The sequence below is a fragment of the Diospyros lotus genome, chromosome 7 (genome assembly GCF_014633365.1).
Source record: "Diospyros lotus cultivar Yz01 chromosome 7, ASM1463336v1, whole genome shotgun sequence".
Taxonomy (NCBI): Eukaryota; Viridiplantae; Streptophyta; class Magnoliopsida; order Ericales; family Ebenaceae; genus Diospyros; species Diospyros lotus.
The window spans coordinates 29619082-29691170 of record NC_068344.1 but is presented as its reverse complement, the minus strand read 5'-3'; the positions used below and the strand labels follow the sequence as shown (position 1 = coordinate 29691170).

The following is a 72089-nucleotide window of genomic DNA, read 5'->3' as shown; positions in this document are numbered from 1 at the left end:
AAAAGGGCCAACCCTCAAGGCATTCTGAAAGGCCACCTATAGCGATACTTTGATCAAGATTCTCAATGCTCAATGCCTCCATATTAAACCTGGCCACAAAATCTGTTAACGACTCCCCTTGGTTCTGCTTGAGATTCACGAGGGTCATGGTAGACCTCCGGTGCCTCCGAAGGGGAGCGAAGTGAGCCAAGAACCTATTCAGAAGCTGTCCGAAGTTAGCGATCGACCTATGTGCCAGACTTGAATACCAGGACCGTGCATGTCCTTCCAAAGTGGCTGGGAAGACTCTACACCACATAGCATCAGGTGCCGCCTGGACCATCATGTGAGAGGCGAAGAGATTTAAGTGATCGACGGGGTCAGTTGTGCCTCCATATGGCTTAATAGCTGGGATTCGAAGGCGCTCGAATGGGGTAATTGCCATGATCTCCTGACTTAATGGCTGATTAGAAACAATGTCGTGTGGCTCTTCTTCCCTCCGTCTCAACTCTGCAACCTCCCTCTCCAAATGCCGCAAACGTCTTTCTCGCTGAGCCCCTCCAGCCCGGGCATAATCGGGATTAGAGGACTCCTCCTGCTCCGAGCCTAGCTTCCCGTACTCGCCACGCCTAGAGGGTCCGCTCCGTCTCTCGTCCCGATGGGACTCCTTCCCAGCGCGGGGGGATTCGCCTTCTCAAAATTCTCTATGACTAGAGTGGCGATCCCCCTGATGTCGACTATCATGATTGGAGTGCTTCACCGGTCTCATCTTCGGGGGCTGCTGTTGGGCCAAAAAGGTGTTGAGCAATTCCGTCAAATGCTGGACCTATCCCTCTAGCTGGGCGACACGATCCTGAGGTGGTGAGGGATTCAGGGGGTGACCCCCTACGGGGCCGCTCTCAGGTGGGTGGTTTTGACTCTGATCTAGGACGGGCTGGGTCCCAGCAGCTCGTGATGGATTTCTTCTTGTCGCCATAACGGGAGGAAACTTGAGCTCGGCCGAGGTACTCGACGAATAAGGGCAGATAAGGTAACCGGCCCCACGGTGGGCGCCAAATGATGATACTGGACCGATCACCGAGGTCTGCCTCAAACCAAGTACCTACATGGGCGGGGCTGTAATCCCCCGGGAGAACTCCGACGCTCAAGTCAGTAGAAGAAATATGCCCAAAATGGAAATTGAACTAGGAGTCAGATGATCTGTACCTGTAGAAGTCGACCTCTATTTAAAGATGAGGTAAAGCACACTCTGAAGAGATAAGATAACTTCTGAACCGGACGTTGGAGAGAATCTCGGTTGATTGAGTCAACCTCGTTCAAAATCAAATATGAGATGAATGATGAAGATATAGGTGACACGTGGCACTTTCTTGAGGCAGGCACGTGGCGGCACCATATTGGGGATCTCCAAGGGTAGTATAGTATTTTTGCCCTTAGTAAGATATCCCTCATCAGGTGTTGATGTGTTGAAGGCTTTGTGAGATTCTTATTTTAATGTGTGAGGGTTCACAACCATATAGAAGGCAAAATAATACAGATAATCGTAATATGGTGAAGGAATTGATGGGCAATTCTTCAAAAATATTTATGAGTATTTGAAACAAGGTGAATCAAATAGGGATTTGGTTAATCCAAATCCTAGAATAGTGGGAGATGATGTTGTTGTAAAGGCTTTGGGGGATAAAGATTTCACTACGAGTAATGGCAAATCAACCATCAACGAGGAGATTCTCACCTTGGAAGGCTAGGATTCCATGGCAATGAGAGTTGACAACCCCTTATTTGATGATCAGACTCTATTGGTACAGAGGATGATAGATCAAAGATTGGGAAATCAAAGGGATTCAGGTTTGTATTCTCAATCGATGGTTGCGATTAATGATAATCCCATAGATGGATTATTGGGGAGATCATTTGAGATATTGATGGTGGTGGTTGAGAATGCATAGGAAGACGGGTTCAATGATTCTCCTCTTAGACTGCCAGGTGGAAGATCGTGTAGGTGTGATTCCTCGATTAAACTCTCAAACCAATTATCGAGTGATTGAGCTTGATAATCGCATAATCCCGTAGAGTTCGCTATTAAACAGAGGACATGAGGGCTTAAATTTCCAAGGCAAATTCAAAAAGCTATCTCCGATGGATCATCAAGGTAAATCTGTCAGCACGCTGGCAATGATGGTTGAAAATTCTAAGATAAACATAAAGGATAATGTAGAGACTACTAACAAGAATAGGACAAAGAAGTCATGTGCTAGCATTTTGGATGCTAGTGGCCTAAGAATTCAACAAAGATTGAAGTACATTCCCCATCGTGTTTAAGCTTATGGTATTCCGATAATTTGCTACATCGAAAATGTTATTGAAAGGGATTTGATTATTAGAAAAGCACCTTAGTGGGTTATTTCATCGAGAAAAGACTTCATTTCCCTGTGCTCTAATCTATTGCAAGAAAGCTCTAGCAAAGACATGGTCTCATTGAGGTAGTATCAAATAACTCAGGATTTTATTTCTTTAAATTCGATAATCAAGATAACATGTTGAAAATATTTGATGCTAGCCCGTGGCATTTTGTGGGTTGTCCATTATTTCTTCGGTGTTGGGAACCAGGAATGGATCTTCTAAAAGATACTCATTCTTTAATTCCTACTTGGGTTAAGATTTTTGGAGTTCCTTTAGAGTGTTGGAATGTAAAACGTTTTTCTATTCTTGCTAGTGTGTTGGGTCACCCATTCCATGACCCAATGACAAAGGATAAGTTAAGGTTGGGCTTTGTCAAAGTATATATGGAGGTCTAGGCATCCTTAACCTTTCCTAAATTCATTGACCTTTATCAATGTTTAGAAGAATTTATAGGGGAACCTAAAGTATTGAGAATACCAATGAAGTATCAATGGGTGTCATCTATTTGCACTAATTGTAGAGTTTTTTGCCATTCTTTGTGTTAAATTGTCTGCATCAACCTCATCAGGATTTGGGTGATAAATTTGACAAGACCTCAATGAGAAGGTTAACAATCGAGGTCCCAAAGGGGGAGAGAATAAAAAAGCAAAGGTGTAGTAAATAATAAGAGAAAGGTAATAAGAGATACCTTGAGTCATGTTAGAAGAGACACTTTCCCTCTTCTTATTGCTAATATTCTGGAGAGTATTACTCGGATAGTTCCTACACAACCGATAGAAGTAGAAAATTTGATGACCAATAGATTTGACATTTTAGCTGAGGAAGATAAGGTTATTCCTTCTCTGGGGGAATTAGAAATGCCTACTGAAAATAGAGGTGATGCTGATATAGATATGGGGCGTGATCGAAATAGTGTTGAAGCAAGTAAGGAAGAATAGGAGTTTGATCCTTATAGGTGAGACAATTCAAGCTTGAGTGAGGCTAAGAAAAAATCCAAATCACAATCAAAACGAGAGAGAGAGAATGGGGAATGGTAAGAAGGGCTCTATTAGTAAGAGCCCAAAGGATCCTTCATGATGCAGATAGCATCATGGAATGTAAGGGGCCTGATTAAGTAATGGGAGTTTAAGTCTCTCATTGCTCAAAATAAATTATCTTTTATGGCGTTCTTAGAAACATGAGTCCAAGAGAATCGGGTGAAAAAGATTTCTCATTTGATTATGCCATATTAGGTATGGGATAATAACTATAATTGTTGTGAGGGAGGATGTATCTAGGTAGGATACGACCCTTCAATAATTAATGTGGTCTGTATAAATAAATCATACTAGTTTATTCATTACCAAGTGTTGAGTTAGCTTGTTTCTGCCTCTTTTTTCCTCACATGTTTATATGTCAGGAATAAGGAGATGGATCAAGAAGGTTTGTGGAATTTTGTAAGGAGTGTGGGTATGTCATTTTTTTATGATCCCTAGCTCCTAATGAGAGATTTTAATGTTTGCAATCAAGTGTCAAAGATGAAAGGGGGTAACACCTTTGATGATCCCTGGCTCCTTATTTAACCATTTTTTATTTTTTATTTTGCTTCAGGACTTGGTGTATAATGGTTCAATCTTGACTTGGAATAGTAAAAGGTCGAGAAAGGATTGTTTTTTTCTGTAAGTTGGATAAAGCCTTTGTTAATGATGGATGGCTTTCTAGGTATCTTGAAAGCAATATTTTATTCATGTGGACGAGAATTTCTAACCATAGTCCTATAGTGGTCAACTTGATTGATGTCCTTAGAATAATAGGGCTACTAGTTGGGATATAAGGGCAAGTGAGTATCGTATGTTTCAACTAGTGCGAAAGCTTAAGGCGGTAAAAAGCACCATGAAGCATCTTAATAGCACTAGAGGTCATGTCTCTAAAAGGGTCATAGATCTTAGAGATAGGTTGGGTAATGTGCAACAAGGTATTCTAGATAACCCTCAAGATTCCACTCTCCATCAAAGATAGTTGGAATTGAGTAGGGATTATGTGGTTGCCTTAGCCCATGAATTGAAATATTTAAGTTAGTCGGTAGAGAGGGATCGATGTTCCCAATTCTTCTTCTAGACCATGATGGCTCAATGCAATAACCATCACGTTCTCAACCTCTAGAGGACAAATGGCTCGACTACAGAATCTAAGGAAAAGGTAATGGACATTATTGTGTCCTACCAACAACTCCTAGGAAGTAGTACTTATTTGGCAAGTTTACAACCTAATGAAGTTGATTCCTTTGTGAATAAACAACTGAATCAGGATCAATGGATGGGGTTTACTGCTGTTGTGACCTTTGGGAAAGTCAAGCAATCCTTATTTGGCATGGGTGATGATAAAGCACCTGGGCCTAATGAACTCACCATCAAATTATTTAGAAAGGCTTGGGAAATGGTAGGTGTTGATGTGGTAGAGATTGTTATGAGTTTCTTTTCCATATGTTGTCTTTTAAAGGAGATTAATGCTACCATCATTAGTCTCATCCCAAAAGTCCTCTACCCTAAGACACCTAGCCAGTTTAGATTGGTATCGTGCTGTAATATCTTATATAAGATCATTACCAGGATTTTAGCTAATAGACTTAGAATGGTGCTCCCATTGTTGGTGGATGAGTCTCAAATTGCTTTTGTGATAGGTAGGTCAATTGAGGATAATATTTTGGTGGCACATGAGTTGGTTTATCAGAACCACCTTTATAACCTCATTGTTGTGCTATGAAAGTGGATCTTATAAAGGCTTACGACTCTGTGGAGTAAGACTTTTTTCTTATTGTTCTTTGTTTGATTAATTTCCCTTCTCAATTTTGTGGTTGGGTTAAGGAGTGCATTACAACTCACCAATATTCTATTAAGATTAATGGATAACTACGTGGCTTATTTCCTGGTGATCAAGGTTTAAGTCAGGGGGATCCTTTGTCATCCTACTTATTTATCTTAGTGATGCAAGTCTTGTAGGGAATCGTGCGATAGTATACTCAATTTGCCAATTTCTAGTTTTATTGGAAATGGAGCAAACACATATGGTGATGCTTTTGTTTGCATATGACTTATTGTTATCCTCTCATGTGACCTTTCCTTTGTTAGCATTTTGAAGTCTTACGTGGAGAAGTTCTTTTCTTTGTTAGCTTTTCGTGCTTATCCCTTGAAAAGTGACTTTTTTTTTTAATTTTTTTATTTCATGTAAAGATGAGACTGTTAGGTTTGAATAGCAATGACATCGATGCTCAAAAGGGAGATGAATTGGATTGTTTAAAAAAATTGATTAAACTTTAAAAATCTTTTTGATAAAAATAAGATTTTAGTGCAAGTGAGGATTATTGAAATGCTTTAAACAATAAATGGAATAAAAAACCAAGTAAAAGAAAGAACACAAAGGTTTAAACCAAACATAATCCACTACCTTAATCTCTCACTAAGGATTTTTCAACCAATTCACTAAAAGTCTCATATCTCTTCAGATAGACCCTTTAGCAACAAGTTATGAATTATAACCTCTTGCTTAAACAAGCAAGCCCTCTAGCAATCTTACTAGGAAAATCAAGAATAATACAAAAGAGATGATCTAAGAGTAGACACTCTTAATTACAAAATCTCTCAATAAATAAACAATGCTTGAAAATAAATTTACAAAGATGAAACCAAAGCCTTGGAGACAAAAATAAAGAATTGTTGAGCTAATTTATTCATATTAATTAAGTTTTGATGATTAACAAAAAGAGAATTTTTAATATACAAATTATAGTATTTTTGGTAATTAACAAAAATAATATTTTTCTTAAATATATTAATTGTAGTACCGAATTATTTTTTATTAATTTATAAAATATATTTTTTTCATAGCATATGTATTACCAAAAATATTATTTTCTATTACAAATATTTTTATAGCATATGCATTATTAAAAATATTATTTTCTATTAAAACTATTTTTTAAATATATTTTTAAGATTAATTTATTAAATATTTTTTTTGTATTATCAAAAATATTTTTTTATTAAAAATATTTTTTAAAATATATTTTAAATTAATTTTTATAATATGTTTATAGAATATGTAACTCAAAAAGGATTTTAACAACAAAGTGCACCTCCATGGTTTGGTCCCATAACCTCAACCTAGCCAAAGTCTTCTCTTACCCAGGGATCTACAAGCCCTCTTAGATATTTGAGTGCACATATTAATTTTAAATTATACTGAGTTTTCTTGCTATAACGATCAGATTTTTGACCGTTGGAAAAGTGCTCAAAATGGCTATAAATACTCTCAAACTCATTTTTTGAGTATCCAAACACTTTCATTGTATATCCAAAGCATCTGAAAGCTCTCAAACGCTCTCAAGGAAAGCATCCAAGTAATCCGAGACTCTCGAAATATTATTGTACATCCACCAAATAGCCACAAGGCAATAGGAGAAAAGTTCTTCAAGTTTTCTACGACGAATCTGAACTTCTCCATTTGGGGTTACAAATTTATTTATTTATTTAAATATTATTGTCTTATATAATTTGTTCTTAATTGCTTATTTGTTTTCAAGTGTGGACAAATTATTTATAACATTTAAATTACCATTGTGGAATTTATAGGTTTCTTAGAACTATTAAAATTTAGGTGAATCTAGTTTTCAAGATAAGTTAAGAAGAAAGCTTTGGTGTAGTAGTTGCCTAGAACCTGTTGTAATCTAGGTGTGTATTTAGTTTCCAATGTGAGGTAGTGTGAAAACATTGGTAAAATTATTTTAGTGGAACCTCAAGGGTGGTTAGATCTTAGGAGAGTGGACTAGATGTGTGTTAACACACCGAACCACTATAAATTGTCTTGTGCCTCATTATATTTATTTTTGTTATATCTTGTGGCTTACATTTATTATTAATATCAAATATAATTTATTATATTTATCAAATATATATTCTTAAATAATCATTAATCAAGAATATTTATTAAAATTGAGAAAAATTTTATTCACTCAATTCACCCCCCCTTTTGAGTGGTCATACCCTAAGGGACCGATAAGAACAAATGAGTATTTGAAAGATGGAGCACTTCAAAGCTTGTAATCAATTCTCTTGGTTGGTTTGAATTACTCATTTGACTTGTCTTTATAGTGCCTTAAGAGCCCATTCACGAATCTTGTCATTGGTAATGGAAAAACCATTTTGGGTAAGTGGAAAAACTAGTTGTTGGGTGTTTCTACGATACAAACGGTTAATAGATGTAAGGCATTGATCGATAGATGAGTAAAAATTTAAAAGCCAGTTGACAAATGAAGCAAACAATCGACATATGCAAAATTACATTCTGCCGGTTGACAGATACCTGAGCATCGGTCGATAAACTATAGCACTGTAGCAAAATACTACAGCAATTGAAAAACACTTTGGCAACCGAAAATTACTGTAGCAATCATCAAAAATGAATTTTGAAACTTTTTCTCCACTCCAAAATTATCAAAAGTATTTTTTATACAATTTTAATAAAAACATAATATTCCAAATGTCATAAAAAAATTTATCACAAGATATTTGACATTGGAATGCATGATGAATTTTATTTTAATTTTTGGTGCTTAATAGGTCATATAAAACTAATTTAGAACATCAAGATAATAACCATTGACAAAATAATTTCATCATCAAAATGTAATTAATTTTTATTATCAAAAACATATCAAAGACAAAAACATTAATCATCAACATACATTCTATCGATCAACAGATGCATAAGTATCGGTTGACAAATGGCTTGCAATCTTTAGAAGCAAGATGGATAAACATTTTGTCGATCGATAGATGCATAAGTATCGATCAACAGATGGAGCAATTTTAAAAGATCGATCGACAGATGAAGGCCACTCATAAGAGCACACATTCTATCGATCGACAGCCCTAGGGCAACTAGTCGACAACCAGAAGCTTTGCACACTAGAACGGTCGACATGCTATTATGAACTGTCGTCAGTTGGTCCAAAATGCCAAAATAGTCGATAGGTTCCTAGAATAAGTCGGCAATGGTCTCTTGCCTTTGAAAAAATATAATTTCAATTTAACCAATGGTTCAAAACTAATTTTTTTAAAAAATAATTTAGGGAATTTCATCATAATACATGTTTGAGCAAATCTCCATGTATTCATAAGAATATAATACGTTTGGTTTTCTTTTTAACAAAGTATTTAAAATTGATTTTTATTGAAAATCATAAATTTGACTCATGACTTAGGGATCAAAATCAATTGTTGTTTTTCATCATCAAAACTAAATACAAGAGTAAAACCTCAGAGACTTTGAGGGTAGAGCTTTATCGTGCTTCAAGTTTCAGGAGATGTTCATTACCCATAAGATATTTGGGGGTTCTTCTTTTATCCACTAAGTTGTTTTATAGATACTGTAAGCCCATTATAGATAACGTGAGAAATAGAGTGTGTTTGTGGCACAATTAATTGCTATCATTTGGAGGTTGACTCCAACTTATACATTTTATTCTTACCGCTACTTATTTGTACTAGGCTTTTGTCTTCATTTTGCCAAAGCGTGTGATTAAAAAGCTTGAGCAATTAGTGCAAAACTTTCTATGGAATGGGTCTGAAGTAGATTCCCATAAGGCGAAGGTTGTCTAAAGATATGTATGTTATCCAAAGGAGCAGGGGGTTTGGGTATCAAACTTTTATATGTTTGGAACCAATCCCTCGTTGCTAAGTTACTTTGACAATTTCTCTCAAGCAACAGAGAGTCTTTATGGGTCAAATGCGTTCTTACCTATCGCGTAAAGGATAAATGTTTTTGATTTCCAGTGCCATATTCGTGCCCTTGGTACTAGAGGAAACTATTATCAATCCACAATGCCATGAGGATCCATTTCGGCTAGTGGACAGGAGATGGGCGATCAACCTTCCTATGGCATGATCAGTAGTACCTTTTTAGTGTGTTTGTAGTAAGATTTTCTCACCAATTACCTCAATAGTTGGGTATATCTATCACCATTCATGTATCAGAAATCATAGCTTATGGTTCTTGGGTATGGCCTGAGATGGTGTCATCACCATCTTTGGACATTATTTAGGACCATATGCTTGTTCCTCTTAGAGTCAAGCATAGGGATGGATTGATATGGTTACCAATTTTGAATGGGTTGTTTTTCCTTGTAGGGTTTAGTGATGCAGTGCCCTTATATCCCTTGGCATCTATTAGTATGGTATGGATTTGGAATCCTTTTGCACTCTTTTTTTATTATTATTAGTGATTAGAAAGCGTCTTTATACTCTTAATCGTATTAACCTATTTTTTCCTTTTCCAAATATATGTTTTCTATGCTGGAAGACAACAAAGCCACACAACCATTTATTCTTCAATTGCTCCTATTCTTGTCAAGTGTTATCTTTTTTTTGTTGTTTAGAGAAAATTAAATGGGTTTGGCGTAGATGGGAAATGGGCGTATTATAGGCAACAATAAGGTGGAGATGGTTTATTTTTTATTTTTTAAGGAACGCAACAATTGTTGTTTCTGGGAGCAAATGCACTCTATGTCCTAGTTGGCACATCAAATTCAATGTGTTATTTGGGCACGATTGTCCACCATCTCTTTTCCACAGGTACTTTAGAGCCATGCATTGTGGCACTATTGGCAACTTTCGACTAGCCAAACTTCTATTACTTCATTGATTTGAACCGCTTAGTAACTAGAGGATTGACATTATAAATATGAACTTTCATGTAAAACGGTGGTTCAAATTATGAATATGTTTTTGCACTCAAAGTGCTTATTTTGGTGAATAATTAGGGGTTGGTAACACAACTATTAACGCTAGCATTAAAAGACCAAATAATGCTTTAGGGAAGTACTTGAATTGATGGTTCCCATATTGTGTTCATTGTCTACTCTTCTATTTTGAGTGACTCGATCAGTTACATCACAAATGTTAACTTTTATGTCAAACTGTGGTTTAAATTATGAGTATGTTTCATACCCTAAGTGCTTATTTTGGTGAGTAACTGGGGATTGGTAGCACAATTGCTAACACTCGTGTCAAAAGCCCAAATAAAAATTAGGAAAGTGATATGCTAAATGGATTTAGATATTAAAGATAATAAAGATCTCCCCTGACATTAGTATATATATATTCTTAATATTAAGTGAATTGTGAATATATATATATTAATGGTTTAGATCTTCTTTTTGAAATGCTTTAAACTGTAGATGTTTATTGTTTTTTTTAATAAAATTATTATTTATAAAAATAATAAATTAAACAAATATATAAGGCCCTGTTGGTTTGTTGGTATAAAATGCTTTTCGTAAATTCTTTTTATCAAATTTTTGGTGTTGGGATAGTTAAAAAGTGTGGAAATATTTTTTGATAAAAAGTAAACATTCATCTTTGCAAAATATTACTTTACGTACAAAATTTTGCTCAGTCAATTTTTGTTTTGAGACCTAAATTAAAATATTATTATTTTGAACATAATTATATACGCAAACAAAGTCATATCCTAAAGTGTTTGACTAGAATATTTTATTTTTTACATATAATATTTTATTAAAATCAAGATGAAGAATTAATATTCTAATGAAATATTTTTTATTCTTTTTTTTAAAAAAAAAAAAAAACAATGTAAGATATATTATTTGCACTTATAGATTTTACATACAAACTTAAACCTAGTATTGTATGCATTTGAAACTAGATTTTCTTTAAAAAAAAAAAATTGCAAGCCAAACATCATATATATATATATAAGCATATTTATTTACTTCTTGTTGTCTAGGGAGAATTACGTTTAGCATATTCTATTACTACGATGTCTATCTGAAAGATGATTTAATTATGAGGTACGCTTTCATGTTTGATCCCATTTGCTATTATAATAAGCCTCCCATTCTCTCAATAGAAAATGACTCTTAACAGATAGCATATATAAATATTATAATGATCAAGATTAAACAATACATTCTTAATTTACCTGAATTATTCAAAAAGTTCCTAAAGTTTGTTTATTTCCTAGCTAATTATGTCTTTTGGACCTAACCATAATATTCAATCCTTTATTCTTTGGAATCACTGGGGCATATTCTCATAATATTATTATATGTATCGGTTAAGTCTATAAATCCGAAAATATAGACTCATATTCCAATTAATTTAAATTGAGTCCTTAGAATTAAACTTAAATAGCTCCCATCTCAAAAATTAAATTGTAGGTTTTTTTTTTTTTTTTTTATCTTATCCTAAATTCTATGCCTAGACTATGATATAGTCCTAGATTACCCAACAAACAATAGTCTTCTTATATGTCATATAACACTTTTTTCATTAATTGTTTTCATTCTCAATTTTCTATGTATAAGGACTGCTTGTATGTATTTTATGCTACAGCTGTAGCTAATGGTTCTATTATATTCACCAAACTGAAATTTAATGGAGTGTGACATCATAATTCTAAGTCAAATCTTAATACCTAAATTTCTCCTTATAATCAAAGTTCAAATTGTGAAGATATTGACTCCCTAACAAAGTTACATTTGACTTCATTATTTTTTAGCTTTTTTATGTTTACAATAATATTTTTTTTTGTCAAGGCATATCTTTAAGATAATTAAATTAAGTATTCGTTTAAAACAATTTGATGGGATACTACTATAATGCACTATGCGGGTCTCATACTTTAATTTTTAAATGAATATTAGCATTATACCTCATCTATAATAAAACTCATGTTGGGTAAATTCACCAAATAAAAAGAATACACTATTCCATAGGATAGATTATAGGAGACTAAATAAATAATGATGACAACTAATCAAATACCAATTCTCCATGGTTCACGCCTCCTCCCATTCATGATTCATGATTCATGATTCATTCATCTTTGCAAAAAGTTTAGGCACCAAACTTAATTTACTCTTACTAAATTTTAGTACTATTTATTGATCTAAGAAACGCCACCACCAAATGTGTAAACTCCATAGAGTACTTCATCTTTCTCGTTCTAACTTCTAAGGTCCAACAAAGAAGATGGAACCCAGAGAGTCAGCCAAAAGGGGTCGCCCAAAATGGGCTTTCTGGAAATTTTCCCACCAACCAAACAAAAACAATTTGTATATGTACATATAGGAGGTGCGTGTGTATTGTATATCTTTATACACAGATGCAATTGATAATAATTTGATATTGGACTTGGCAAGGCCCCACTCCTAAACAAATGAAAACCCAACTTCTCAAGACATTTAAGAAAGATGGGGCCGCCCCCCCCCCACCCCCCATTCCGAACACCTTTTATTATTAAAATATCTCTCTAACTTTGTAGATAAAGTGGGACCCATTCACCTATCTGTCCGGTGGGTCCCACCTAAATGAGCACCACGGTTTCTTTGCGGATTACTATCGGAACGAACCAATCCAGCGGCCGGTTGCCACGTCTCCCAATGGGGGGCACACACGTGGACACTGAAGCTTTGATGGTGACGTGGTGCCGTGCGATCCTTGGCCTCACCGGTGCCGCTGGCCGCGGATGCCAGGTCATCAGTCAAACCTCAGGTCCGTGAGTTTGGCGCTTCTAAGCCACCCGGACACGCCACGTTTCCTTTCTCGTCTCAACACGTGGCAAGTTCTAGAAGGGCCCCCCTTCCCCCGGGGGGTTCAACAGATATTTACGAAACAACAAAATTAAAGGGTGGAAATTTGGGGGGTTATGAGTAATTTAATGGAAATAAATGGTAGAAAAGGAGGAAAAGGAAAAAAGAGATAGTTCGAGTTAATGCTGAGGTGGAACCTGATCCATATATCCACACGTGCCAACTGTAATCCCTATATGGGCTACTCCCATTCATTCATGACCAAGTCGGCAATAACAGCTGTAAAGACAATTATCCTCACGTGTCTATGTATCTCCAACCCGATTTTATTTTCTTTAATTTCGGGGATTAAGCACCCATTTAATTGCCTATTCCCACCCACGATTGACTACTTCCCATTCTGGTGATCTCCTATTTATTTTCTTTAAAAATTAAAGGGCTTTAATCGGCATCGTTAAAAGAAAGAATAGATTTTTAGGCTCTTCCGTTAAGAGTTTATAATTTGCTCATATATTTATTTATTTACCGGCTGTAACCGGTAATATGGAATCGCCAATGCGTATAGAGAGAGAGAGAGAGAAGGGTCGGGTAGAGTTGTGGTAAACTAAAAGGGTAGACCTCATTGATGAAGATGATGGTGATGCGGATGATTAAATCTCAGCCGTCCATTCCAGCCCATTTACGTAGTCCCATGTTAGCAAGTCCGCCTCTTCGTTCTTATCCTCACCACCACCTTCCTAATTTTCTTGTACAAAACCATACTTTCCACTCAAATTTTCTCGAGAAAATTCTATATAATTCCTCTCTCCATCCGTATTCCATTTCCCTTGCATAAAACACATTCATGGTCATGGAGTACATGCTCCTCGTCTGCAACACCCACCGATGATATCACCACCATCCCGAAAACTCTTTTAATACTTCCAGTTTCAGATTTCTTGGCCCAATTATTATGCTGTCCAGATCTTGCTTCAATCTGCTCAATCTTGAATATTACTCTGGGGTCGATCGGACTCGGATTCCCAGAGTCATGACTATGCCGGGCATACTCTCGGATTTCGACAGTAATGGCGACGCCGCCGAGTCCGACGCCGTTTCGGTCGGCCAAGAACGCAGAATCATCGTCGCCAACCAGCTCCCGGTGAAGGCTTACCGAGACGCGGCCTCCAAGAAATGGTGCTTCGATTGGGACAAAGACGCCTTGGTTCTACAGCTTAAAGACGGGTTCCCGGCCGACGTCGAGGTGATCTACATCGGCTGCCTGAAGGCGGAGATCGACGCCGGCGATCAAGATGAGGTCTCTCAGCTTCTGCTCGAGAAATTCCGGTGTGTTCCGACGTTTCTCTGCGCCGACATCCAGAACAAGTTCTATCACGGCTTCTGTAAACACTATCTCTGGCCTCTGTTTCACTATATGTTGCCCGTGACGCCGAGCCACGGGGCTCGGTTCGATCGGAGTCTATGGCAGGCCTACGTTTCTGCAAACAAGGTTTTTGCAGATACGATAATGGAGGTGATAAACCCAGATGAGGATTACATCTGGATTCACGATTATCACCTCATGGTTTTGCCTACTTTCTTGAGAAAGAGGTTTCACAGGGTAAAGCTCGGATTTTTCTTGCATAGTCCTTTTCCATCGTCTGAAATTTACCGGACATTACCGGTCCGGGACGAGATTCTGAGGGCCTTCTTGAATTGTGATCTTGTTGGGTTCCATACTTTCGATTATGCGAGGCATTTCTTGTCTTGTTGCAGTAGAATGTTGGGTTTGGATTACCAATCTAAAAGGGGGTACATTGGGCTGGAGTATTATGGTAGAACAGTGAGTATTAAGATCCTTCCCGTTGGGATTCATATGGACCAGATTGAATCTGTGATGGCCCTTTCGGAGACGGAGAAAAAGGTCCAAGAATTGCAGGCGCAGTTTGGGGGGAAGATTGTGATGTTGGGTGTAGATGACATGGATATGTTTAAGGGCATTAGTTTGAAGTTCTTGGCAATGGGGCATCTCTTGGCACAACACCCTGAATTGAGGGGAAGAGTGGTTTTGGTTCAGATCATGAACCCGGCAAGGAGCCGGGGGAAGGATATTCAAGAGGTTCAGAATGAGATTAGCAGTGTTGCCAATGAGGTTAATTTGAAGTATGGCAAGCCCGGTTATGAGCCGATTGTGTTTGTTAATGGCCCGGTTTCGACCCAAGACAAAGTTGCTTACTATGCCATTTCGGAGTGTTGTGTTGTCAATGCAGTGAGGGATGGTATGAATTTGGTGCCTTACAAGTACACGGTGTCTAGGCAAGGCACCCCTGATTTGCACAAGGCCTTGGGGCTTGAAGGGTCTGCTATACCGAGGAAGAGTGTGATTATTGTCTCAGAATTCATCGGTTGCTCACCATCGCTCAGTGGGGCTATCCGGGTTAATCCATGGAACATTGATTCTGTCTCTGAAGCCATGAATTTGGCAATCACAATGCCAGAGGGAGAGAAACAATTGCGCCATGAGAAGCACTACAAGTATATTAGCTCTCATGATGTTGCTTACTGGGCTAGGAGTTTCGACCAAGATCTCGAGAGAGCCTGTAGAGATCACTACCAGAAGAGGTGTTGGGGCATTGGTTTTGGCTTAGGATTTCGGGTCGTCGCTTTGGGTCCTAATTTCAGAAAGCTTGCTGTGGAGCACATTGTCTCCGCTTATAATCAGACCAACAGCCGGCTAATTTTGTTGGACTATGATGGCACCATGATGCCACAAGGTTCTGTGGACAAATCTCCAAGCGATGAGATTATTCAAGTTTTAAATGGGTTATGCAATGATCCAAAGAATGTCGTTTTTATTGTAAGTGGCAGGGGGAAGGATTCACTAAGCAGGTGGTTCTCTCCATGTGAGAAACTTGGTTTATCTGCAGAACACGGCTACTTCACTAGGTAATTTTACCTCCTATGATCGATTAATCGTAATCTAGGATCAAGTATTATTACCTTTCAATTCATCATCTTCCATCCTTTTGAGTTGGTTGTAATCTTTTCATTTAGGTGGAGCAAGGATTCTCCTTGGGAGTCCTGCATGTTGGCAATGGACTTCGACTGGAAGAAGATTGCGCTGCCCGTGATGGAGCATTACACAGAGGCCACAGATGGATCATCTATAGAACAGAAGGAAAGTGCCCTTGTGTGGCATCATCAAGAAGCTGATCCAGACTTCGGCTCATGGCAGGCGAAAGAGCTTCTCGATCATCTTGAGAGTGTTCTTGCCAATGAGCCTGTGGTCGTTAAAAGAGGTCAACACATAGTTGAAGTGAAGCCACAGGTAAAAAGAATACAAACCAATTTTTCTCAGAAAGAAACTTCAATTTCATCATATTTATGATACATTCATGATCTTGAAATTTGGTTTTGAGACTTAAATTAGATGGTGATCACCTACTTGGTGAATTGCAGGGCGTAAGCAAAGGAGTTGTTGTGGAAAATCTCATGGCGTCAATGAGGACTAGGGGGAAGCCTCCAGATTTTGTTTTGTGTGTAGGCGATGATCGTTCAGATGAAGATATGTTCGAGACCATCGCAAGATCAGTTGCTAACCCCTCCTTGCCTGCCATAGCAGAAGTTTTTGCCTGCACTGTCGGTCAGAAACCGAGTATGGCCAAATACTATCTTGATGATACATCTGAAGTAATCAAGATGCTTCAGGGCCTTGCATCAGCATCCGGGCTGCTCGAAAAATCTGCAATTTCGCAAGTCTCCTTTGAGGGGTATTCTCTCTGAAATTTGCCGTTGTAGGTACAACAATTGCATAATGTTCAAATGGGCTGGAGCAACATGGAGCTAGGGAGAAAGACAGCATTGTACAGCAAATAGTTACATTTACAGGTCATCTGAAATCAGTTTGGATAATTACAGGATTAGTTGATCCAAGTTTTCTATAGTTCCCATTTATAAGTAGTCGTCTTTGTATGACCTCAAGGATTGATTTATCTCTTTCTTTTATTATTTTGTCTATATTACATGCCCTTAACTACTGCTGATAGTTGTAAATCTTCACAGGAAACATTTGTCTTGTAAAGTTGTAAATCTTCAAGTAAGTTGGTTTTATGGGTGCAAACAAATGGAGGAGGACAATACCATTAATTCAATTCGGAACTCCGGTTTTTAAGGAGGGAAAAAAAAAAAAAAAAAAAAACGAATGTTGCTTTACGCAAGCAAAAAAGGGTTATGGTCCTATTTTTCAATGATTAATTGCCTGAAGATGGCGGTCCAGTGGATCTCTCTCCTTGTTATTGCTAGCCCTGTCTCTATTCAGCTCTGATCAGGGGATTTTCCTCCATATCTGTTGATGGCAAGCAAATTATTCGGCAGCACATGGAACTTGTGTTGGGCTGTCTCGGTTTTGAAATGGACTGGAATGAATCCAGTCCATAACAATGCTCCATTAGGTCCTCGTGCTAAGTTCAGTTCATGTGATTTGAATTTGATAAAATATAGAAAGAAATCCAGGACTCAGGAGAATTGGAGAGATCCAAGACAGGATTAAAAAGGGACCGATTGCATAATGTTTTTGTATTGTGTGATCTGCCACTTTGCCAATTCAATAATAGTTACGATGTTCCCAAAACATGTAAAACATAAAACAAAATCAAATTTAGATATAACAAAATTGAGCCAAATTGAAAATTTAAAAAATCAATTGAATCAAAACAATCTAAATAACTGAAATTGATCAAAATAGTTGATACTCAAAATAACTAATATTAAGAAAGTTTATAAGAATTTAAGATATTTTAGTAAGTGTAACTATTTTCACGTATATCAACTTAGCTTTATTTTAGTAATAATTTCATAAATGATCTAAAATTTAGTGATATTGTTTGAAAAAAAAAAAACATAATTTTGGTCAACTCAATTTTATTCAATTAAAAGTCAAAATACTAATACCAAATATAAAAATTGTTTTTTATGTCAAAATCTAATTGAAGCAAATTTAATCCGATTAATCAAAATCAATTAATTTAGAATTTTACTTAAAATAATACACACCCCTACAAATACATAGTTGTTAACATATTGGGTTAATTAGAACTTTATAATAACTTAAATTTAAATTAAGTCTATAAAATTATATATTCATAATTAGATAATCTGAAAAATAGGGTGTCGATTACGGCAGGCTTTAGTCACTTGGCCTCAGTTCAGTCGCCATCCTCGTTAATTTCCACGAGCAAATGGGGCCCAATGGTAAATTTTTCCCATTAAAACAGCCACTGCCCACATGCTTCCAATTCATGTCACATTTTCTTCGGTCAACATGTGTTGACTATTTTGAGTGTTTCTTGGGCTTCGTTTTCCTTTTCCTCCCTGTGAGATTATAAAAATCACTGATTATTCATTCTCACTATAGCAAGCAAACCCCAAATCAGACACTCACATGCGAGGAATGTCTCGAGATTCTTTCTGGGTTCTCATCAATCTGTAGGGTTTTTCTTGTTAGATCAGTCACCATTTCCCCTATTTAGGAGAGAAACTGCCAGTTCAATCGGCTTCCAGAGCCCAAATCTGATATCACTTTGAAAGAATGTCTTAGAATCTTAAAGGGTTCTGAAGTTTTAGGTCTTTAATTGGTAGATCAGTCACTATCAGTTCAATTGGCCAGTGTTGGGACTGGCATATGGAACTGAAGAAAGAGAAGCTTGTAAGGTATGCATTTCTTGCTTATCTGCTGTTTTACTTCATTTGTTTTCACCATTTCGTCTTTTTCCAGTTTTCTGCTTTGGAGATTGATGAGAAAATATAGGAGAACGAACAAGAAGTAGAAGTTTTGGGTTTTGTGGAATTCATCCAAAAGGATCTGAGAAAAGGACAAAATGGACTTGATTGTGCTGTAGGGTGTTAAGAGACACAACCAGCTAGTGATTCCCAGTGTTCAGTCCTTTTATCTACCTTCATTGTCTCCGCGACTGAAATTGGTAAACCTATGTTTGCTTGGGATACAATTTGGGCAAACATTGGAATTGAACTACTGAACCTAGACGCATCTTTGTATGGGGCTAAATTAACTGCAAGGATCCCTACAATTTAGCATATTGAAAATATTTTGTTAGTTATCCTTTCTTTTCTTGTTTCCTTTACAATTTAAACCAAGGTTTGATGTAAACTAACCTACATTTCACGAATGAGATTCATTATCCCCAGTCACTGGAGGGGGTGGATGTTGTAATTTTAAGCTGACTTTCATTACCACAATGCAGGTTCTATTCTGATGGGAAAGAGCAAAGCAATTTGTTATGGGGAAGAGCTGACCCCTCATACCTAGAAAAGTCATCGTCTGGGTATAGGGTTTCGTCCTCCTTGCTGAAAAATGATGCTGGATTTGTGGGTAGAAGTAAAATGGGCGAACCACTTAAATTTGGGAGGTCTAAGGCATTTCTGCAGGAGCCTGAGCCATGGAATAAGCAAATACTTGATCCGGGTAGTGAGATAGTGTTGCAATGGAACCGGGTTTTCATAGTTTCAAGTTTGGTTGCGCTTTTTATTGACCCACTATACTTTTACCTGCCCGGTGTAAGAGGGACTAAGGACTCTCAGTGTGTGAAGACTGACTTGAATTTAAGAATTGTGGTTACCTGTTTCCGGACAGTAGCAGATTGTTTCTATTTTCTGCATATGATTATTAAATTTAGAACGGCTTATATTGCACCAAGCTCTCGGGTATTTGGGAGAGGTGAGCTTGTCATGGACCCCAAGAAGATTGCTCAAAGATACCTGAGATCTGACTTCTTCATTGATCTGATTGCGACTCTGCCACTACCTCAGGTGCTTTTTCTTCTGTTGCTAATATTTGACTCATACCACTACATATGAAGTCAGTCTTATTGAGTTGGTGTTAATGAATGTACTGCAAATAATATTTCTCATTGCATCTGATAGTGGTACTGGTGCCTTAAGTCATATGCAAGGGAAAGAAAAGAAGTTTGATTTAGGTCTCTCTGGAATTGTGTATATATGTATATATGTACATGTGTACATATATGTATGTACGTGTATGTTTATTTTTGTTATATGTGACGTATGTAACTGTGCTTTGGGTGCGACCAAGTTGCTTAGGTTTTTGAAAATGTATCTTCTATAGCAGCTTAGTTAGTAAGATGGATGATGGATGGATCTTAAATTCACGTCTCACTTGTGGAGCTAATCACCCAACTGAAGAATGAGAACCAGAGTAGTAAGATGGATCATAGATATGCTTTAACCATGCTAGGTAACCATAATAGCTCTTTGAGCTTAGTCTCTTGGTTCTAAATTATTCCCCTATACCTTGAGCGTAGTTTTCTTCCTGCATAATGAGGTGAGCTATCCTGCCTCATTGAATAACTTATAGAAATACTCCTTTGATCTCTCCTTGATTGTTGTCTTGTTTACTAGTACTTCTTGATTTTCATCTTCTATGTATTTCATTTGGCATGAATCCTATTTTTTTTTTTTTCTATCTCTTACTTTAGTTAGCATTTATATATATTATATATATATATATCTTTCCCTATCTTTTTGTATCAGATTGTTGGTATAAATTTTTATAAACTTTTGAATTTGCATCACGAACTGCATTTTTATTTTTATTTTGTCACTGTTCCCAAACTACACCTCTAACCTCTTTAGGTTTTCTTCATTACAAAATCTATAAAAGTCTTGGCAAGCTCTCTTAGTTTGATCTTTTCTTGTACCTCTTTTTTTTTACCATCAAGACATTTTTTTGATGTGGGGCTTTAACCTTTAACTCTCCTAGAACCATTTTTGTTGTATTTCAAATAGCAATAGCCATTTCAATCCAATTTGGTTTGATTCTCATATTACAATCCAATCTCTTTTATAACATACCTTTTCCTTGAAATTTTCACCTTTTAAATTCCACCATATGAATCTTGGGGTTCATTTTGTATAATTTTTTCTCTCGATATGATTTCATCGAGCCAACGCTTTATGTCAAGGAAAAGGTATGTTAGGTATTCTCTCAATATAATTGTATAATCCTTGCGTTGGCTCGATGAAATCATATGCTGTGGCAAAATCCAAAGCTTTATGTCAATAGCCTAGTGCTATTACAGTAAATAACAAGAATTCATTCTCTCTAATTCTCTTTGTCTTTTCTCTCTCTTGGTTCTTTCTCTCTATTCTTCCTGTTCTGTCTGTTTCTCTCTCTTTCTCTTTCTGTTCTTTTTGTTCTTTCTCTCTTTCTCAATTACTCTCTCTCTCTCAATTTCTTCCTAAAACACCTAAGAAATCCTAGGTCAAGTCTAGGAACCTGACACTTTAACCTCATTATTTCTTTCTCCAAATCCCTATCTTCCATGTACATCTCTATGCCTATTCCCTTCTTTACCCACATGACAATTTACATCACCTCCTATAATTATCTTCCCTACTCTAGGTATATTTTGTGCTACCCCCCTAAATCCGAAAATTTTGTCTTTATCTTCTCTTCTAACCCAACTTATAGTGCCTATATACTAACAATATTCATAGTCTCTTCTTCTATAACAACTTTAGTTGCAATAATCCTATCTCCTATTCTCTTCACCTACTACCCCATCCTTTAAAGTCTTATCCATAAGAATTCCCATTCCATTCTTAGCCTGATGCTTCCTTGAATGCCAAAGTTTATATACAGATTATTTCAACATTTTAGCCTTCTCTCCAATCCATGTTGTCTCTTAGAGGCACATAATATTAAATTTTCTCCTAATAATCACATCCACCACTTTCATAGATTCTCCTGTCAAAGTCTTGATATTCCATGAGCCAAATTCTTAATATATGATCCCAGACTAACTTCTTTACTAGCTCTGTCCATGAAAATGCAAGAACACTTGCAGATTTGACACTATAACTAGACGCCTATGCAGTGGTAGTTCATTTTTCACTACACTCAAGTAGTGTGGTGAGTAGCTATGAAGGTTACACCCCAAAATTTTTTTATTTGTCTAGAATTCGTGTTTGATACTGGAGACGTTTGGACAGAAAACTTGTATCTCTATTAATTGGATCAGACAAATATATATGTTACAAACTGGAAACTGCTCCCTAAGGAGTCAGTTATGCACGAGAAACTGTCACTTAGGGACAAAAATTGTACACTTAAATTACAAAACTGAAGAATTAAATGCTGATTTTCTACACTCCCCCTCAAGCTGGGCTATAAATGTTAAGTAAGCACAGCTTGGATCTCATATCTTCAAACTTAGTCTTTGGTAGAGCCTTGGTTTGAATGTCCACAATCTGTAGAGCAATAGGTATGTAGGAAATATTGACTGTTCCACCTTCAATTTTTTCCTTTATGAAGTGTCTATCTATCTCCACATGTTTAGTCTGATCATGATAAACTGGGTTTTTAGCTATGCTTATAGTAGCTTGATTGTCACACAACATGTTAATAGGATCATCTATTGCAATTTGGAGTTCAAGGAGTAACCTTTTTAACCACATTCATTCGCATATTCCATGAGCTATAGCTTAGAATTCAGTTTTAGCACTACTTCGAGCCACAACCATTTGCTTCTTGCTACGCCAGGTAACCAAGTTCCCCCACAAATAAGTATAATATCCAGAGTTTAACCTACAGTCAATAGTAGAGCCAACCCAATCTGCATTAGTGAATACCTCAATATTCCTCTTCTTAGGCTTCTTAAAGTATAGACCTTCCCCAGGAGTTTTCTTTAGGTATCTCAAAGTGTGATACAATCAATCCAAGTGTTCTTCGGTGGGACTATTCATAAATTGATTGGTTACACTTACTACAAAGTCAATATCAGGTCTTGTGTGTGAGAGTTAGATAAGTCTTCTAACCAGTCTCTGATATCTTTCTTTGTTAGCTAGAGTACTCTTCCTTTTTTCTCTATCTCTAGTGACAATCTCCATTGGAGTATCTGTAGGTTGGCATCCAAGCTCTCTTTAAGTAAATCTAGAACATACTTGCGTTGAGAAACCAAAATACCTATTTTAGATCTTGCAATTTCCATTCTGAGAAAATATTTTAGATTCCCCAAGTCTTGACTTCAAATTCATGTGCAAGAAACCTCTTGAGTTTTCCAATCTCCTTTTTGTGATCTCCTATTAGGATTATGTCATGACCCCAAGGGCATATTAGTAATAATAGATTACATGTATTTTTTCCTTTGTTGTACTTTAGGCTACTGTAGTATTGTACCTTCAGTTTGTTACTATCTGAAAGGATATAACAGCCTATAAATAGGCCAAAGTAGGAGAGAATAAGGCATTGATGAATGAATTGAATTTTGTTTCCCTCTCAAATTCTCTCTCCCTCTCTGTTTACTCTAAATTCTCCCTCATTTCTTCTGATTTCTCCCTCCCTTCTACTCTCTCATTCTCAATTTCTTCCATGATTTCATTCTAAACCCTAGGAGTGTGACAAATAATGTCATCCACATACACAATAATAATGGATATCCTTCCACCAGGAGAATTTTTTATAAATAAAGTATGATCAGACTGGCATTGTGAATGACCAAACTTCCTCACCGCCTTAGTGAACCTGTCAAACTAGGCTCTAGGAGATTGTTTAAAACTATAAAGAGATTTCTTCAACTTACAAATTTTGTTTAGGTTTGTCTGATTCTCAAGACCTGTAGGAATCTTCATGTATACCTCATCTTCTAGATCTCCATTGAGAAAGGCATTCTTGATGTCTAGTTGATATGGTTTCCAATCATGATTCACTACAGGAGACAAAAGTATCTGAATAGTGTTTAATTCGGCAACAGGAGCAAAGATCTCTTGATAGTCAATGCCATAAGCCTATGTAAAACCCTTAGCAAATAAGCGGGCCTTGAACCTTTTGATATTTCCACCTGCTTTGTGCTTAATAGTGAAAATCCATTTACATCCAACTGGATTCTTTTCTGGGGCAGGTTGACCACATCCCAAGTTCCATTCTTTTCAAATTCTCTAATCTCTTCATTTACAGCTTGATTTGATTCAGGTATTTGTAGAGCTTCTTGAATATTGTTGGGAATTTGAATATCTGAGATATTAGTGGTAAAAGCACGGTATTCTGGAGACAATTTCTTGTAAGATAAGAAGTTATAGATGGGGTACTTTGAGCAAGACCTTACACCTTTTCTTTGGGCAATTGGCAGATCAAGATTATCCAAATTCACCCCTTCAGAATTAGAAACAGTTTTACCTTGCTGTGTCTCTTTTGGAGAATTTGGAGGAATCAAGACTGGAATTTGTTGGAACCAGGACTGGAATCAGGAATGCTCTAATACCATGTAGATGTTTGGACAGAAAACTTGTCTCTATTAATCGGATCAGACAAATATTTATGTTGCAAACTGGAAACTGCCCCTAAGGAGTCTGTTATGCCCGAGAAACTGTCACTTAGGAACAAAAACTGTAGACTTAAGTTACAAAACTGAATAGTTAAATGCCGATTTTATACAGATACAAGAAATTTGCCCCGACTATCAGTTTCATTATGTATACAATTAGATATAATTAAACTGAACTAGTAATAATAGGCTGATGTATTGTTAGTATGCAGACCAAGAACCCCAAAGTTGGGGTAGTAAAATAATGATTATCCAATTTGTTACTGTTTTTCTCTTTAACTTCCATTGATACAACATAAAGCATGAAAAAATATTCAAGAACTTTGCTAGAGTAGAAGTCTTAAGTACTGTAAATTTCTTCTCTGTGAGAAGAAAAATTAAATGTGCACAAATGAATAGAGGAGAATCCCAGATAAACTTCTTTCCTCAGTGTCAAAATATTCTTCCTTAGTTTATTTGTTCCTTTCGTGAATGAGATTTGATATGTGACACTTTGTTTGATCCTTTTCCAGTATAAGGTCTATCTCCATCTTTCTTGTCATATTTAGCCATTGGCAGTCTCTTTGAAAGTAAACAAAGGGAAGAAAGGGAAACATTGTTAATTGGAGAGCTTCTGTGCAGATAGTTATCTGGTTCATTATACCAGCTACAAGGAGTCCTCGAGCTGATCATAACAACAACACTCTTGCGCTTATTGTTCTATTCCAGTATGTCCCCAGGTTATATCTGATTTTCCCATTAAGTTCACAGATGATTAAAGCAACTGGAGTTGTCACAAAAACTGCTTGGGCAGGGGCTGCATATAATCTGCTATTGTACATGCTGGCTAGCCACGTATGTAGTTTCTAACCCCTCATCTTCATTTTAAATTGTCACCAACTTTAATTTTTAAATACAAAACCCTACTTAGATTGGATCACCTGCTGATTGATTCTTCTTCTTCTTCCACTTTGATCTGTTAGGTTTTAGGGGCATCATGGTATTTGCTGTCAGTTGACCGGTATACATCGTGCTGGAAATCAATATGCAAACAGGAATCTGGCCCTCCAAAATGCTTACTTCACTATTTGGATTGTGAGACTTCTAATGATGTTGATCGCAGGAGCTGGACAAATGTTACTTTTATGTTTAAGAATTGCGACCCTTACAATGATAATATTACGTTTGCCTATGGCATATTTGAAAAAGCAGTGAAAGGAGATGTTGTCTCCTCAAATTTTATTGAGAAGTACTTTTATTGCTTGTGGTGGGGCCTACAGAACTTAAGGTACGTATCTCCCCAATTTAAATAATTGAAAAAAAAAAGGTTTTCATCCACTTATATTGCTTTAAAAGCTGTTCTTGCCATGATTAGATAAATTGTGATGCCAAATGACACGCCAAGCCTTATTCCCAACAGTGAGGTTGGCTCCCTGGATGCTAGCTTGGCAAATACCTCTATCTATAACCATATTCTATAAGCCTGTTATAACCCATGTCATGCCTAAGAATTTTCCACCAAACTCTTTTGGTTCTTCTTCTACCTCTTTCGCTACCAGCTTCTTTCATTCCATCTATGTTTCTCATAGGAGCATTTATTGGTCTTTTTCTTATCTTGCATGACCAGATTATCTTATGTAGCGTATCACATTTCTTATCCTCAATAGAAGCCACTATGATCTTATTAGTTAATATGTATGACTGCATCCTACTTTTGTCTTTTCTTCTTTGAGGCAAATGTCAAATGCAATAATATCAAATAATTTGGTTAACCATCAAAATATAAATCTTCAAATTGCTGTAAGAGTTGATCTTGCCATAATTAGATTAATGATGATGTTAAATGCAATAATATTGAATAAATTTAGTTAATAGTGATAACAACAATAAAATTTGTTATTTAGGTGTTGTAGACTGTAGAATAAACAAGTTTAAAGGGAGACTTTTTTATTCTAGTCTCAAGGCCACATTGTAATATTTAGAACTGTTAATTGATAGCTATATGTTCTTTTTGTTTTATTTTCAGTTCGTATGGCCAGAACTTATCAACAAGCACATTTATTGGGGAGACAATGTTTGCCATCCTGATTGCCATCTTGGGTCTTGTTTTGTTTGCACACCTGATAGGGAACATGCAGGTATTTTTATGCTTCCTAATTCCTTTCATCCAAATTTGAAAACTTCCATTCTGTTGGTAAAGATATAAACAGAACTCCTTGTTTTTATTATTTTTGTGAATATTAGGGATGGCTTCCGTCTGCTGGAAATTAATTTACATTGTTTTTTTTTTTTTCCCCAAATCTATTTTTTACTTTGATGAAGCAAAAAGACTGAATATAGATTATGTAAATATGATATATTGCATCATTCTTAAGGGAGTGGTTTACATTTTATGCCATTGATAAATGTGATTTGGCCATAGCTACAGCATCATAACATATGCAATGTTAAATAGAATTTGGATGTCTCTTCTATATCTTTTCATGAACGTTAGGATTTTCCTTTTGGGCCACAACTCAATGGGCATTGATATGTTTAAGCATAAAAAAACCCTAATTGAACCGATGACTATGTTGATTCAGAGAAAATTTAAGCAGAAGCTAGTGTGGCAAAAGACTAAATGTCTTTCATTTTCTTTTTTGTTTTTTGGGTGGACGGATTGGTATGCTAAAAACTAAGATGTAAATGTAACATTATTCTTTTGCCTTTATTAGATAACTCAAATTCTAACCAACTAAAGATAAAGTTTCCATGAAAATTCAATCTCATATTGGATAGGATAGAGATAGGGGATTCAATCATATTGGGATAGTTTCCCCCCCCAAAAAAATAAATAAATAAATAAATAAATAAAATAAAAAAATACACATAATAAGTATGGATAAGTGTGTGCCACAGTTCAGGTGTTATCTGAGTGATGGAATAGCCAGGTTATTTGGAGAAATGAGGATTGCAAGGGTATATGGTTTTGTACATCCAAAAACTATATCATGAGCAGATTTGCAGTTTTTCCATTCAAAGTTGTACCTTTATTGATTGAGTGGTTCTGGTTAATAACCCCAATGTTCTGTCAGTCTGTTAGTGGTAACTTAAGATCCCTATTGTCATGTACCTAGGGCTAAGAAGAGTTGTACCATGGCTGTTAGGCTGGGGGGGGGGGGGGGTGTACCTTGGTAGTTATAACAAAATTGTTCTAGAAGGTAGAGATGGCCAGGTCATTGTACGGAGAGAATCATTTAGTTGCTGCTGTAATCAATATATAAGGCCTGATTCAGCCTTATCCAAATCAATGAAAATATCAATAGAAAACTTTCCAGAATTTCTCCCAAACATTCTCTCTCTCTTGATCTTTCTCCTTCTCACTCTTTCCGTTCTTCTAATTCTCCCTATACCTCTCAATTTCCCCCTTAATTTCTTATCGAAATTCTCACTAAAGCAGTGAGAATTCATTGCCAGACTTGGAGGTCTGATACCTATTTATAGAAGTGGTGAACACACGGTTATGTCCTAAATCTATTAATGGGCGATTATGGTGGTAATAACACTATGCTCGCAGGATTGTGGGTGTAATTACACCATGCTTGTGGGATGTGGTTGACAATTCCCGCTTATGATTGGTTGAGATCAAGTTCCTTTAGAGAGGAATAGGCCCTTGACAAAATTCATAGCTCTAGCCTGTGATGTTGGAGATCCACTTTGAAAAACTTTTCAAGATAAAGACACATTTGGAGACCTTGTATCTGCATTATTGAGGGGATACGTGCTAGATACTCAGGCAGAGAGTTCTGTGGGTTGGGCCATGGACATGATACAAGGTTAGTCAACTCTTGATCTCCACAGAGAGAGAATGTGGAGATGCAACATGTCACTTCATGAGATTGGCACTTGGAGAAACATAATGCAGAACTCAATTCCTAAAGGGGGAGAATATGGAGAGCTTAATCCCTCAATAAGAGAGATTATAGAGATTCATGTATGACCTCTCAAGTTTGACACTCGGTGACAGCTTGATCCCCAAAGAGAGATATGGATTAGAGAACTTGTGTACTCTATCCCTAGAGGCATGGATTGGAGCCACTTTAGTAGATTGGCAGTTGGATAAACATGGTGACATCTCCAGAGGGACATTATGGAAATTTGGCTGCTTGATGTTAAACTGATCTGGCATGCCACTTTATTATATTTAATATGCATACCTACATATTAATTTGAGAATTGAGGTTGACAGGGGGCCTTCCTGTGCATAGTTTGGATGATGTGTCTATAGTTATCATTTCACATATGAGAGGTGCAATATTAATCAGAACCACTTGATATTGATGAAAGAAAAGTATGTTTCCGAAAGCTTCATAAAAGATCAACTCCATAAGAGAGACATTTTAGATCTTGGATTTTGATTGTTCTATTTTGTAACTTAACTGCTCTATGGTCTTTTTTATTAATTAATTGCTTTATCAATTGCATGTACATCTGTATGGCCAACTTATGGCATGTTTTCTTTCCTTTTTTTTTTTTTTTTTTTTGGTTAAGAGAACTTGTGGCATATTAAGACTGTAGTTTAATTGCTTGCACTGAATCTAAGTTGGAATGCTACTTCTTTCTGTAATGCTGGAGCTAATCTATCATTTATTATCTGAATGGGAAATGCTATACCCACAAACAAGTTTGACAAACAACTCTCACAAACTGACGTGGCACACAAATTCATAATAGTCTTGTCTAAAATTAACAATAAATCTACTCACTACTATGAACTATTGTTAATTATGGATAGAACTATTATGAATTTGTTGGTACTACATTAGTTTGTGATGATTGTTTGTAAACATCGTTTGTGGGGATAGCGTTTCCCTATCTGAATTATCTAAGGTTTGCAGCTTTGGTAGCAATGGTAAGCTTGTGTACAAACACAAACACACACACACACCCCCCCCCCAAAAAAAAAAAAAAACTTGCAAAGTGGGGAATCTTGTTCACCCGGGGCACCCTTTTATTCGGCTACCATGCATTAAACTGGACAGATAATCTGGGCCAACAGCACTACAGGCAAGCAGAGGTGGACCTGTGAGGCCCTCTCCTCAATTATTCTTAATTAATCCATTAAATAATGATTTTTCCCCACTAATTAACCTCGGAATTTCTTCTTGAATCCTTTGTCTCATTACCATATCTGAATCGGGTATCATCATCCACAGATGATGGCACAACGGAATGCATAGATCCCACTCATGGTCACAGCCATCGGCCATTGACTTGTACTCGAGACAGGGTGGACTACCAATCAAGTTAATTAGGGTAGTGGGCAATACTAAGTCTTATTTGAGTGCCCTCATGTGTTCCTTGGGCCTCTTAAGTCTCATCATCATTAGACATGTCCTTTCAGATTACTGACTCCAAATTGTCTACAGTTTCATCCAACTAGACAGCCATGTGCTTGGACCATTGTTGACAACTTTTGCTCCACTATTGACCAAACGACACCTTATCCTTTGCATGTAAACTATCAATCCTATCCGCCCAACGGTCAATAGTCTGAATGCCTATCGTTAGCTCCTTGATCGACCAACCCTTGGAGACTGTCAATAGTCAGTGGCTTTGCACCACTAGCTGTTGATCGATGAGTGTAAATTGTTGACAGTTGGTAGCCTGACCAGGCTAATAACTGTCAGCCCCTTTGATGCATATGTTGAGAGTCTTATATGGATTGTCACCAATTCCCTTATTGATTGTTGATCTTTCTCCTTGAACTGATGACAGTTTAAGATTCCTGGGGCTGTTCACTCACCGACGGTTGACAGAAATCATTATCTTGTCCGCAGTTTATTGGTTGCAGAGACTGCCACTTTATTGTCTTTGCTTTGTTTTTAGTTGATTTGAAGCCCTCTTACCCTAGACTTAATTTGTACATATTTTCCCTTGTCTCCTATGTCTCATATGCTTATGATTTGGTCCTCCTTGGTGGTCAATGGTTGTTAAAACCAATGCAAGGGCATATTAAAAAATTTTACCCAGTTGGACCACCAATTAGATTACAAAGGAGGACTAAACGTCATTGTTCCTCCTATGAACTATCAAAAATTTCCCTTCCCTGACCAGCCAAATGTCCTTGCTATCTGGTACTGCCACTTAGGCAAAACTACTGACAGTTTTGACCAACTTGCATACATGACCAATTTCTCACTTAATTATGCCACATTATCATTTATTCTCAATAATTAAGGCCTAATTTTGGGTAATTCTGGCTAGTTCTGTAATGAGTGCCTCTGCTGCAGTGGCAGTGCTGCCTCTTTTCTGGCCTCCCATTTCTTTAGGCCATTTCTTTAGGATCTTTTGTTTTTCCTTTTTATTTTTTTTTTCTGTTGTGTGCTTTTTTCTTTTTCTTTTTGTTAAGTAAAAGTGCTTTTTCTGTTGTGTTTCATTCCCCCCTTTTCTGTTCTTGTATTGGGACTGCACCACGTTGATACGTATTTTGTGAATCTATGTTAATTGTTTAAAAAAAGATTACAGTATCTGGAAATCACAGTGCAAGAGTATAGGAGTTTTGATTCATAATAAAGGAAATAAAAGAACATGCAATAATTGTTCTTGGAATAGCATGTGATCTTTTTTTTTTTTTTGTCTTTTTTGTATGACTGTTCAATAGCAAATACCAAAATTTGAAGTTACAATTCCAATGAGCTATCATCTATTTACATTTAGACAAACTTTTTGGCATTAAAAAATGCATTACCTATCCTTTTGATTCTTAATCCTTGTATTTTAACTTGTGATTTTAAGGTTTAGCTGTCTATATTTAAATTTAGACTTAAAACTTTTTGGCATTAAAAAATGCATTATCTATTCTTTTGATTCTTCATCCTTGTATTTCAACTTGTGATTAAGGTTTAGCTGTCTATGTCATAGGTCTTTTTTTTGTCACTGATCAACCTAAACCTAATAGCTCCCCATTCTCTCTCTCTCCCCATATATACACATGTAGACATATTTGCAATCTTTAACGGTGAGGCTTGAAGAATGGAGGCTTAAGCGAAGAGATACGGAAGAGTGGATGAGGCATCGCCAACTTCCTGAGGATCTGAGGAAACGTGTTCGACGTTTTGTTCAATATAAGTGGCTTGCAACTCGAGGAGTAAATGAAGAAGCAATTCTTTGTGGTTTACCTGCTGATCTGCGTCGTGATATCCAACAGCACCTCTGCTTGGACCTTGTTCGACGAGTATGTTTCTTGCCCAGTCTTTTTTCCATGGCTAAAAATTCATTCTATTTTTAAACTTTCCATGTTTTGGTCTAGAATGGCAAAAGGATTGTTGTTATAGCTTGGAGGCACCAGAGTGGCATAATGCTACTTCGATCTGCTTCCCATTTACTGTATTATAAACACGTTTTCATGGCTCATAGCTTTGTTTGTGTTGGGTTTGAGCATCTATGGTGTATTATTTGGTTTAAATGCACTAAGAGGTGACTGCTCATTCAGTAAGTTGAGATTTCAGTAATTAATATCTACCTGCAGAATATCCTCCTCTAAAGAGCCAGACTGTAGAGGCCTGGGATCCCCCTGCTTCGTTTGGATACAGATGAAGTTGCTGGTGCTAGACTTTGTCACTTTACCAAAATGTCCATAAACTAATATTAGCTAGACTTTGTCGCTTTACCATAGATGTCCATAAACTAATAATTAACTAGGTTCTTCACAATAACCTTCCACTCTTGGTCATTGCCAGGTTCCATTCTTCTCACAGATGGATGATCAGTTACTCGATGCAATCTGTGAGCGTCTGGTCTCCTCATTAAGCACTGAAGGCACCTATATTGTTCGTGAGGGTGACCCTGTAACGGAGATGCTTTTTATTATAAGGGGAAGACTGGAAAGTTCTACGACAAATGGAGGCCGGACTGGTTTCTTTAATTCTATTATATTGAGACCCGGTGATTTTTGTGGGGAGGAGCTACTTTCCTGGGCTTTGCTTCCAAAATCCACTATGAATGTACCCTCTTCAACTCGGACAGTTAGGGCTCTTGTTGAAGTAGAGGCATTTGCGTTGCGAGCTGAAGATCTTAAGTTTGTGGCCAATCAATTTAGACGTCTCCATAGTAAGAAACTGCAGCATACATTCCGGTTCTACTCCCACCATTGGAGGACATGGGCAGCCTGCTTCATACAGGCAGCTTGGCGACGATACAAGAGGAGGACGGCCAAAGAGCTCGCTGCAATGGAGTCTTTTGCTTTGGATGAGCAAGAAGGTAGTGAGACCGAGCAAGAGGAGCAGCAGGAATCTGATCCTGTATCCGGACCTTCGCAGGCAAAACCAAACCTTGGAGTCACTATATTGGCTTCAAGATTTGCTGCAAACACTAGAAGAGGAGCTCAGAAGATTAAAGGTGTGGGCCTCCCTAAATTACAGAAACCTGAAGAGCCTGACTTCTCTGCTGAACCAGATGATTAGTTTGTCTACACCTGCTGGAGATATGTAACAGCTTGCATTGACCATTGCAAATTTTGAATGTTCTTTCGGATACGCTCCAAAAACTGTTGCCAATGGATCCTGAAATCCTGGCTTTATGCAAGGATGTATATGTAACCCACCCCCCCCCCCCCCCCCCCCCCCCTTGCTGTCTCACGTACCATCTCACACGTGGAGGAACTGCATCTGCCTTTTGTATGTACAATCTATGTTTACCAGCAACATCAGTATCTTTACAGTCTTCTTTAGTTTGGGACAAGGCCTTCTTGTAATTAAGCCATTTGGTCATTGTGCCAGTTTATCTGTCACACCCTAATATCTGAAGGGTTTATAATCAGTCAGACAACATTTAACTTATAGAATCACATGTATTCCACTTCTGTTAAGTTCCAATCATTTGAGATGTGATTTACCCTGTATGGATAGGTGCATTAAGTGCAGAAGGCTGAAAATAAGAAGTTTCATTTAAACTGGCATCCCGGATAAGAAGTTTCATTTTCTCATTTCCGCTTATCCAAACACAGCCGGAGTTTATTGCAAGGTATTATGCCATTGAATTAACTCTTCTGTTTAAATCTAGTTTTCTGACCACAATAGAAAGATTAACAACAGGTATACACTTCTCAAATGAACCAAATACCCAAGAAAACTCTAGCTGTGAAACACCATATTGTACATATCCAAGTTAAAGTAAACTGAGCACTAAAGATGCATACAAAGGCCATTCTTCACAATCCCTTTGAGAAGCAGCCAATTAATATCCATCCAAGAATTTCCTCCCCTCTCCAGCCGATCAACTTTTCCTCATTACTGACTGTATTTGTCAATATCATAAAACTCTATGTTCTTGTACTTTTGGGATATTATTTCTGCTTGAACTTTTCTTGCTGTGTCAGTAGCACAACCAACAAGAATTAGAACAGATGTGCCGGCAAATCCCCGAAATGCAGTCAGGTGGGTAGTCTGTTCAATAACAGCAGGACCAGCAGCTAGAATTGCCAAAAATGCAGATCCCAGAACTGATATCCGACTGAGAACCTAAATAAAACCATTAACAGGGAAAAATCCGTCTCAGATCATTTTGAAGTAAACCATAATGCAATTTGTCTATAACTTGCAATATGTCATCTTTTTTATTGCAATGTCAGCAGGGAAGTGACATGCAGAGATAAGTAGCTGTGTCCAAAAATTTTATTGCAATTGAGAGCTAGAAGACAACCAAAGAAAAAACCTCTGGTTTTATTTTATTTTCTTTTCCCAGTTTTACGTTTTCTGATAAAGAAATAAGGGGAAAAAAAAGAACCAAAATTATCTCCATCAAAATCTATTCAACTTTGAGTAAATCACATTGGGAAGTGGAATTTTGAGTTCATGATTTATATCAGATGAAAACACAGTCTATTCAATTGAACCATTTGTACCAGAACAAAATTCAATCTGAACCCTCACTCAACAAGGTGGGAAAATGTGTTTTTGTAAGGGGAAAAAATAGGTTAGAAAATAGTGTCACTTTCCACAGTAAAATTTTTAGATGCTGGTAACAAGCAAATCACTGCAAAACCAAACAATTTTGCTAAAACATAAAAGCCAATTGAGAAGAGGGAGAAAGCACAGAGGCTCTAGCACCTGCCCCCTCAAAAGCTTTTGTAGTGTGTTAGATCATTTTGCAGTGAAGGTACAATCAAATTGACATGTTAAATCAAGATGAAACTCGATAAATGAACAGCCTAGAATAAAAATAATTGATGGCAAAGTGATGGGCAATTACCGTTTTAATAAATGCAGCTGTACTTTTACCCGGTCGGACTAGTGGGATCGATGCACCTTGACGCTTCAACTGCTCACTCACATCATCAGGATCCAGCTGCAGAAAAGTGTAGTAGTAGTTGAAGAAGGCTATCAGTAGAATGTTTGTGGGGAGATAGAACGAACCTACAAGGAATTTATTTGGTCAGAAAATAAATATTTCAAGCACTTTATCAACACCAAGAGGAAAAGAAAAAATAAATTCTCTCATAATATTTTTGTCTTACAATCTCTACAATCAACATTCCATCTCTTACAATTTTAAAATAACTAAAAGTAGTCTCCCCTAGAGGGAAAAAGAATGGCATTTCTGAATACATCAAAACTGCCATTTCATGCCTTCGTAAAAAATTTATACCATTGGGCTATCAAGGTAATATATTCCGTTCAATTATTGAAATTTAATGAACTTCATAAAAGCCATAACTCCTTGATTATAAAGAGAGCTACCAGCTGAATAACAGGCATTTAACTATGTTACAGACACTGTAAACTTCTACCATGAATTTACTACAGCAGTTGTTCTTACCCCCGGGGTTTAAAGCCACTGCAGCCCTTTTCAAAGCTGCTAAACCAGTGAACCGTGCTAAGGTGCCTGGAAGAGCTAAAGATGATGTAGAAAAGATAATCGGCATCACTCCTGAACTATTCACCTGCGTAACCAGATCCATTAATGTAACAGAACAAGATCACAAATATAAGACAAAATAAAAGGTTAAAATATAAACAAAAAATCCCATCCAAAATATAATAAAGAAAATAAAAAACACTAATAAAATAGTAGCATGCATAACGATTTGCAAAGAAAAAAAAACACAAAGTGAATAAGGGTGAGTCAGAGAACTACTATCCTGTAGATCACACATATGCACAGCAACAGCACAAGTCCTGTTGCACTGGGAAATAGACTCACTACCGGCTTCTCAGCTTGCTCCAAGCCTCCAAGGCCACCCAATGACAAGGGAAGAGTGAAATGATGAGTACGGAGCCATCATGAAGAGAAGTTTCACTGCTCATTCTTTTCATGTTGCACTCGGCAACAAAGGTCCCTCAAACTTTCCTTGGAAAACAGCGTGAAAAATGAGCTCCTGTCCCAGAGTTGCCTTATTTGTGTGGACAGTTGTCTTTAGTTATTTCAAGTATTTATTAATAATCTAAAAATGCGTTAAGAAGTGGTGCTAGATTGATGCTACCTTTGTCAAAGCAACAGTGAATTAGTTGACCATCTCCTTCATTTCTTGTTTTCTTGGCAAGTTTGAGTTTCATGTTTGCCAACTTGGCATTTTATGGGAGATGTCAGATTTAATGGTATGGTTTCTGGGATCATGGACAAGAAGCTGCCTATCCATGACACCGAGATTTATCTGGATGACTATTGCTTTGTATTCCATGGGAAACCAAAGAGGAGTGCCTTAGAAAACTAGAGAGTTTGGTTTTGCTTCTGAAGAGCAAAATAAGATCAACTTTATATGATTCAGAAGATGGATGCTCTTTTTTGTGTGTCCATTTTGCTTCTTGTACAGGGTTCAATCCCTTGAGGCATCTTTTTGTATATTCACTCTTTCCTTCAAAAAGAAAAGGAAAAAACAAAAAACACAAGCACTAAGTCCTATTTGAGATAATTCATGTACAGAGATCAGAATGACCATTTCTTTATGTTTACAGATAGCAGTAAATTCAATGGGAGATGCATAGGAAGCAATGGAGAGTTCAGTTCATGATGGGTAATAACCGAATAATCAAATTGTAAAAACCAAAAACTTTAGAAAAAAATAACAGAGATATAAATATATATACGGAAAGATATCTAGAATATAATTAGAAACAAAGAAATTAGGATAACAGATAATATAATAATAATAAATAAACTGATTAAAATAATTCAAAACTGAGAAATAAATGGGAGAAATAAAATGTTCTTCCTCACACTTTATTGATCCGTAGGGTGAACTATATATACACAAAATATCCTAAAACTCTCCTAAATTACATGAATAGATTACAACAAATGTAAATAACAATAGATTACAGATTAAAATAAATTTGAACTTGGATTCCCACATCTGTTTTTGAAACACTGCTTTATCCTTTCTTTCCTTTATCCTCTTAGTTTGAACTTCTCCAATCTTTTCTCAGAACAACCTCGTCTCCTTATCTACTTGTTCACAGCTTTGAATCAATTTTTCTTTTCCTTTATCTTCTCAACATTCCCCTTCAAACTAGTGAATAGATATCCACCATTCCAAGATTACTTCTAATTGATTCAAATCTTGGTTTCTACATTGCCTTAGTCAAGATGTCTGCCTCTTGAAACTCAGTAGGAACATAAGAAAAGTTTATATCTTCACTCTCTTATCTCTTGCTTGACAAACTATCGGTCAATTCTAACATTTTTCATCCGGTCATGTTGCACCAGATTATTTACAATACTTATTGTCGACTTACTATTACTATAGATCCGTTTTGGAGATGATATAGGTAAAGTTTAGATCCTTCATCAATTTCTCTAACCAAATAATCTCACATATGCCATGAGCAATAGCTCTATACTCTGCTTCTGCTCTATCATGAACTACTACCAGTTGCTTCTTGCTTCTCCATGTGACCAAGTTACCCCATAGTTTAGTATAATATCCAGATGTAGACCTGTTATCATCAATGGATCCATGCCAATCTACATCTACATATCCACTAATGCCCCTGTCTTGGTTCTTCCTAAATAACAAGCCTTTCCCCGATGTTCCCTTAAGATACCTAAGGATGTGGTGTGCTGCCTTAAGATGTCTTTTTGTAGGTGAATGCATGAATTGACAAACTATATTTATAACATATGCAATGTCAGACGAGTAAGAGATAAGTAGATTAGTTTTCCCACTAGGTGCTGGTATCTTCCCTTATCCACTTGGTATTCACCTCTACTGTCTTCTTTATTCTTCCAATTGGGTTCTATAGGAGTACTGGTAGGTTTACACCCAAGTTTGCCTATTTCCTCTAGCAAATCTAACGTATACTTCCTTTGGGATATGAAAATACCTTTTTTGCTTCTAGCCACTTCTATTCTAAGGAAGTATCTCAATTCACCTAAGTCTTTTAGTTCAAATACATTCCTTAGTTGCTTCTTTAATTCTCAACTTCTTAGTTGTTATCCCCTATGATGATAGTATCATCCACATACACAATGAGGATCATTCTTCTTCCATCTGCGTCAAGTTTTATGAACAGGGTATGGTCTACCTGCCCTTGCTTGTATCCAAGCTTGTTTAGAGTATCACTAAACCTTTTGAACCACGCTCTAGGAGACTGCTTAAGGCCATATAGTGACTTCTTTAGTTTACATACCTTCCCCCTTGTATCCTCCATCTCAAAGCCAAGTGATATCCTCGTATAAATCTCTTCTTCTAGTTCACCATTTAAAAAAGCATTTTCGATATCCAGCGGATGTAATTTCCAATCCAAATTGACAGCCAATGAAAGTAACACCCGTATAGAATTTAGCTTGGCTACAAGAGCAAAAGTCTCCTCATAGTCAAGTCCCTGAGTTTATGTGAACCCTTGGACTACTAATCTTGCCTTGTACCTGTCAATTCTCCCATTTGACTTGTACTTCACGGTGAATACCCACTTGCTGCCTACAATTTTTTTGCCATCAGGTAGCCTCACAATATCCCAAGTGCCATTGGTTTCTAAAGCTTGCATCTCTTCCACAATTGTTGCCTTTCCATTTTTCATCCTGTAATGCATGACATATATATATATATATATATCTAGGGATCACAATATCATCAATGCTAACAGTAAAAGCCCTGAATTGAGGAGATAGGTGTGAATACCCCAAGTAATTAGAAATAGGGTGTTTGGTACATAATCTCACCCCTTTCCTTAGTGCTATTAGGATATCTAGGTCAACAAATCCTTTAGATTCCAACCTTCCCACAGCACCAGTATCTTCCATAGCACCAGCATCTGGACTTATCTCTGGATTAGACAATAGGCCTGGCTGAGGATCGCAAGGCCTTCTAGAATAAACCAATGGTGGTTTGTCAGGAGCCTGATCATCCTGGATCTGGTTATTCTGATGTCCCCCTTGATAAGGCACCAAGCTTTGGGTAGAAATAGGGATTGGTTCAGGAATCGATTGAGGTGGTTCAGGAACAAGTTCAGTAGTAGAGACCGTAGAAGGAGAGGTAGGAGGTGAATGAGCAAGAAGAGATACGGGGGAGTCCCAGTATTGCTTTGTACTAGGTGTGCCCTCCTGTAGAGGAATATTTGGAAAAAATGGTTGATGCTCAAGAAAAGAGACATCACAAAATACGATAAAGCGTCGAGTAAAAGGGCTAAAGCACTTATATCCTTGCTGAGTAGGAGAATAACCAACAAATATACAATTGAGAGCTTTAGGTTCAAGTTTGGATTGAGAAGGTTGGTACTTGTGCACAAAGATAGTGCATCCAAAGACCTTCAAGGAAAGGGAATTCAAGTCTTAGGTATGATGAGGATAGAAGTCAAGAAAAACACTTAAAGGAGTCCTGAATGCAAGGACCTTGGAGGGAATCCGATGATGAGATATGAGGCAGTGAGAATTGCTTCTCCCCAGTAAGAATTAGGCACTGAATTAGTGAACATGATAGCCCCAATAGTTTCAAGAAGATGGCGATTTTTTCTTTTTACCACCCCATTTTGTTGAGAATTGTAAGGGCATGAGCTTTGGTGAATGATACCATGCTTAGTTAAATAATGATTGAAGTCATTGGAAAAATATTCCTTGCCATTGTCTGATCATAAAACATGGATGGAGGATTGAAAAACATGTTTTACCATTTGATGAAACCTTTTGAAGACAATAGAGACTTTAGATTTGTCTTTCATTGAGAACACCTAGCTAACTCTTGCATGGTCATTTATGAATGTGATGAACCAACAAGTGTTAGTTAAGTTGGGAGTCCCTGTTGGTCCCCAAATATCACTATGGACTAGATAAAATGGCTTTAAAGGCTTATAGATATGAGTTGGATGTGAACTTTTGGTTTGTTTAGCAAGAATATATTGTTCACAATGAAAAGAATGGCTTCTTTTATTGATGAACAGAGAAGAACACAAAACTCTAAGATAATTAAAGCTAGGATGCCCTAACCATTGGTGCCATAACATGACTTCAAAATTTGAAATAGTAGACAAGGAGGATCGAATATGTGACTTAGATCCAAGAGAATGACCAAGCCTTGAGATATGATAAAGGCCTCTCTCCTCAGCACTGCCAAACATCTTTCCGAAGATAGGTCCTGAAATTCACAATAAGATGACTTCAAAATCTAAAATAGTATACCAGGATCAAATGTGTGACCTAGATCCAAGAGAATGACCAAGCCTTGAGATATGATAAGACCTCTCTCCTCAGCACTGCCAATCATCTTTCCTGAAGATAGGTCCTGAAATTCACAATAAGATGGAAAAAATGTTACCAAACAACTCCTGTCTCTAGTTAGTTTGCTTACTTATAACAAGTTACATTTTAAATCATGCACATATAGTATTGACTTTAGAATTAAGCCTGCCACATAAGCTGTTCCTTTCCCTTGAGCCATAATTGTTGTACCGTCATCCATGGAAATGGTTATACCCTGATCACAAGGTTCATAGGCTAACAACACCTTAAGTGAATCGATCATGTGATCCGAAACACCTGTATCTATTATCCAACAGTCTATAGGGAATTTATGAGAGATTAAAAAGTATCTAGATATACCTTGTTTGGCAAGAGATACTACCGGATTAGAACTATCTATGATCTCAGATTTAATCACCTTGGTCCAGCTCAACAACTGCTATAATACTTCCAACTAATTGGCCAATAAAGTTAGATTAGTTGGTTTTCCAGCTTCAGCCTCTACCACATGAATTTCCCCCTTCTCCGATTCTTTGGCTTCCAATTTACTGGTTTCCCATGAATTTTCCAACAAGTCTCCCTTGTATGGTATGGCTTATTGTAGTGGTCACACCATTGTTTATCTTCTGGGACTCTCCTCTAGGTGTGTTAGGTGTTTTCATCCGCGAAGTAACCAGGGCTGATGTTTGTGTGTATACATCATAAATGGAAGACCCTGGTGAAGTTAGCATCACCTTTTTCCTGCTTTCTTCTCATCTAACGTCTGCAAAAGCTTCCCTTATAAATGGGAAAAGGCTTTGTTCCAAGTAATCTACCTCTAACTTTATCTAGATTAGAATTGAGGCCATGTAGAAAGTCAAACACTCTCTCTTGTCATACTTTCTTCCATCTTTAGAACACTCCCAAGTGATTTCATAAAATAGGTCCATCTCCACCACAATTCTGTTAGAGTGTTGTAATATTCAGTAACAAAATTAGTACCTTGCCTTGTCATTCAAATAGTAGATTGAATCTGAAAACATTGAGCAGTATTCTCCATGTCTGACTATATTTCTTGTACAACTTCCAAAATTTCCTTAGCTTTCTTGTAGAACAGGTAGGTTCTTCTAATTTTTGGCTCCATTGAATTGACCAACCAGGCCATGACAATGGAATTCTCCACCTCCCAAATGCCATAGGTTGTTGATTTTGTGTTAGGCTTAGGAACTACCCATGTCAAATAACTAATCTTTCATTTTCCCCGAACTACCAACAAAACTATTTGGGACCATTCTCTAAAGTTGGTTCCATTCAGTTTATGTTGAGTAATCCAGAAGGAATGACTATCAAGAGCCATCGAAACACTTGGAACTTGTGTATTTCTCATTGGAAGAGGGACGGTAGTAGATGTCTCACTGGCTGATTGAGTTTCAACCATGTCGTGGACTTAAGGGACTCTACAGTTAGTAGGTGAGAAGGAAACATCTGTTGCGCGAACGTGGCTCTAATACCATGAGAAATAAATGGGAGAAATAAAATGTTCTTCCTCGCACTTCATTGATTCGTAGGGTGAACTATGTATACACAAAATATCCTAAAAACTCTCCTAAATTACAATAATAGATTACAACAAATTTAAATAACAATAGATTACAGATTAGAATAAATTTGAACTTGGATTCCCTCATCTGTTTTTGAAACACTGCTTTATCCTCTTAGTTTGAACTTCTCCAATCTTTTCTCATAACAACCTTATCTCCTTATCTACTCATTTACAGCTTTGAATCAATATTTCTTTTCTTTTATCTTCTCCAACAAAAAACTATTTGATGATGAACTTTGCAATTTCTATTCGTGATGCACTAGATACACTTGACGATTCTTAAGTGGGCATTAACTCAAAAATTCTTGATGCATGCCATATTTGTTTAGATGCATTAACTTGTTAAACAAATATGGAGCATCTAAACTCATGCATATTGCTTTTATCTATGCTTTTATTCAAATATGGAGTTAAACAAATATGGTATGCTTCAAGTGTATTTGGAAGCATCTAAACAAATATGGTATGCATAACGTGAGGAATCGATAAAAGTGTTGAGCATTGTGGGATTGATTGTGTGTGCATGCGTGCATGGTAATGTTTTTGGAGTCCTTCCATATGTGATCAATTATCATCAGCAGCAAGATTATGATAATGAGATAAGAAGATATGCAACAGATTATTGAGAAGAAAATTATTAAAGGAAGAAGATTAAGATAAGCTACAGCTGTCATCCCTAATTGCTAGGAGAAGATAAGGCTACATCCATTCCTAAGATTTAGGAGAAAAATTCTCTCCTTAATCTATTGTTGGTTTTGCATTTTAAATTCCTAGGTTTTAGGTAGCTTGTGTATTTAAAGAAGCTACTTGTATCATTTGTGATATACAGGAATAATACTTTGGTTTCCCTATTCATTCCTTAGAGTTTTGTTTCTCTAAGAGTTTTTACATGTTATCAGAGCCTTAATCTTAGCTTGATACGGTAAACCCTAGTGCCTTCATTGCACAGCCCACAGCCCCTTCATCGTTTTTTCATCTCCGAGTGCCTTCATTGCACAGCCTGCATTGTTTCACCTAGGATTCATTTTGTGCTATCTTTAAACCTTATTGCTCAAATCAGAAAACCATGTCTGAAATCTCGAAAACAACAGCCCCTACCATGACTTCTAGAGACATCAGTTTAGTTGATCAACCCAATGGAGGAGGAGAACTATCGAGTGTTCATCAATCCTACCAGCTAGATGGGAGAAATTATCTCCAATGGGGCCAGCTTATCAAAACTTTCCTTAAGGGTCGTGGGAAAGGTAGCCATCTAACTGGATTACCCCCAAAGAAGGAGGATCCATCTTTCACAACATGGGATGTGGAAGATTCCCGGATCATGTCGTGGATATGGAGTACCATGCAGCCAGAAATCAGCAAGAACCACATGTTCTTGAGCACGGCAAGGGAGATATGAGAAACTGTCCAGCAAACCTACTCCAAGGTCAAGGATGCATCGGTGATTTTCGAGCTAAAAACTAAGATAAATACTACAAAACAAGGTCAGTTATCAGTTACTAATTATTTCAATAAGATGAAAGGGTTGTGGCTAGAGCTGGATTAATATCAAGCAATAAAGATGGTATGTAGTGAGGATGTTGCCACCCTCAATCAGATGCTTGAAAGGGACCGGATTGTTGAGTTCTTGGCAGGCCTAAACCCTGAGTTTGATCAAGTTGGGGTTCAAGATTTAGGTAAGGATCAACTTCCTAGCCTAAATGAGGTTTTTGCCATCATAAGGAGTGAAGAGAATAGAAGATATGCTATGCTTACAGAACATAACACTGAAGGGTTAGCTCTTGTGACCAGCAACAAAGAAAGAGGAGGAGCTGAATTTGGAAAACCAGTTGATCATAATCGAGGGTCTAATTGTGAGGGGCAATGGTGCACATATTGTCAGAAGCCATGGCATACTAGGGAAACATGCTTCGAATTGCATGAAAAATAAGTTGTTTTGGGCTGAATTGGAGACTTCAAGAACATGAAGCCTTAGGGCTATTGTAGAAAAAGGAGAAAGGGAAGCAGTATTCCCATATATTTTATTGATATTAGTAAAAATATTTATACAAGAGATACCCTAAGAATTCTCCAACATTTTAGAGATTATATTCCTACTTTGTAGGACTAGATTACAACAAACTTAAATACAAACAAATCTAATCAAAAACTATCTAAGAAGATAAAATAAACTAACTAAGAAGATAAAATACAACAGCAAGATAAATCAAAAAGATAAATTAACAGCAACGAGCAGCCCCATCACAATCAGCACACATGACCCGGTCTAGCAGCCCATCAATCAAATAACACCGGATATTTTATCACTCCCCCTCAATCTGGTGAATGATATCAGTCATTCCCAGCTTGCATAGCAAGTCTTCAAACCTCTAAATAGGCAACCCCTTCGTCAAAAGATCAGCTAGTTGTTGTTCATATGGTACATAGGGAATGCAAATTAACCCATTTTCTAGCTTTTCTTTGATAAAATGCCGATCTATCTCCACATGTTTGGTTCGATCATGTTGCACGGGGTTATGTGCTATACTTATGGCTGACTTATTATCACAACATAATTTGATCGGCCCATGATGAGAAATCCGTAAGTCTTCCAAAATAATCTTCAATCACAACAATTCACGGAGACTTAGTGCTAGTGCCCTGAACTCAGTCTCAGCACTAGATCTTGCCACGACTCCCTATTTCTTACTCCTCCATGACACTATGTTTCCCCCAAGAAACACACAATAACCCATTGTGGAACGTCTATTAACCATAGATCCTCTATAGTTTGTATCAGTATATCCAGTAACATCTAATTCAACACCTGATTTAAACAAAATTGCCTTACCAGGAGTAGTGTTCAGATAGCATAAAATTCGTCTCACAACTTGCACATATTCTTCCGTGGGATTATGCATAAATTGACTAACCAAACTGACTGCAAATGAAATATCCAGTGTAGTATGAGATAAGTAAATCAACCTCCCAACCAATCTCTGATATCTGCCTTTATCCACTAGTGGACAATCAAAACTAGCCATCAGTTTGCTATTGAAATCCATTGGTGCACCTGCTCCTTTGCTACCCAATAACCATGTTTCTTGTAATAGGTCCAAAATATACTTTCTTTGTGACAGAAAAATCCCAGACTTTTAATAGGTCACTTCAATCCCCAAAAAATACCTTAAGACCCCAAGATCCTTGATCTCAAATTCCCGTGACAAATTTTCTTTAAGTTGTGCCTTTTCATCAAGATCATCCTCGGTGACTATGATGTCACCAACATATACTAAAAGAGTTGTCACCCTTCTAGTACTCGTGTTTCAAGAAAAGTGTATGATCACCCCTACTCTAACGATAGCCCATATGTCTCATAGCTTTAGAAAAACGATCAAGCCATGCCCTCGGTGATTGTGTAAGCCCATAAAGGGCTTTCTTTAGTTTGCATACCTTTCCTGAAAACTCATTATCAAATCCAAATGGTGGCTCCATAAATACCTCCTCTTCTAGATCTCCATGTAAGAAAGCATTCTTAACATCAAATTGCTATAACTTCCAATTATTGTGTGCTGCTAGAGCCAATAGGATTAGCACAGTTTCCATCTTTGCCACAGGTGCAAACATTTCAAGATAATCAATGCCATAAGTCTTGAGTATAACTTTTAGCAACTAACCTTGTTTTATATCTCTCTAGATTCCATCTGCATTATATTTCAGGTTAAAGACCCATCAATAGCCTACAACCTTGACTCCCTTTGGTCTAGTAACAATGTCTCACATGTGATTCTTTTCTAAGACCTGCATCTCCTCCTGCATTGCTTGAATCCAATTTTAATCTTTAAAAGCCTCACTAACTGTCTTAGGGATAGGAATAGTATCCAAGGAGGTTAGGAATCCCTTATGTTTAGAGGACAAATGATGGTAAGATAGGTAGTTTGTCAAGGGATGTTGAGTGCAACTTCGGATTCCTCTCCTAAGGGCAATAGACAGGTCCAAGTCATTAGTAAGAGGCAATGAAGTAGGTGAGGGACAAATGACCTCAGTACCTTGATTTGGAGAAGGTGTTGGTGCCACTGGAGACTCTAAAAGTGCCCGTCTCTTGAAGACATAAGGAGATCCCTTGAATCGAATTGGAGAGGAGGGCAGCATTGTTGAAGGCTGTTGGTCTTGAGGAACTTGTTGCTTTTGATCATCTATGGACAAAATAGATAGATTGTGAATTTGAGGGTCATGAGGTGTGTGTTTATCTTGACAGCCAGACTTAGGGAAAAATGATTGATTCTCAATAAATGTAACATATTTGGGGACACAGAATTTCTTAGTAGTTGGATGTTAACATTTATAGCTTTTTTGAGTGGGTGAGTAACCTAGGAACACACATTTGAGAGCTCGAGAATCCAACTTATCCCTAAGATGTTTGGACACATGAACGAAGGAAATACAACCAAACACTCTTAGAGGAAAGGGAGTATGAAACACCACTTCAGGAAAATAAGAGGACAAACATTGAACCGGACTTTAATGATTAAGGAGAGTAGAAGGAACACGATTAATCAAGTAGGCAGCAGTTAGCACTGCTTCTCCCCAAAAATTCTTGGGAACAAAATGATGAAGCAGAAGAGCCCTAGTGACATTGAGTAAATGCCTCATTTTTCTTTCTGCTACTCCATTTTGTTGTAGGGTATCAACACATGACGATTCATGAATGATTCCTTCTTGAAAAAAATATGCAAGTGATGATTAAAGTAGTCCCTTGCATTATTAGTTCGGAATTTTTTAATTTTGATGCCAAATTGAGTAGATATCATCATATAGAATGTAGGCAAGATAGAGCTGATAGCTGCCTTATCCTTTAAGAGATACACCCATGTCATTCTTGCACAATCATCAATAAAAGTAACAAACCACCTAGCCCCAAAAACATTGAGAATTCTAGATGGTCCCCATACATCCGAATGAATCAAGTTGAATGGAATGGAGGATAATTTATTACTCACAGAATAAGAGACTGTATGGTGTTTAGAAAATTCACACATATCACAATGAAGACTAGATATATCTAGGTTTTGAAACAAAGCTGGAAACATGGATTGCATTACACTAATACAAGGATGTCCTAAACGGTAGTGCTGAAGCTAAAAAATATTAATGGAAGTTGTAGAAGTAGACTGAACAGGCTGGAAATTATTGCTGGAAGTGGTAGAAGTGGTAGATGCAGGCTGGGTAGGCTGGAAAAAATAGGCAGTAGAGGCAGGTTGCTCCCCCTCAATAGAAGAATGTGTAGTCTTTATGTAGTACAACCCATTCCAAAGCGCAGTCGCACCAATCCTCTTCCCTGAATCCAGTTCCTGAAACTCACACTTGTTAGGTGAAAGCACAACACAACAATTCAGATCCTTGGTTAATTGATGGACAGATATCAAATTGTTAGAAAGATTGGGCACATGAAGAACATGGGAAATATGTAATGAAGGGTTGAGGTTCATATTACCATGACCAGCTATAGGGATACCCTCTCCATTGGCTATTGTTATCTTCTCAGATTTGTTCACTGGTGTATAAGAGCTAAGACCATTCATGTCAAAGGTCATATGATTGGTGGCTCCAGAGTCTAGGATCCATAACTTATCCCTAATAGTTTGTGAGGCAGTCTTAGATTTAGAATTCAAAGAGTTAAAGCAGATACCTGATTGAGCAATGGAACAAGAGCTGTCTTGGATGGCCTTCAAGAAAGTTTTGAGCTTGCTAATCTCCTCAGCATTTAGCTGATCTACTGTAATTTCCAAATCTGCCTTTGCTAGGATCGGTTCCTCCTCCTTAGTTGTGTGGAAAGCTTGAGTTTGAGCAGGATTTTTGGGCTGTATGTTTCTCATGCCTCCAACCCTATTTAAAACTGCTTCTTTTCCATGTAGCTTGAAACAGGTTTCCCTAGAATGCCCTGCCTTTTTGTAGAAAGTGCACCATAGATTCTCTCAGTTTTGTCCCCTAGGATTGAACTCCATCCTGCCCTGCTGCTACCTAGACTGAGCACCATCCCTTTTATTAGTCACCATTGCAGATCCTTCAGCCACCACTTCCTTTAGCATAGCTATCCGTCTATACTCCTCACTCCACACAATAGATAACACTTCATTAAGAGAATGAAGTTTTTCTCTACCTAAAACTTGCACCCTTACTTGATCAAAATCTGTATTAAAATCTGCCAAGAATTCCACTACTCTATCCCTTTCAACTATGGCATTTATAGTGGTTGCATCTTCACTGCACTTCATTTTTATATCTTGGTAATGATCCAACTCCAACCAAAAACCATTCATCTTATTGTAATACTCAGTAACAGTCAAAGATCCTTGTTTTGTACTACTAATTTTCACCCTAAGGTCAAAGATTACAGATGCATCTTGCATCTTAGAGTAAGTGTGCTTGGCAGTGTCCCAAATCTCCTTTGCAGTAGATAGGAACATGCAACTTTTACTTACCTCAGGTTGTATTGTACTCCAAAGCCATGACATAATCATCAAATCCTCAATTTCCCATGTTGAAAAAACTAGATCCTTTGCATCTAGAGATGGCTCAGTTAGGTGAGCCAATCTTCCCACGTCCCTTCAAAAACGTCCACATAAGTTGTGTCCACTGTAAATAATTCCTCCCATCAAGCCTATAGGACTGATGTATTCCAGGTAGGTCACTGGTAAGAGTATTCCCCATTGGCATATCACATGAAGTACCACCTTTCGTAATTGAGGGATTAGCCTCAGAAATATCTGACATGGTAAGGACTAACAAAACTAGCAGCAGCAGCACAGTCATAGTCACAGCACTCACGAACACGAAGGATTTCGACACTAGCGGTGGGCTAAACAAACATCGGAGGGCCGATCTAGAGCAGCTGGAGGTGAAAGGTCAGCGAACGCGCCTTTATATGCCAACACATGGGGTCAGAGACAAACTGACGGCAGCACGTGGGGACTCTGGCGGTGGTGGGTCTTCGATGGTTGGCCGATCTGATGACGGCAAACCCAATGGTGGTGGCGGTGCTGGTAGGCGATGGCCGGACAGCGGTGTTCCAACTTCAACAGTGATGGTGCAATGAAGGCACTTGAATAGATTGAAGCAATAGTGCAACGAAGGCATTAGGGTTTACTGTATCAGCCTATTAATGAGGCTCTAATCGCATGTAGAAAAAGGAGAAAGGGAAGCGGTATTCCCATATATTTTATTAATATGAGCAAAAATATTTATACAAGAGATATCCTAAAAATTCTCCTAGATTTTAGAGATTATATTCCTACTTTGTAGGACTAAGTTACAACAAACTTAAATACAAACAAATCTAATCAAAAACTACCTAAGAAGATAAAATAAACTAACTAAGAAGATAAGATAAAAAAGCAAGATAAATCAAAATGATAAATTAACAGCAACGAACAACCCCATCACAATCAGCACACAGTACACACGGCCCGATCCAGCAGCCCATCAATCAAATAACACTAGATATTTTATCAGCTATATATCCAACAAAGATCCAGAGGAAGTTGTTGATAAAGGGGACATAACTGAGGCTGGTTCTACTCAGCTAAATCTAGAGGAGCTAAGCAAGCTAAAAGCCTTCCTTCAGACATTCCAAGATGGAGCATCTTGCTTACTAGTGCAACAAGGTAAATCACTAACTTATGGGATTTTTCAGCTCCTAAATCTGATAGGAATAACATGTGGATCCTTGATTCAGGAGCCACTAACCATATGACCCCTTGTTTACATGTTTTTGACACCTATGATCCCTTTAAAACCACTAAACACATTACCATTGCAAATAGAACATCTGTGCCTATTTCTGGAAAAGGCACAGTTTCTTTTAACCCTTGGCTGCCCTTTAATAATGTTCTTCATGTTCCAAAATTGACAGCAAGTCTGATTTCTATTCATAAACTAACTAAAGACTTGAACTGTTTTGTTGTTTTTTCTCCACACATGTAAGTTTCAGGCCAAGGACTAGGGGAAGATGATTGGTGTGGCTAAGGAGCACAATGGACTCTATATCTTGGAAGGACAAAACACTTATTCTAAAGGGAAACAAAATGGGGAGGCTTGCTTATCTCAATCTGCCTCTAATATCTCTTCTATTTGGTTGCATCATTTTAGGTTAGATCATCCTCCATTTGTTCCCTACTTTGTTCAATTCTCTAGATCCAAGTAGTTTTCAATGTGATGAATGTATTGTGGCTAAACATTATCGGGTTTCTTATCCAATCAGCAATAAATTTTCTTCTCAACCATTTAATCTAATTCATTATGATATTTGGGGTCCATCTAAGATTGCAAACTATTCTGGGGAAAAATGGTTTATATCTTTTATTGATGATTGTACTCATATGTGTAGGGTGTTTCTTCTAAAAGATAAGGTTTCCATTGGGTCTGTTTTACCTTATTTTTACAACATGATTTACACCCAATTTGTCACTCCTATCAAGAAGTTTAGGACTGATAATGCAAGGGATTATTTCAATAATCACTTGCATCAGTACTTCCAACAAGAGGGTATTATTCATGAATCCTCTTGCATTGATACTCCACAACAAAATGAAGTAGCTAAAAGGAAAATGAGACATCTTCTCAATGTCACCCGAGCCCTTCTTCATCATCATCATGTTCCAAAAAATTTTTGGGGAGAAGCTGTGTTAATAGCCACCTACCAAAGTACATAGGAACAAGTTGGATCCTAGGGCTCTTATGTGTGTTTTTCTTGGGTATTCTCCTACCAAAAAATGCTACCATCCAACCACTAAAAAATTCCATGTCTCAAAAGATGGAACTTTCCTTGAAAATCAATCTTTCTTTGGCTTTTCTTCATCTGGACAGCAGGAAAATTCCCTTAGACCTGTTGATTCAGATCTCGAGAACTTGTTATCTACCCTGATATAACTCCTAATGATCCCATTTTGTCTACTATCCCTATGCATGTTTCTCAACTGCATTCTGATGAACAAGCTATGCCTAAGCTGTCAACTCCTATTAGATTCAAGGGTTCACCTTTTGTGTACAAGAGAAAGTAGTCCATGGATGAGCCACAACCACCACCAGCATCAACCACCGATCCCAATTTGGAAGTTGCTCATCATGAGGACGACTCAACCAGCACCTCTAACTAATCAGCCTGACCCAACAGACTTAACCCTACCCATTGTTGTCCGCAAAGGAGTTAGAACTTGTACAAAACACCCATTAGCCAACTATTTGTCCTATCATCGCCTATCCCAAAAACATAGAGGCTTCCTTACTGGATGCTATTGTTATTCCTAAATCAATGGAAGAAGCTGTAAAAGATCTCAAATGGAAAGAGGTCATGTTAGAAGAGATGAGGGCTCTTAAAAAGAATCATACCTGGGAATTAGTACCTAAACCCAAGGGGGTAAAACCAATGGGCTGCAGATGGATTTGTAATGTAAAATATAAAGTGGATGGTACACTTGATAGATATAAAGCACGGCTTGTTGCCAAGGGTTATACACAGTCCTATGACATTGACTACCTTAAAACATTTGCTCCTATAGCTAAAATGACTACTGTACAGGTTCTCCTAGCATTGGCAACCAATTATGGGTGGAAGTTACAACAATTAGATGTCAAAAATGCCTTTTTACATAGGGACTTAGAGGAATAAGTTTTTATGGAGGTCCCACCAGGGTTATAGTATGTGGCAGCAGGACATGGGCAAGCATGTAAACTCAAAAAGGCCTTGTATGGGCTCAAGCAATCCCCACGGGCCTGGTTTGGAAGATTCTCGAAGGCAATGACATCTATGGGATATCACCAAAATAGAGGGGATCATACTGTCTTCATCAAACACATCAGAGAGAAGGTAACTACCCTACTTGTCTATGTAGATGATATTGTAGTGACTAGGAATGATTTAGATGAATAGGGTCATCTAAAAAGGAATTTGGCTCAAGAATTTGAAATAAAGGACCTTGGTCCACTGAAATACTTCCTAGGTATTGAGGTGACTTACTCACAATAAGGTATCTTCTTGTCCCAAAGAAAGTATGTGCTGGACTTGCTTGTTGAAATAGGTTTGTTGGGACAAAAAGGAGCAAAAATTCAAGTTGATCCTAACCCAAAATTGTAGGGGAGTGACAATAAGACAACAGTGGATAAAGGGAGGTTCTAGCATTTGGTAGGCAGGCTAATTTACCTTTCCCATACTAGGCCTGACATAGCTTTTGCTATTAACCTAGTGAGCCAATTTATGCATAACTCTACTAAAGATCACATGAATGTTATGAAGAGGATCATAAGCTATCTCAAAGCTACACCAAGTAAGAGAATTTTATTTACCCCAGGAGCAAGTTTGAAAATTCAGGGATACACAGATGCAGATTATGGTGGATCTCTTGTTAACATCAGATCTACAACTGGATATTGTATCTTCCTAGGGGAGAATTTGGTGTCTTGGAGAAGTAAGAAGCAAGGAATGGTGGCTAGATCCAGTGTTGAGATTGAATTCTGAGCCATGGCACTTGGTGTATGTGAGCTTTTATGGTTACAAATTATCCTAGAAGATCTAAAGGTTTCGATGCAAAGACCAATTGAACTTTTGGGGGACAATCAATCAACCATTAGCATTGCTCATAATCCTGTGTAGCATGACAGGACAAAACATATTGAAATTGACCAACATTTTCTTAAGGAAAAATTGGATTCTGAGCTTCTCCAAATTTCCTATGTTCCCTCCACTCAAGAAGTAGCAGATTTACTTACCAAAGGGTTGCTTAGTGCTCAATTTGAAACTCTAGTAAGCAAGATAAGGATGATTGACATCCACTCCCCAGCTTGAGGGGGCGTGTTGAGCATCATGGGATTGATTGTGTGTGCATGCGTGCATGGTAATGTTTTTGGAGTCCTTCCATATCTGATCTATTATCGTCAGTAGCAAGGCAGCAAGATTATGATAATGAGATAAGAAGATATGCAACAGATTATTGAGAAGAAAATTATTAAAGGAAGAAGATTAAGATAAGTTACACCTATCGTCCCTAATTGCTAGGAGAAGATAAGGCTACATCCATTCCTAAGATTTAAGAGAAAAATTCTCTCCTTAATCTATTGTTGGTTTTGTATTTTAAATTCCTAGATTTTAGGTAGCTTGTGTATTTAAAGAAGCTGCTTGTATCATTTGTGATATGCATGAATAATACTTCAGTTTCCCTATTCATTCCTTAGAGTTTTGTTTCTCTAAAAATTTTCACAAAAAGCATATGCACGAGTTTTTATTCACAAAAAATATTTTCTCATGAGATAAATGCAAGAAAATTTATTTTTCATAATAAAGTAAATAAAATTATTTTCCTTTTTTAATAAAACTACTTTCTTTCTCAAAACCAACATTGCAACATTCAAGATTGCAAACGAGTAGATCTATTTGTTAATTCTTTTCAAACAAACGAATTGCAAACAAATATGGTATTTATTTTCTTACTCAAAACTATTTGTTTAACTCCAAATATCCATCTAAATATATTTAATGCCCATATTTGTTAATGCATACCATATTCTTGATGCATACCATATTTGTTTAGATGGTTAAGAATCTATAATGATGCTTCCATATTTGTTTAGAAAAGTATGCATACCTATTACAACAAGGATTTGACATAATTTATATTCTAAAATGAATTTGGTTCTATAAGTTATTCTTTAGCAAGGAATTGGTTTATTTATTTATTTATTTTTAAACAAGTAATTATTATCTTTTCTTTTTATCTTCAATATTTATTTGTTTTCAAATGTTGGTTATACACAACTTTATCATAATATATGTGTATATCTATTTCATTGTCTCTCCTCCCTTTTTTTGTTTGTTCTATGTTTCAGAATATCTTTTAAATCTGTCCATCTATGTGTATATGTATATATCTACTTGAATAGATATACTTCTAATTATTTGTTGGACTTCTAATCCTATGGGGTCCATCTTCAATAAGAAATTTATTTGCATCCAAAATTTTAATAAATATAGTTGTATCATTTATCTACTTGCATACCCATCCAACTTGTTGGATATCTAATGCTATAGAATCCATCTTCAACAAAAACTAGCTATTCCTAGTTGGTTTAGGTTACATTATTGTTAATCCATATCCTACTTGGATGTGGAAAATCTTAATTCTTAAACTCTTTTCTCCACTCATCATATGCATCTAGAGCATCAAGAACTGGCATTGCAAAGTTCATCTTCAAATACGTTTTTATTATTTTTATTTTTATTTATTTATTTATTTATTTATTTTTTATTATTATTATTATTATTATTCATCTTCAAATAGGTTTTTTATTATTATTATTTTTTCTAATTACATTGTAGATATCTGTCCATATATATATTTATATCTTTATATTTTCTTTATTTATCTTTTCCTAAAATTTTGGGTTTTTACACAAATCCTGAAGGAGTAAAGAAGAATTTTATTCCATGCTCATTCTTGGAAAAGTTAAATGGATAAATCTTTAAAGCAATAATCAGCACATAACCTACAGCATGCCCAAATCTTGAAACCCAAATGGCTATACACTTATCCGTAGGTGACTGACAATGGGATAACTAAATACTTCAGTCTTTGACTAGTGAACATAAGCAACATTCAGAGGTTGAAACAAGTATAAACATTTCCTATTGGCCTTAGAACTGTGATCCATCAGACAGATTGCTTGCAGGAAAAATAAGCAACCATTGGTGCATCCTGCCATTACAAATTTACAACATTTAAAACTATTGAATGTTTGAAACACAGGGTGCAAACTCAATAAACCTTAAAGGGCAGGTAAGCAGATCGTTGGAGCCCTCCAGTTCTGCTAGCGTACCTTGAGGCATAATTAATTGGAATTTTCCTCTCTGCTTCCTGAAACCCTTTGATGAGAGTATTGTCAACAGATCTGTGCTTTCACTAACCCAAGTCTAAGTCACAAAAAATAATTGGCACTTACCTGAACGTACACGATGCTAAGCACCAAAAGGAAAAAGGAGAGAATGATGGCAACTAGTCCGATATAATTACCATCCTGAAATGCCTGTGCAACTGTCCTACCAAAAGATGCTGGCAAGTACGATATAATGCTTGTGAAGATCAAAAGAGATGTACCATTTCCAAGTTTTAAGTCAGAAATCCTTTCACCAATATATGTTGTAAGCACCGAACCAAGCGTTAACAAAGTCACCGAAGACAAAGCCCAATCTGTACTAAAGTCATTGACATAAGGGCGAAGGTAGAGTACTTGGCCAATTGCCTGTCCAAATTAAGAGTACATGAAAGAAGGTTAACAGCGTTGCTCAAGTCACTTTATGTGAAAAAACAAAAGCATACTCCAGAATGTTTATTCATGCAAATCTTGAAATTTGGCAAAACAAAAGAATACTAGGGGTAGGATTATGTTTATTATGGATCCAGAAACTTTTATTCTGATTATTCGTTCAAATAACTTAACTCCAATTTGGTCATGCATACATCAAAATTCAACTATTAACTTGTATATTCTTCAAGGTTATCACAAAGTTTAATTGCAGTCAGAATCAGATTTTATCCAAATATTCCAAATATGTTATTTGAATATACATAATTAAAAAGCTTAAAACTAAATGCCCATTTACTCATTAATAAGGGAAAACTTATACATTGGAGCATTATGGAGGTAGCCATATAAGTTGAAAGGAATATAACTTGTTGAATGCCTTGCCAGTGTGACAGGACTTTTGAGATACCATTGGTAACCAAAACGGAAATACTGGAGGCAAAGGAGGCAGACAGACTAAGTAGTTAAGAAAGAGGGTCTTGAGAGAGAAGATGGGAAGAGTGACAACAAGCAAGGTGTTCACCTTTGCCTCACTAGTCTATTCACCTCGTATAGTTGGAGGATGAGGTTACAACCTTCCCATGACGGTAGGGAGATTGTTGCCCCATCCTGTATGTGAGAACCAGTTAGAGAATGTTTCAGAATGCCTGGGATATTTTGAGGTTGGTCAAGTGTGGATTAATCACTCAAATGCCTCCAAATCTCACTCTCGAACTTATGATGAACTAGAGTCCCTTACAGGTGGGAAAATGCCTGCAGCCAGCCTCCATCTGTGGCCATCAAATAACAAGACCCCACATAGCCCTGTGTAGGAGGTTACTTTGAATTCCCTCCTCAAGGACTCAAAGTGGGAGATTGCAAGGTAAGGGAAAGCTACCATGAGCTCAAGGACACTAAGGTTATTGAATTGCCTTGTATTGAGGTTCAGCATGTGCTAATTGATCCAAATTGCATACACCTTTCAGTATCTTTCTTTAATCCCAATAGGCTTACAAGGTTTTTGTTGGCTTAATATGTAATGAATTTTTCACTCCATTTTCCAAGATGAAGGAAGTAGATGGAAGTGATAGCAAAATTATTTTTTCTTTTGGAATTTGTCCTTATTTGTTCTTAACCTTTTTCTTTTTATTATTTCGCATAAGTAAATATGGTGTTTATAGGTTTAGGAAAAGTTATGACAAAGTTCTGAAAGAAAGTCTTATGGAAGGTTTTAGAGAAGAAAGGTATCCCAATTGCTTACATGCATGTTATCATAGACATGTATCATGGAGCAAAACACATGCCAAAGCATGTGGACTAGATGCTGAGGTTTTTCTAATTACAGTTAGATCACCTCAAGGATTTGCATTGTGGCCTTACCTCCTTGCCCTAGTAATGGATGAACTCACTAAACATATCTAAGCAAAGTTGTCTTGATGTATGCTACTTGTAGATGTCATTGTGTTGGTGGATTGGACAAAGGAATGTGGGAACACTAAGCTCAACACATGGAGAAACCCCTTAGAATCTAAAGAGTTTAAGTTAAGTAAACTAAGAACCAAACCATGGAATGTAACTTTAGTAAAAATATTGGTGTGGATGATGCTATGGTAAACTTGAAGATCGTCATACCAAGAAAATATCAATTTAGATATGTTGGATCAATTATCTAAAAAGATGGAGAGATTAATGAGAATGTTATCCTAGAATTAAGGCATGATAGTTAAAGTGGAAAAGTGTATAAGAAGTTTTATATGATAGTCAGATCCCATTAAATCCAAAAGGAAAATTTTATAACTATTTTTGTTGTATGACACATAATGTTACTATGCAAACATGAGCATAATGGAGATATAAATGTTCTTCTTCTTTGTAATAAAGTTGGAGTGGCTCTTATTGAAGGAAGATAAGATGTGGGATAAGAGTTCAACATGGACCTTGAACATTCATGATTTGTCTTTTTAGCCCCTAAACATTCTTTTTTTTTTTGGCTCAAATGTACCCTTGTGTTTTACAAATTGGTCCACTTTGACCTTATAATTAGCAGAACATTAGTCACCATTAGTCATATGGTCAAAGTGGACCCATTCGTAAAGTACAAAGATGTGCTTGAGCCAAAAAAAAGGAAAAAAAAGCTCCCCCATTAGACACCATTAGCATAGGGTTAAAGTGAACCAATTCATAAAGTACAAGGGTGTACTTCAAGCAAAAAAAAAAAAAGTTTAGGCAAATACACCCTTATACTTTAAGAATTGGTTCACTTTGACCTTACTATGACTAGCAAATCGATAGTTACCATTAGTCACATGGTCAAAGTGCACCAATAGAGGCTCTTACAAAGAGAGTGGATGGAATAGAACAAATATTTAGCAAGAAAGGCAGATTAAAACCAAGAAAAACTTGGTGGGAGACTTTTTGGTATGATATAAGTTACAACGGTCCTACAGAAAATGAGGCTATAGACTGAAATGGCTGGCGAGCTAGAACTCTTTTAGTTTATCCCATATAGCGGAATTAGGGCTTGATAAGTTGTTGTTTCACACAAGCAAATATATATTATATTGCACAACCCCAAATTCTTTTGATAAGCAGACTCATCCAAAATGCTTAAGTTGCTCAATTGAAACTTAGATAGGACCTCTCCTTTTTATTGCCATATGAATGTCCCATAGGTAATTTAACCTCAAAGAAGTTGAATACATCAAAAAAAAATTGACGTCTATCTTAGTTGATGGTCCAATTAATTAGCATGCACATCATCCTTATGGGGATATTGAAGCTCACAAACTTCTCGTGTTCTAATCGATAATTATCCTAATTTTTCTTGGTACCACTCATCTCCCAAAAACAAAAAAATACAAGACAAGAGTTACCTCATAAACCAATGAAATTTCTCATCCCCAAAAATAAGGAAAAACCTAAAAGAGAAGTTTAGAAGGCCATCAAATCAACTTTATAGGCATTGGTTAATCTTTTACCAAAATATGATGATCCTTACCTGCACTATGGCAAAACCAACAGAAGCATAGCGAGTATACTGAAGAATTTTCTTCCTACCAGCTTCACCCTCTCTTTTTTGGAGTTCTTGCAACTTGGGGTAGATCTGGGCAAGAAGCTGAAACACAATCTGTGCGTTAATAAAGGGAACAATACCAAGAGAGCATATCCCAAGTCGACCAATGCCTCCTCCAGAAAATGAATCTAAGGTGCTCAATAAACTGTTTTGATCTAGATTGCCAACAAATGCTTCCCGGTTTACTCCACCAAGAGGTATATATACTCCAAGCCGCGAAAGCGCCAAATATCCCAATAATTTAAGGAATTTTCCCGGCAGTGGGCCTTTAAAGAAATCCCCAAAGTCAATAGAAGTGTCTTCAATTGCAGCTGCCAAAGCGCAAATATCATAGTGAAAGGCTGACATTCACAACTATGATTTACAGCAGAACATTCTTATGGGGAGGTGGGAAAACAATTAAGGCAAAGAACAACCTGCAACTCCTCTAGCTGAAGAAGGTTTCTCCTTTCTTGTACTTGATGTGCTTTCATATTTTTGTGTAAGCCAACCAAGGACACTTTCCCAAGGAGCAACATTTAGACCCGTTGAAGTGTCCAAATTTATGCCCAATGGGTCAAACTTTGAACTCTCACAGCTGAGGAGAAATTACAATCAGGATGACGTAAAGATAAAATGATAATGACAGAAATAATTAAAAACACCAAGGGGGGATTGACCCATTTTTCCCCAAAGTTTCATAACAGCATCCAGAAATTAAGACAATTAAGATACCTATTATCAATGAAAATCAATCCAAACCAAGGATTCAGGAATTGCCAGTACATGGAGAACAAGAAGACTTCCTTTTGGAACCATGTCTCGGAACTACATATGAAAGCTAACCCAAATCAAGGGCTCATAATTCCATAGTGCAAGAAAGTTCAAACTACATATGAAGCTAAGCCAGTCAAGAACAGGGAATCTCAAAGAAAGTGGAGGGCAAGAAGATACCCCTTTGCAAGAAAGTTGCAGAAATACAATTGGAAGATGAAATTGAGACCTCCATGGAAAATGGAATTTAGCATGAAAGAGAGGACTCAAAAGGGTAATCCATTACCTTTGGGAGCAAAGGCCAAGCTTCCATCTTGGGGCACTAGCAAGCTTCCTTTGGGCACCTAGGTTCGCTCTGCAACTTGAGCTTCTTGGCCTCGAGTAAGTTTTTGATGAAGGAAAGTGGGAAGAGAAGTTCGAAGAAAAGGGCCACGAAGCAGTAGTAGAAGAAGAAGAAGAGAGCTCTCTGACCGTTGCCAACATTATCTTCATCTCTCTCTCTCTCTCTCTCTCTCTGATATATAATCAAATATATAATGCTTCGTCACGTCATGCCAAAGCTTAGGCTATTTTTGGGTTTAAAACAAGAAATGTAAAGAAAGGAAGTTGCAGAGAAATTCTATTTACAATCATAAATTTTGTTTTTCATAATTATTACATATAAAATATTAAATTTTACTATTAACAGCCACATTTATTACTTTGTCTAATCATTTATATACTAAATATATCCTCTAAACACCCATTCCTCAAAAAACACACCTCACGCGCATCCAAACTGTTTTTTCGCATTAAACCTTGGTCTTTTTTCTGTTCTCCTTCTTCGCACATCAAACCCTGTTATTCTTTTTCTTTAGACCACGCTCACAAATCACTGCCGACCTCTCGTCGTCGCCCACTTCGCTTGTCTCGCCCATTTTTTTCATTAGAATTCCCCGAAATCTCAAAACTAAGTAATGCCCCTCATTCGGTTCGGGGAACCCCTCACCCCCTGAATCTTGTTGTTCGGGGGTATGGGATTCCCTGAATCTCGTCCTTCGAGGGTAAGGGGTTTCTTAAAAAATATGAAAGCAATGATATAAAATATGAAAATAAATGATGTACAAGATTGAAACTAAACTTACATAATTTCGTACAATAAAATTTGGATAAGATTAGGTTGAATTATTGGTATCAAAAATTAAAATTAACTCAAAAAAAAGTTAAGATTAAAGCAACATTAATTCAAAAATAAATAAATATAATATTAATCCAAAGATTCGAGAGACAATGATTCAAAATAATTTATATACATTTAGAATAATTTATATACAAAATTATTATATATATAATTATAATATACATGTACATAATAATATAATATACATATAATAGTATCCATTCTCCAAAACCCATGAGTCCAGGAGAATGGATACATTGCATTCTATATACATATTATATAGTGTAATATTATATAATATATTATATAATTGAATTAGGGAGAATTGCATTCTCTCGAATTCATAGGCTGAGGAGAATGCAATTCTCTCAAATTTATGATTTCGAGAAAAATGATTTTTCGTGAATTCATGGGTTCTGGAAAATTGATTTTTTCTAAATCTATGGATTCAAGGTGCTTATTGAACTCTGAGGTTCGGGATTCTCCAAACACCCAAAACGTTGGATTCAGACGGTTAGAGGTTCCCCAAACCTCGGGGTTCGGGAAACCCCAAATTGCCCGAACCCCGAGGTTTAGGGCATCACCTAGCCTCCAAGGTAGTGTATTTTTTATTTTTTATTTTTTAATTAATCTTATTTATTAATTATTCCATCGTGTATATATATATATAAATTATGTGATTGAACTAGTGATAGATATTATAAATTATGTTTTTTCTCACCGAAACAGGAATACTCGTTATCTTCTTTGTCAAACTCTGCGTGAACATTTGCAGATAATAATCATCCATCGCTGATAATAATGGCTATGGCGATGAGAACTCGGCTAAGCAATGTTTAGTGTTGAATAATAATGGCTGATGGTCAATTTTGAATAATAATGCTTACGCGATGTTTAGTTGTGCATGAAAAAGTAACTGTGGCGATGGTGGTCGAGAAAGTGAGTGCACGCGCTTGAAGAGTAATGATGGGTGGTTGAGCGTCAAATGTTTAAATGAAGGGCAAATATAAGTTTTCATCTCAGGATATTTTAGAAATATTAAAAGTGGGTTACAGAGAGCAAAACGTATGATTGCAAATAGAATTTTCCGTAATTGTATTCTTTTTTCTATTTTTTTGGATATTTAATGGAAAGAAATTTCTTTTCCCTTGTTTAAGAGTGAAATTAAAAATAAAAAGATTGTAACATTAAAATTTTTATATAATTCTAATTTTAATAAAAATATTTTAAAAAACAAAATAATAAGGACATTATTTTTCCCTTTCTTTTCTCTCCCATTCCCTCAATCCAAACATAGTCAAATTTTTAACCTTTTTCAGTTAAAAATTTAAAATTATTAACAAATTTACTGGTCAAATATTAATTTCTTATGTAGCTATTAAAGATAAAAAATAATTTTGATTTATATATATGATATGACGTCATGCTATTTTTGCAAACAAAATTGGTTCACCGCGGAAATCGGTTAAATTGAACCGAATCGAATCGAACCGAACTGAACCGACTAATTTTTTTTTTGGCGATCGAAAACGGTTTGGATTCTGTCCAAATCGTGCGGTTTGCGGTTTCGACAGTTGGCGGTTCGGTTTTAAACCGAACCGCCCGCCCAAGAAAATAATAAAAAAATTATAAAAATTTAATAACTGGCAGTCCATCCTATTTATTTTTTACACTATTTTGTCTTTATTTTTTACTCCTATTTATTTACATTTAATTGTCTTTATTTACCAATATTTATGTCTTTATTTATCATTTTTAAATATCTTTTTTAGTGATTTTAAATAGCATTTCAAATCGCGGTAAATCGCACCAAACCAGATCACATTTGCGGTCTGACTTGGTGCGGTTTGGCTGAGTTGAAAAACCGCGGTCTGGTTTAGTTGAAAAACCACACTAACGGTTTTGCGTGCTAAAAATGATTCATATCGGTCAAATCTCACCGCGAACACTCCTAGATAAAGCCATTATAGTGTGAAATTTTGTTGACAATTAAAAGCACAGTGCATGTTAATATGGGCCCTTGAGCCTAGTTTGATTTTATTATTGGGCCCAAATAGCCCAGTTTTATTATATTACTGGACTGCAAAAAACCTCCCGTTCGCTTCCAACAATGGGCCACCTCGAAGCCCAGTACTTGCTAAAATTGAGCCAATAAGGGCAGTTTGATTTTTATTAAATATATTTAGTTGAGTCATTTTAGAGACTGAAATTCATTTAGATGCTGGCCAGTTTGATTTTGTGTATATAATAAACTCAGTTTTAATACACTAATTGTATGGGCCACTCAAAGAGTGCTTCAACTTAGCATTGGGCCCCTCAAAGCCCAATATTTGTTAAAGGGTCTACAAACCCTGTGTTTTTCACTTTTGCTGGAGAAATAAACGTCCAGTGATAGTTAATCTATATTTAACACAGGGCCATAAAAAGCTCAATTTTCTATTTACCAATCGGCCTCAAAGAACCCAGTTTTTACTATTGGGCGGCCTAAAAACAACCTGCTTCGATTTTAATATTGGGCCACCTGGAAGCCTACTATTTGTTAATATTGGGCCTATATGTCCAGTCTGATTCAATAAAATGTATTCATTTTGATTAATGAGAAAGCCACATAATAAAAGTCTAATAAAAGTCTGCTTCATTTACTGATTCATTAACATTGCGACTATAAGCCCAGGTACAATTGGTCCAATACCATAAAATAGTATTAACTACATTTGGTTTAGGCGATTAAAAGCCAGTATTCACTAATCTGGCCCGATAGCCAATTTAAATTTTAGATTTGGGCCAGTATGACCCGATAATAATTAAAGCCCAGCTTGATTTCGCTATTGGGGGCCCATTCACATAAAGCAATATTACCAATAGGATAATGTGAAGTTAACTAAAGCACACCCCATACATGAAATTAAAAGCCGAACCCCAATCACAGCATATTAGATGACTTTTTAACACTATCACAAATATGGGCCTGATGGGCCCATGTTTATCATCGTCAAGCCATGGGCTGGGCCTTAGAGGCCACAAGAAAACATGCCAGTTCACTGATGTGAATTATTGGACCTTGACCTTGTCGATATGAAGCCAATTGGGCCTATGGTGGGCCACCCAGCTTGATCCACAAATCTAAGACATAATTGGCATATAAGGGAACATTCTGCGGCATGGCTGGAAATGGGGTCCAAGTAGGTTGTATTTTATGACCTAAAATGATGTTTTGTGCTGAAGATGGAGTGGCAAAGCCTATTTAAGAGGGTCGTAGACTCAATAATAGCGGGTGCATTCGGCCATTTTTGGGTCATTTCATGTACCCACCCATTCAGAACAAGTAGATCCGCAGAAAAATAATAATAATTTAATAATAAATAACTGACTAAATAAAAGAGTATTTCAACACAAAAACTTACTGTCCTCGGCTTCGGGTTGAAAGGGGATGTTTATGTCTACAATCTTATCTTATTTTGTAAAGAAGTCGATTCTCTAAGGCTGACTTAAAATCTTTCAATTATAAAAAAGGTAATCTTATTGATGTCATCAAAAATTATTATTATAAAATAAATATTTAAATAAATACACAACAATAAATATATATATATAAATAAACACTTTTCATGCCCTACTTACTCCCTAAAAAATTGCACTAAATAAAATATTTAGGAAGATAGGGTAGATGCTTTTCTATCCCTTTTAGTTCTTGTCCCCTTTCCTAAAAGCCCAACCTAATACATAATATTTTCTTATAATGTCAAGACCTCATTATGGTGTGGTTGAGATCTCTTCCTTATATTATATATTTTTATTTCTGAGTCTGTATCAGTACTTGGATGGATATGCTCTTAAATATTAATTTCGGTGCACCCCTGACCAATTTACGTTACTACCCCCATTATTAATTTGAAGGGTTTAGAGCTGAAGCCAACATTGGATCATTGTTAGATAAATACAAAAGTTAAATAAAAAAAATCAATCATAATAGTGTAACATTCTTTAATTTATTCACTTATGTTTATTTGCAATGAAATTTTTTTTATCTCTTTATTTTTTGGTTTTTTTTTTACTTCAAAAAATGCTTACACCAAAACAAGCCTAAGTTCCACTAACTTGGGCCATTATGGTTATATTCTCCATAAAATTATTATATTTTATATTGTTTTTTTCTTGTGCAACTAAACTTTGAATATGGCTCTAGATGAATTTACATTTTACACATAAATTTTTATATATGTTTACTTAACGCACGTGATTTACTATGTGTTACATGCATGTGAGATTGAAAACAATAAAAGAATAAAAGAACCTTAACCTTAAACAACTAAGTGCTCATTTAAGGGTTATATAATTAATATATATATATATACCTTGTCCCTTGCTATTAGACTTATAGGAAAGCATGTTACATGTAGTTTGTTATCTTCCCATAAAGTTCTTACATTACATTATATATATCACGAAAGCTCATCTGAATTTTCTGGTCCACAATAAAGAAATAAGCCTGACAAAATTAATATATATATTTATATATAGAAGGTACACAAATCCCACATTTTCATGTCGTTGTCTCTTCCCTTGGCTGGAAAAAGCTTAAAATAAGACAACAATCATGTGTCATACTCAACTTTTTCAAAGGGATCCAAGAAAGTTGATGAAGCATATCATCTACAATTCCACCAAAAGATAACCCTTTTCTTCACCAGATATCTAAGCCTCGTCACTCAATTGCATGGTGATATGCACAGTGATCAAGGCCGTGACTTTGACATGTGGGACGTTATTTTTAACAATTTATATTAAAGAACATGATGTGTGTGTACATGCCTGAAGGTGCCTAACATAATTTTTTTTTTTTTGGTTTGTTTGATTAAGGGAAATGAATTACAAGGGTTTCAAAACTAAGTTGAGACACAAATTACACGCGTAAGAAAAGTAAGATTCATAAAACTGTCACATCCATGTGACTAATAATTATTTACTAAAAGAGACACTTATGGCCACGCCACGACGTCAAGTCCCTCAACTCAAAGCAGTGCAAGAATTAACACTACTGGCTTGGGGTTGGGGCAATTCTCTGCGTTTCTTTTGTAGCTTCATTAGATAATCACTCCAACTCAGCATCCGATTGTCCTTAATTCTGCTATTTCATTGGTCCAAGTCTGAAAGAGAGAATATTAATTAAGGCAGTGGGAGGACCCAGGAGCAAGAACGACCAGATTAGGTCAGAGGAGTAGGGTTTTCCTAATGCCAAGTATAGTTCGTTTCGGTTTTATCTTTACATGATGGGATGGGACGGGATGCTTTTCACACTTGCCAGAAGCAATGGACTTGATTTGGTGAAGCAGAAGAAGTCGTCGTCACCTTTGAATTTTGAAACTCAGTGTTCAATGCTAATTGGCCAATGTTGAAGAGAGAGAGAGGAGCAAAGAGGAATTAGAAGGCACAATAAATAAATAGTACAAGCGCGTAGGCATTAATTTTTGCCTTTTTCAAGAGTGAGTATGGACTGATTTTCGTTCATGACTGTCTTATGGAAGGAGACGACTCTTTTCTTGTCCTGGCATGAAAGGACTGAGGTCATTATACCAGCTAAGATGCTTCCATCTATTCAAGGGAGAGAGAATGAGTGGCTTTACAAATGGTTAGACCTTGAGTGTTTATATTAGGTTGGATAGATTAAAGAATTTGTTCTGATTAATTAAGATGATTCTGTCACTTTGAGTTTTTTCTTTTCTTTCTTTTATTTATTTGTTCTGTTGGTAGTTTAATTTGGGCTTGAATTAAAAAAATTTAAAGGATGTCACTAACTTTGAAAAATAGAATTTCTTTTATTTTTTAACCTAGTTCCTCAAGATATCATCTGTGCTAAGCATGAAAAGTGGTGTATAATAAACCTAAATCATAAATGTAATAAAACATGAATTCTTTTAAGGGTTTTATTTATTTGTTCTGTTGGTAGTTTAGTTTGGGCTTGAATTAAAAAAATTTGAAGGGTGTCACTAACTTTGAAAAATAGAATTTCTTTTATTTTTGAACCTAGTTCCTCAAGATATCATCTGTGCTAAGCATGAAAAGTGGTGTATAATAAACCTAAATCATAAATGTAATAAAACATGAATTCTTTTAAGGGTCAAATGATAGACAGACTTACAGAATGGAAGTTAAAATATTAAAATGTTCTCGCCCATATTGCATTACACTTTTTTCAATGCAATATGGGTGAGGGTATTTTTATATTTTAACCCCCATTCTATAAGTCTATCTGGCAACCTGTTTGGCTCTCAAGAATTTTTCATAAAACATAATACAAAATATTTAATACATCATTCATTATTACATTATGAGTTTTCATAAAATAATAATGATAATTTAAGAATTATATTACAGATTTTCATAAAAATATAATCAAAACATTAGTAAAGTCTAATATTACAAAAATGGCTCCCCCCAATAATAAGAGTTCAAACTACTTTCAAGCTTGTGAATTCAAGTGATGCCATTCATTTTCTTCCGTGTTTAGTGATGTAGGGATAAAATTATCATTGTCGAACATTATTTTAAATTATCATTTAAATCAATCATCCTTAATATCCTATCTCGATGTCACTATATATCACATGTAATGTCACACAACAAATGAAAAATGCATTATGTGTATCACAAGGAATATGACAACAGATGTATCCTATATAGCATGAATTTCATCGCATGTGCTCAAACATATATTGAAAAATATAAGATTTTAGGAAAAAAAAAATATAAGATTTTAAGACTACTACTCACCTTAAGTTTTGCTACTTAGCACTCAAAATCTTTTTTCTCAATTTACATGTCAATCTCAGATCGCGTGCATAAAATGCACCTTAGACCTCGAACTTGCCCAAAAGGTGTCTCTTACTCTAAAATAATTTTTTTATTTTTGAGATTTTTTTTGTATTTTTTAAAGATTTTTTTCTAATTTTTCTTTTATTTTTTATTTTTCTTATTATTTTTCCTCTTTTACATGTTAGGTACACACACCCAATGCTGGTTATCTTCTTTTGCATCTTTTCATTGTCAATCAAATGTGATGTATTTTTTTTTTTGTCTTTTCTTCCTCATTTCTCTTATTTCTTTCTTTTTTTTTTTTTCTCTCCTCCATTTCTTCGCTAATGCTCCAATAAAATAATTTTCTCTCATCAAACTAGTTTCTCCAAGAAGGATTAGATTTTCTAGCAACTCAAAACCAATCCAACCTTCTTCACTTTTGTACCAAAATCTCACATAAAACCACCTTTTACATCATTTTGACATTTTGTACCCAAATGCACTTTCTAATAAGTACAGATCGACCTAAAATCAACCCATGAATCTAGTTTTTCTAGGTAGTACCCATTTTTTGGCTAAGCCCAAAACTTTATCAAATCTACACCATACTCCCTCAAACAATCCTAAACGAACTCTTTCAACCCATAAACAAAAATCCCATAATCAAAATTCTTAGAAATTCTACCAACCTCACCAATACAAGGCTCAAAGACTTGAATTTGTGCCTTCAACCCTTAGTATGAACTCCCATTTATAGTCATCTTCTGACTATATATCCAAACCACCTATTTTGATCAGTCAACAATTGTTTCTTGCTGTGGACTCCAAGCTTCAATCTGTAGGGGTGATATCCCTAACCTTAGCCCTTACTTTATTAAATTAAAGGTCATCGGTGGTAGTCCAACGAATTTGCAATGTTCACACTATAATCTTCTAAAGCTTAGACTTTGCCCATTAGACTTTCTTTCTCCTTGAACTTAGCCCCCACAACTTTACCTTTCATTTTTTGAAAACGACAAAAAGCATTGATGGTTTTGAGTATTCCAATTTAACTTCTTACAGTTTGGGAAAATCTTTGCGTTCCTTGAAACTTTGAACAAATTGCACTTAGTCCCCAAAGTTTAGAATTTTATTTCACTTGGGCTTTATTCAAAATTTTCAAACAATCCCTCCTCAAATCTAACACAATACACTTATTCCAAAAATAATATCCGAAATTTCGAGTATTATGTAATTGATATTGGTTTAAGATTGAGTCCAAACCCTATTACCATTTATAAAACCTCTGCAATTTTTCTATTTTGTTTAAAATATATATTTTGAGTATCCAGTCAATAATCAACAATTAGTTTTAATTTATAGGTAGACCATTTGGATCTGCTCTTAGATGTATATATAATGCACTAGTACTACATTTGTGGGCTTGTACTCGTATCCGTACGTGCGATTACTTTCTTCTTTTTTTTTTTTTTCTTTAAGTTCATATTCATCTTAGTGAACAAAATTTGAGATTCATGCCCCCGCAATAAATCAAATTTATCGAAAAGTAGAATTTTGTAACGTAGACAAAGCAAAAATGGATATTATGGAATGTTAGGATGTTAGGATTTTGGATTGAAAATCAAATTATAGTTAAATCATCAATCACACAAATAAATATAAAATATTTATGTACAAAATCAAATTAAATTAAAAAAAATCACGGACTGAAAGAATAAAATATCACTATAATCATATTGCTATTACAATAGTTTTATGGCTTCAATAATTTCAGAGTATTGGATGCTTATTTATAGATCTATCACTTATCCATAGATATATACAAAAAAGATTAATTATATAAATCTATATACTGATCAGAATATGAGCCACGAAAATAAATATTTAATTGTAGATGAAATCTCAATCACAATCTGTTATGACTATTTCCCGCTCTACTTCACGTGGGTTGGACTTAATTCAGTGGCCCGGTCCAACCGCTTAAGATCCAGTAGACGTCGAGCTGAGCTCGTTAAAGCAAGCTCGCACAGTGCTACGGCCCAGGCTCAAGTGATGGGACCGAGCAAGCTCTCAGCAATGCCCCTAACTTATCAGCGTATTCGGGCGAGCTCCCAGTTACGTTTCGAGCGAGCTCCCAGCCACGTTTTGAGCGAGCTCCTAGTGATCCTTGTAACTCGTCGGCTCAGCCGATCAGCTTGCATAACAGAAAGGACGTATGCCGCAGTATATCAGCAGGCTGAGGGCCGTCCCAGATAGACTATTCATGCCCATTTTCTCAGCCCATTTCACCGACCCATGTCGGTCCTATCCTAGCCTCTTCGTTACAACATCATTATAGTTGCGCCTGGGTTTCCGCACGTTCACCTCAGATCCCATCCTCATTAATGATAGATCCCATCCACATTAATGAGGGTCTCGTCGACGCCTTGCCGTTGTATGGGCATCCCCGTCGACATCGGCTATTCTATCACATTGTTTGTATACGTACAGCGCATGCAGGAGGGCATGCCCTCCTATATATCAGTCAACTCTTTTGAGAGCCATGGTATGTTTTTCTTTAGTCCACAAACGAATACCTTACACACTTACTTGCTCGCTCACTGACTTGGGCATCGGGGTACTTTGCAGAGAAGAGCCGGTGGGTCAAGGCGTTGAACCAAGCATCATGTGTTTCTCTCCCTTGAATCCACCACACCAGAACGGGCCAACGAATTACCGTCGATCAATTCCGAACATTGACATTTTAATCAGAAGGTCTGAGTCTGATGCTACAATGTCGACGACCTCGTGCTGTGCCTTGTCCTCATCGGAGCTCGTAAGAGTAGCGATGGGACATTGTGCCCGAGCTGGGAAGGCCCCTATACTGTGAAGGAACCCCCTTGGCCGAACTATCCTCTGTCACCTCTAAGACGGTCAGCGCCCACGAGCACCACCGCACTTAGGGAGAGGGGCTCTGGCGATGGTGAGTTAGCATCGAGTTCGTCCCACCTCGGTCACGCAAAGGGTGATTGAGAGGCTCACAAGTACGGTGGGACTCCTGGTTGTCGAAGGCCGATAGCTTGAGCTAACCCGTGGTTGTGGGCCCATGATGACATGATGTGTGTAATATCCCAATAGCCCAGAGAATTGTAGTATATATCGAGAATAAGTAAGAAAGGAAACAACACCAGTTGGATATCTTTTTGGGCTAAATGCAGGCAAAGAACTCCCAAGTTAAGCGTGCTTGACCTAAGGTAATCCAATGATGGGTGACCCCCTTGGGAAGTTCGCGTAGACCCATCAAGGTAAGTTGTCCCAGACTTTTCTATCACTCGATGCAAGGCATTACAAAAATGTGTGTCAACACAATCAAATTTGAATTTCAAATCACAATTATAACAAACTCCACATTGACACAAAATTTAAATATGAAATTATTCATAATTCTTTTTCCTAGAAAAATCACGAAGCTTTAATCTTCTTAATGAATACTGCCCAAATCCACATAACACTTACTACAGTCAACATCTTCAATCACAGTCAAATATAGACAATAAGATTTGTCTCAGCATATCATTTCTGATCTTAATAACTCCAAGTCATCAATGTACTTATACCTATTTAAATCAAGAGTACTCGCATCATCTAAACCCATACATATAAAAATTGCTCGCATCTTAACCTGACATAATAAAAATCTAAGGTGATATTCTTTTCGTGTTTTAATTTTGAATTTATTTTTAATTTTGTGTTCAAGTGTCTATTTTAAAATTTTTAAAAATGCATTTTTTTTATCATTCTGAAAAACTATTTTTCAAAATAAAAAACTTGAAAACGTATATACTTTAAAATTTTGAAAAAAATTATTTTATAATATTTTATTCAATAAACAGCCTAAACCAGCCACAACCTCCGCCACCAGTGATCTCCAGCGACCATCGCCGGTAGGAGATTCCCACGATGAAATCCTACCATTACAAACACCAAGGCAAGGGGGTTAACATACACAAAAATTGGCTAAATTTAACGACTGAATTTTCATATATTTGATTTTTTAATTTCTGTCAAAATTAAAAAATCTACTATCAGTCGTCATTAGCCACCGTGGCCATTGGTTTCCAACGATCAAAGGCAACCACCCAACATACTCATTCCCATTGACCAACATACCAAGAAACTAGCATAATCCAACGATCAAATCTCTATAGATCTAAGCTTAAACTTTCGGCCAAACCTGCACCCATGTAAACGCACTAACAGTTGCCACCGACCACTGTTGTTGATGGTTTCTAGTGATCAGATTCAACCACCTAACACCCTTATCCCCATCAACCAATATACCCGAAAACGAGCAAGAGAAGGAAGAGATGAGACATAATCAGTGGGTGGTTGACGGCGGCTTATAGTGGTGATGGAGGTGGCATGCGCGGTTGACAACCGAGCCTTGAGAAGCAAGAGAAGAGAGGAGAAAGACGAGAGATGCTGATGTGTGCAAGATTGGGGAGAAGTGAGTGTTTTTCGCATTTTGGTGTTTTCAACATGTTTTGGTTGAAAACACCCAAAATAACAAAAATATTGTTTTGGATTTTCTTTACAAATTTTTTTCTTGTTTTCGAAAATGCATTTTTAATAGCAAAGTAAACGCATTTTCAATGTTTTAAAAAATTGAAAACTCAAAACGGGTTGAAAACAGTAAAAAGAACGTAATATTTTAATCTAATAATGAAATATCATATTTCAAAGTTGTTATATCCAATATCAAACAACTCTAAATAGTGTCAAATGATCAATAAATAAAAGCCCAATAAAAAAAAAAAACTAGCCAAGATAGTGGATTTGAGTAGCAAATATAGGCTAGATAGATTTGGCGAGTCGAATCTGGTCTGATGGGATGGATTTAGACTCATTAGATCTGAAGTGGGTCGAATGGGTCAGATTTGGATCAGATATGGTATATCTAGGCAAGAACCCCTAGCCATCGAGTTGAAGGAAGAAGAAGACGCCGTCGATGATGGCAAATGAGTAATCAATGATGGAGATTGAAAGAATAGTCGATGGTGGCAACGATTGAAGAAGACAATGGTAGGGCAGCTAATGGCGAGGCGATGAGAAAGAAAAGACGAAGCAAGCCGGTGGCAATAATAGTCACAATGGTTGTGAAAATGAACCGGTTGGTTGGAGTAGTTGAATACTCGACGGTGAAGGTGATGTGAATGAGTCAACAATGATGGATGACGATCAGAGACAATCGATGGTTGGTTGCAACAATTGGAAGAAATGACAGAAGAAGTTAATGGCTATGGTTGGGTCAGCTAACGTCGACAATGGTGAATAATGCAAGAGTCGTTGTCGTCAACGACGATAAATGGTAAGGAGACGATCAATAATGGCGACGGTCGACAAGGACAAAGGTAGGAACGGCTAGGATAGCTAGAAACTCGAACTGTGAAAAATGATGACGGACTCCAAATCCAACGGCTAAAATCTACCAAAAGTTGATGGCT

At 36.6% G+C, this 72089-nt stretch overlaps 3 protein-coding genes and 1 long non-coding RNA gene across 8 annotated transcripts; 3 read left to right on the top strand and 1 right to left on the bottom strand.

Moving 5' to 3' along the window:
• Positions 1-13693: 13693 nt before the first annotated feature.
• On the top strand, positions 13694-16966 carry LOC127806109 (probable alpha,alpha-trehalose-phosphate synthase [UDP-forming] 11). The gene is made up of 3 exons (XM_052343139.1): positions 13694-15895; positions 16004-16277; positions 16409-16966. Exons 1-3 carry the CDS (start codon positions 13923-13925, stop codon positions 16730-16732), a joined length of 2571 nt encoding a protein of 856 aa, XP_052199099.1. The 5' UTR covers positions 13694-13922; the 3' UTR covers positions 16733-16966.
• Positions 16967-17940: 974 nt separating this feature from the next.
• On the top strand, positions 17941-33112 carry LOC127806111 (cyclic nucleotide-gated ion channel 17-like). Its single transcript, XM_052343141.1, has 7 exons — positions 17941-18658; positions 19210-19774; positions 24928-25140; positions 25269-25573; positions 26312-26423; positions 31265-31501; positions 32007-33112. Exons 1-7 carry the CDS (start codon positions 18630-18632, stop codon positions 32727-32729), a joined length of 2184 nt encoding a protein of 727 aa, XP_052199101.1. The 5' UTR covers positions 17941-18629; the 3' UTR covers positions 32730-33112.
• On the bottom strand, positions 32872-59187 carry LOC127806112 (preprotein translocase subunit SCY1, chloroplastic). 5 transcript variants are annotated; one of them, XM_052343142.1, is made up of 9 exons: positions 58939-59177; positions 58614-58706; positions 58316-58476; positions 57825-58210; positions 54485-54784; positions 54310-54399; positions 35083-35206; positions 34516-34679; positions 32872-33785 (listed from the first exon to the last, which is right to left on the bottom strand). In XM_052343142.1, the coding sequence occupies exons 1-9, from the start codon at positions 59142-59144 to the stop codon at positions 33555-33557; spliced, it is 1755 nt and encodes a 584-aa protein (XP_052199102.1). In that variant the 5' UTR covers positions 59145-59177; the 3' UTR covers positions 32872-33554. The 5 variants fall into 5 exon arrangements, with proteins under 5 accessions (XP_052199102.1, XP_052199104.1, XP_052199106.1 ...); XM_052343144.1 differs by lacking the exon at positions 58614-58706 and having other exon boundaries at positions 58939-59174; XM_052343143.1 differs by lacking the exons at positions 32872-33785; positions 34516-34679; positions 35083-35206 and adding exons at positions 38514-39832; positions 39937-39979 and having other exon boundaries at positions 58939-59187.
• On the top strand, positions 42146-52754 carry LOC127806113 (uncharacterized). Its single transcript, XR_008024345.1, has 2 exons — positions 42146-42292; positions 52635-52754. It is a non-coding gene; the product is annotated as an uncharacterized LOC127806113 (long non-coding RNA).
• Positions 59188-72089: the final 12902 nt, after the last annotated feature.

Coding starts and splice junctions, on each gene's coding strand:
- LOC127806109 (XM_052343139.1), top strand. CDS start 13,923: ATGCTGTCCAGATCTTGCTTCAATCTGCTCAATCTTGAATATTACTCT. Junction 15,896..16,003: donor GAACACGGCTACTTCACTAG/GTAATTTTACCT, acceptor CTTTTCATTTAG/GTGGAGCAAGGATTCTCCTT. Junction 16,278..16,408: donor TAGTTGAAGTGAAGCCACAG/GTAAAAAGAATA, acceptor GGTGAATTGCAG/GGCGTAAGCAAAGGAGTTGT.
- LOC127806111 (XM_052343141.1), top strand. CDS start 18,630: ATGGAACTGAAGAAAGAGAAGCTTGTAAG. Junction 19,775..24,927: donor CGACTCTGCCACTACCTCAG/GTGCTTTTTCTT, acceptor GCTTCTGTGCAG/ATAGTTATCTGGTTCATTAT. Junction 25,574..26,311: donor TGGGGCCTACAGAACTTAAG/GTACGTATCTCC, acceptor TTTTATTTTCAG/TTCGTATGGCCAGAACTTAT.
- LOC127806112 (XM_052343142.1), bottom strand. CDS start 59,144: ATGAAGATAATGTTGGCAACGGTCAGAGAGCTCTCTTCTTCTTCTTCT. Junction 54,785..57,824: donor TTGGTTTTGCCATAGTGCAG/GTAAGGATCATC, acceptor TAATTTGGACAG/GCAATTGGCCAAGTACTCTA. Junction 35,207..54,309: donor CTGCTTACCTGCCCTTTAAG/GTTTATTGAGTT, acceptor CTGGTTACGCAG/GTGAATAGTTCAGGAGTGAT.